The 70891-nt window shown below is 45.8% G+C and overlaps 4 protein-coding genes, 1 long non-coding RNA gene, 2 other non-coding genes and 2 pseudogenes across 7 annotated transcripts; 4 read left to right on the plus strand and 5 right to left on the minus strand.

Annotated features, from left to right (window-relative positions):
* Positions 1-11238: 11238 nt before the first annotated feature.
* On the minus strand, positions 11239-11600 carry LOC132213927 (splicing factor 3B subunit 5-like; annotated as a pseudogene).
* A 3715-nt stretch (positions 11601-15315) lies between these two features.
* On the plus strand, positions 15316-15980 carry LOC132213761 (S-phase kinase-associated protein 1-like). Its single transcript, XM_059660700.1, has one exon. It carries the CDS (start codon positions 15486-15488, stop codon positions 15975-15977), a length of 492 nt encoding a protein of 163 aa, XP_059516683.1. The 5' UTR covers positions 15316-15485; the 3' UTR covers positions 15978-15980.
* Positions 15981-19376: 3396 nt separating this feature from the next.
* Positions 19377-20088, minus strand: LOC132213762 (nuclear pore glycoprotein p62-like; annotated as a pseudogene).
* A 23218-nt stretch (positions 20089-43306) lies between these two features.
* On the minus strand, positions 43307-44129 carry LOC132213069 (histone H2A.Z-like). Its single transcript, XM_059659106.1, has one exon. It carries the CDS (start codon positions 44052-44054, stop codon positions 43668-43670), a length of 387 nt encoding a protein of 128 aa, XP_059515089.1. The 5' UTR covers positions 44055-44129; the 3' UTR covers positions 43307-43667.
* Positions 44130-47132: 3003 nt separating this feature from the next.
* On the plus strand, positions 47133-47667 carry LOC132213764 (S-phase kinase-associated protein 1-like). Its single transcript, XM_059660701.1, has one exon. It carries the CDS (start codon positions 47176-47178, stop codon positions 47665-47667), a length of 492 nt encoding a protein of 163 aa, XP_059516684.1. The 5' UTR covers positions 47133-47175.
* A 585-nt stretch (positions 47668-48252) lies between these two features.
* Positions 48253-48420, minus strand: LOC132213765 (cytochrome b-c1 complex subunit 10-like). Its single transcript, XM_059660702.1, has one exon. The coding sequence runs from the start codon at positions 48418-48420 to the stop codon at positions 48253-48255; it is 168 nt and encodes a 55-aa protein (XP_059516685.1).
* Positions 48421-49910: 1490 nt separating this feature from the next.
* LOC132213766 (uncharacterized) lies at positions 49911-65264 on the minus strand. Its single transcript, XR_009448057.1, has 3 exons — positions 65135-65264; positions 50900-51009; positions 49911-50325 (listed from the first exon to the last, which is right to left on the minus strand). It is a non-coding gene; the product is annotated as an uncharacterized LOC132213766 (long non-coding RNA).
* Positions 58549-58751, plus strand: LOC132214050 (small nucleolar RNA SNORA74). Its single transcript, XR_009448149.1, has one exon. It is a non-coding gene; the product is annotated as a small nucleolar RNA SNORA74 (small nucleolar RNA).
* Positions 61505-61609, plus strand: LOC132214022 (U6 spliceosomal RNA). Its single transcript, XR_009448127.1, has one exon. It is a non-coding gene; the product is annotated as a U6 spliceosomal RNA (small nuclear RNA).
* Positions 65265-70891: the final 5627 nt, after the last annotated feature.

Here is a 70891-nt window from a genome sequence, read left to right on the forward strand (position 1 = left end):
GGAATCCTCCATCAGAACTGGAGAAATCCCTTCTGTTCATGGATTGATGTGTTGAGGAAGTCACTAGACCAATTGTCTGCTCTCATAAGACTAGAACTTAAAGGCTGTGAGGGCTAAACCAAGAGGAGAGGATGCGGCACGATCTACACTGGAATAATGCTTGAGTTTGAGGATGTTTTGGTATCAGATAGAGGTAGGTATTTTCATTATGTGCAAAGTCATCCTGCCATAAGAGGCTGTGAGAGGTACCAGAATTCTTAGTGAGCCTGCCTGTTTGTCTCAGTGGTTAGAGCATCGAAGGACCGAAGGGGCGCAACTTAGATTTCCAGTCAAGCGCACATACCTCGGTTGCAGGGTTGATCCTGGCCGCGGTTGGGGTTTGTGAGAGAGGCAACCAGTGGATGTATCTCTCTCCCATCGATGTTTCCCTCTCTTGCTCTCTCCCTCCCTTCACCTACGTCCTCCCATCCACTCTCTCTCTAAAGACCAATGGGAAAAAATCCTCCCGTGAGGACTTTTTAAAAAGAAGTATTATGACTGAGGAGTCCAGGTGGACTGTTTCACTGCATGCAGCAGGCCAGAAACATGCCACTAAGTGTTTGGAGAGGAGCAGGATTTAGTTGTGTGTGAGACAGGATGTCAGGGAGCCTGTCATTAAAATGGATGAGTAAGCGCAGCTGGTGTGGCTCAGTTGGGTGAGCATCGTCCCATGAACCAGGGGATCACCTTCTGATTCCCGGTCAGGGCACACTAGTATGGGCGTGCAGAAGACAGCCGATCCATCTTTCTCATCATTGATGTTTCTATCTCCCTCTCCCTCCCCCTCTCTGAAAATCAATAAAAACACATTGGACAAAAAAGCGGATGAGTAAGGAGAGCTGCCCCCTACATCAATAAACACCCTTGCTTAATAATGTAACCCATGGAAATGGAGAAGCAGTCTAAGACATCGACTCCTTGAGCAGTACAGAATGCTCCTCTCGTGCTACATGGAGCCCTGGCTCCAGCTGCCACGCCAACACTTGACTGGAGTCCGAGCAGAAAGGGTTCACCGGGGCCTGATGCTGGTTGTGCTGGGGGGAATGTTGCTGTCTCTCCCGGGCTGGACTGGATTCTGACTTCCCAAGTACATTTGGCGAATGTAGCGTCATTTGTCCATTATTCAGTTCATTGACTTGCTGTTTTCTGTATTTTTATCCTTCCTCTCTTGGTTATCCGGGATGACAATTTAGCGACGGAACAACGAAAGAGTGCCTTTTGGAGCAGAAAGAAGCATGTTGAGGTCAAAGACAAGCCTCCAGTGGCCAGCTCTGCTTGGTCTAACGCCATGAAATGCTGCATTTAATGCACCCACTCTCTCCTCCCTAACTTGCCTCTCCCTTTTTTCCGACCACGAAGATTTATAATCCTTTCCCTTTATCCCTGTCTTGATCATATACCCTTTATTTCTTTTTTTTTGTAAGTAAATTTTATTTTTATTGGTTTGAATATCTGTAGTTTATTTAAAAATGGGTAAAATTGGTAAAGTTTTGGATCCACACAATTTTTCTCATTTTTTAAACCAAAGAATATAACTTTTATAACACACTACTTATTCTTTTTTTTTATTGCTTAAAGTATTACACAGGGTATTACATATGTGTCCATTTTTCCCCCCGCCCTAGACAGTCCCCTAGCCTCCCCTATCACCCAGTGTCTTATGTCCATTGGTTATGCTTATATGCATGCATACAAGTCCTTTGGTTGATCTCTTACCCCCCTACCTCCTGCCCACCAACCGTCCCCGGCCTTCCCGCTGCAGTTTGACCATCTGTTTGAGGCAGCTCTGCCTCTGTATCTATTATTGTTCAAGAGTTTATAATGGTCTCTATTATCCATGAATGAGTGAGATCATGTGGTATTTTTCCTTCATTGACTGGCTTATTTCACTTAGCATAATGCTCTCCAGTTCCATCCATGCCGTTGCAAATGGTAAGAGTTCCTTCCTTTTTACAGCAGCATAGTATTCCATCGTGTAGATGTACCACAGTTTTCTAATCCATTCATCTACTGATGGGCACTTAGGCTGTTTCCAGATCTTAGCTATGGTGAATTGTGCTGCTATGAACAGAGGGGTGCATATATCCTTTCTGATTGGTGTTTCTGGTTTCTTGGGATATATTCCTAGAAGTGGGATCACAGGGTCAAATGGGAGTTCCATTTTCAGTTTTTTGAGGAAACTCCATACTGTCTTCCATAGTGGTTGCACCAGTCTGCATTCCCAGCAGCAGTGCACGAGTGTTCCTTCTTCTCCACATCCTCTCCAGCACTTGTCGTTTGTTGATTTGTTGATGATAGCCAGTCTGACAGGTGTGAGATGGTACCTCATTGTTGTTTTGATTTGCATCTCTCCGATGATTAGTGACTTTGAGCATGTTTTCATATGTCTCTTGGCTTTCTGAATGTCCTCTTTTGAAAGGAGTCTATTTAGATCATTTGCCCATTTTTTGATTGGATTGTTTATCTTCCTTTTGTTAAGTTGTATGAGTTCCCTATAAATTTTGGAGATTAGGCCCTTATCAGATATGACATTGGAAAATATGTTTGCCCACACAGTGGGTTTTCTCGTTGTTTTGTTGATGGTTTCTTTTGCTGTGTAGAGGCTTTTTATTTTGATGTAGTCCCATTTGTTCATTTTCTCTTTTGTTTCAAGTGCCCTAGGAGCTGTATCAGTGAAGACATTGCTTCGGCATATGTCTGAGATTTTGTTGCCTTTGGATTCTTCTAGAATTTTTATGGTTTCCTGTCGCACATTTAAGTCCTTTATCCATTTTGAGTTTATTTTTGTGTATGGTGTAATTTGGTGGTCTAGTTTCATTTTCTTGCATATATCTGTCCAATTTTCCCAACACCATTTATTGAAGAGACTATCTTGGCTCCATTGTATGTTCTTGCCTCCTTTGTCAAATATTAATTGAGCATATTGGTTCGGGCCAATTTCTGGGCTCTCTATTCTATTCCATTGATCTATATGCCTATTCTTGTGTCAGTACCAGGCAGTTTTGCGAACAGTGGCTTTGTAATACATCTTGATATCTGGTATTGAGATCCCACCTACTTTGTTCTTTTTCAGGATTGCTGCAGCTATTCAGGGTCTTTTTTTATTCCAGATGAATTTTTGGAGAGTTCGTTCTAGATCTATGAAGTATGCCGTTGGTATTTTAATGGGAAGTGCGTTGAATTTACAGATTGCTTTGGGTAGCATGAACATTTTAATGATGTTGATTCTACCAATCCATGAACACGGTATGTTCTTCCATCTGTTTATGTCTTCCTCTATATCTTTTTTCAACGTCCTGTAGTTTTCTGAGTAGAGGTCTTTTACCTCTTTAAGTTTATTCCTAGGTAGCTTAATTTTTTTGGTGCAATGGTAAACGGGATTGTTTTTATAATCTCTCTTTCTGAAAGTTCACTATTGGTGTATAGAAATGCCTCAGATTTCTTGGGGTTAATTTTGTATCCTGCTACATTGCCAAATTCATGTATTAAGTCTAGTAGTTTTTTGATGGAGTCTCTAGTGTTTAGTATGTATAATATCATGTCGTCTGCAAATAAGGACAGTTTTACTTCCTCTTTTCCAATTTGGATGCCTTTTATTTCTTCTTCTTGCCGAATTGCAATGGCTAACACTTCCAATACTATGTTGAACAGGAGTGGTGAGAGGGGGCATCCCTGTCTTGTTCCTGTTCTTAGGGGAAATGGTGTTAGTTTTTGTTCATTGAGTATGATGTTGGCTGTGGGCCTGTCATATATGGCTTTTATTATGTTGAGGTATGATACTTCTACTCCCACCTTGCTGAGAGTTTTTATCAAAAATGGGTGTTGAATTTTGTCAAATGCTTTGTCTGCATCAATTGATATGACCATGTGGTTTTTTTCTTTCAATTTGTTTATGTGATGTATCACGTTTATTGATTTACAGATATTGTACCATCCTTGCATCCCTGGAATAAATCCTACTTGGTCATGGTGTATGACCTTTCTGATGTACTGCTGGATCCGATTTGCTAAGATTTTGTTGAGGATTTTGGCATCTATGTTCATGAGGGATATTGGCCTGTAATTCTCTTTCATTGTGTTGTCTTTACCTGGTTTTGGTATTAGGGTGATGCTGGCTTCATAGAATGAGCTTGGAAGTGTTCCTTCCTCTTGAATTTTTTGTAGTAGTCTGAGGAGGATAGGTTTTAGTTCTTCCTTGAATGTTTGGTAAAACTCCCCTGTTAAGCCATCTGGTCCTGGGCTTTTGTTTGATGGAAGCTTTTTGATGACTGCTTCAATTTCTTCCATAGTTATTGGCCTGTTGAGATTTTTAGATTCTTCCTGATTGAGTTTTGGAATGTTGTATTTTTCTAGGAATTTGTCCATTTCCTCCAGGTTGTCTAGTTTGTTGGAGTTGAGCTGTCCATAGTATTTTTTAAAAATCATTTGTATTTCTGTGGGGTCTGTTGTTATTTCGCCTCTATCGTTTCTGACTTTATTTATTTGGGTCCTCTCTCTCTGCTTCTTGGTGAGTCTGGCTAGAGGTTTGTCAATCTTGTTTATCCTTTCAAAGAACCAGCTCTTGGTTTCATTGATGTCCTGTATTGTTTTTTTGCTGATCTATGTCATTTATTTCTGCTCTAATCTTTATTATCTCCTTCCTTCTGCTCACTCTGGGGTTTTCTTGTTGTTCTCTTTCTAATTCTTTGAGTTGTAGAGTTAGATGGTTTACTACCATTTTTTCTTGTTTTTTGAGATAGGCCTGTAGGGCTATAAACTTCCCTCTCAGGACTGCTTTCATTGTGTCCCATAGGTTTTGGATTGTTGTGTTTTCATTGTCATTAGTTTCCAGGATGTTTTGAATTTCTTCTTTGATCTCATTGGTAACCCAATCAATATTTAATAGCATGCTATTCAGCTTCCAGGTGTTTGAGAATTTTGGGTTGTTTTTATTGTAATTTATTTCTAATATTATGCCATCGTGGTCTGCAAAGATGCTTTTTATGATTTCAATCTTCTTGAATTTGAGGATACTTTGCTTGTGACCCAATATATGGTCTATTTTTGAATATGTCTTATGAGCATTTGAGTAGAATGTATATTCCCTGGCTTTGGGGTGAAGTGTCCTGAAGATGTCTATTAAGTCCATCTGATCTAGTGAGTCATTTAGGATTGCTGTATCTTTGCTGATTGTTTGTTTAGAGGGCTTATCCAGTGCTGTCAGTGGTGCATTAAAGTCTCCTACTATGATTGTATTGTTGTCGATCTCTCCTTTGATATCTTCCAGGAGTTTTTTTTATGAATTTGGGTGCTCCTGCATTGGGTGCATATATGTTTACCAGGGTTATATCTTCTTGTTGTATTGATCCCTTTAGTATTATGAAGTGGCCTTCCTTATCTCTTGTTATGGCCTTCACTTTGAGGTCTATTTTGTCCGATATAAGTATTGCTACCCCAGCTTTCTTTTCATTTCCATTTGCCTGAAAGATATTTTTCCATCCTTTCACTTTCAGTCTGTGTGAGTCCCTTCTAATGAGGTGGGTTTCTTGTAGACAGCAGATGTATGGGTCATGTTTTTTTATCCATTCAGCCACTCGATGTCTTTTGTTTGGAGCATTTAGTCCGTTTACGTTTAAAGTTATTATTGAAAGGTACTTGTTTGTAGCCATTTCTTTTTTGTGTGTGTGGCTGTTTTCTTTCTGAGCTTTTTATTTCTTATTTTTATACCAGTCCCTTTAGCATGTCTTGCATTGCTGGCTTGGTGGTGACAAACTCCCTTAGCCTTTTTTTGTCTGTGAAGCTTCTTATTTCCCCTTCAAGTTTGAATGATAGCCTTGCTGGATAGAGTATTCTTGGATTCAGTCCTTTGCTTTGCATCACTTTGTAAATTTCAGTCCATTCTTTTCTGGCCTGATGTGTTTCTGTTGAGAAATCATTTGACAATCTAATGGGAGATCCCTTGTATGTAACTTTCTGTCTCTCTCTTGCAGCCTGTAAGATTCTCTCTTTGTCCTGAACATTTGCCATGGTGATTATGATGTGTCTTGGTGTGGGTCTTTTCGGGTTCACCTTGTTTGGGACTCTCTGGGCTTGTGTGACTTTTTTCTTCCCCACCTCAGGAAAGTTTTCTGATATTATTTCTTCAAGTAGGTTTTCTAATCTTTGTTCATCCTTCTGTTGTTCTGGAACTCCTATTATTCGTATGTTGTTTCGTTTCATGTTGTCCCAAAGCTCCCTTAGGCTCTCCTCCTGTCCTTTAATTTTTTTCTCCAATTGCAGTACATTTTGGGTGTGTTTTGCTTCCTTGTCTTCTAATTCACTAATTCGGTCCTCCGCTTCTCCTAGTCTACTGTTGATACTTTCAATGGAGTTTTTCATTGCAGCTATATCACTCTTCATTTCTTCTTGGGTCTTACTTAAGTTGTTGATTTTTTCATCTGTTTCTTCTAGCTTCTTCCATATGTTATCGATTTTTTCATCTGTTTCTTCTAGCTTCTTCCATATGTTATCAATTTTTTCATCTGTTTCTTCTTGCTTCTTGCAGAGGTTGTCGATTTTTTCCTCCATCCGGTTTATGCACTCTAGGATCCTTATTCTGAATTCTTTATCTGTCATGTTGCATGCCTCTGTATTACTTAGCTGCTTTTCTGGGGAGTCCTCCTTCTCTTTCCTTTGGGGGTTTCTTTGTCTACCCATGTTTGATCTCACTGACATATCTAGACGTTGAGTCGTTCAGTGGTTGCTCCCTTGGTGGCAGTGACTCCTTGGTCTGTGGTTGCTCTTCGGGCGGTTGCGATAGCAGCTGCTCTTCAGTTGGCTGCAGCTCCTCTGGTGGGTGCTGTTCACAGCTGTGGTGGCTCTTCTGGCTGCTGGGGCGAGGTTTCACATATAGCTGCTGTTCCTCAGCAGAGGATGTGGTGCTCAGGAGGTTGCTATTGCTTGGATCTGCTGCGTTGATTTAAAGGCACAAAATACAACACAACAAGGCACCACGTACCAGGCACTATACACAAATATAATCACGATATTAATAACCCCAAATAAAGGTGACCACCTAAATTAAGAGAATTAGGGGATAAGGAAGAAGGAAGAGAAAAGGATAAAAGAGAAAAAAGAAAAGAAAAGTAGGGGCCAACAAAAGGAGTGCAAAAATGATATTGCGAAAAAGGAGGGGGGAAAATAAAAGCGAGAAAAGAAAAGAAAAAAAAAAGAGCGAAAAGAGAGAATGAAGTGGAAGAGGGGAAGAGACTTTATATATGAGGAGAATACTCCTATAGAACAGCCATTAATCCCAACAAATTCCAGCAACAGCTCCCTGGATATGAATGCAAACTAGAAACAACCAATAATATAACGATGAAAATAGAATGGAGAACACTAATCCCAAAATAAAATAAAGAGAAAATAAAATGGCACTTTAAAAAATGGTAAAATGGTAGCAGTAATAATACTGGTTAAAAATAAGAAGGTAGTAATTAAAAGGGTAAAATCAGGTGATGGAAAAAGAAGAAAAAAAAAGAACAGGAAAAAAAAATAAAAAAAAATTGGTTTCTTAGTTAAAAAGTGAAAAAAGAAAAAAAAAATTGTAGTAGTGAAGGTCCTTCGGTTCTTCTATTCTTCAGTGTGGCTCGCCTTAGACCTTCCAGGTATTCAGGAGAGTGTTGAGTTTCCCTGCGATATACTGTTCCTCTGTGTTGTAAACCACAGTCCTTATTTTAAAGCATGCCACATTTATTTCCCAGACTGCCTTATTTTGTGTTTAGCAAAGAGTCAGTTTGTGGGTCAGCCTCTGGGTGGCAGTGTTCTGGGGTTGGCCTCTGAGGCTATAGGGCCTCTCTGTCCAGTGGAAGTTCACTGCCCAGAGCTGACTGTGTAATAGTTAGTTACCGGCGCTATGTTGTTGCTGGGATTGAAAATCCCTCTATAGGCCAGACCCTGTTAACTCCCAGGGAGTGATCAGGTTATCTTAATCCTTGATCTCGTACAGGGTGGAATCTGGGTGTGGCTGTGCTCCTTGCCTGGGGGCTGGGGGGAGGAGACTCACTCTCTGGAGAGGATGGCTGCCCCAGTCCTGGGCTCAGGGGTGTCTCAGCACTCAATTCACTGCCACCTCTCCCGCCTCCCCCTCTCCCCCCAGTCTCTCCCCAGATTCCACTCCTCCGCACACTCTCCCTCTCTTCAGCACAGGTGAGTGTCTGTATCCGAAATGTCCCATGAACAGGATTCAGTGAAAACAAACAAACGCCGGCCGCGGAAACGGGGAAGGCTTGGTTTCTGTAAGCTTCTTCTCTTACCGGGACTGCATGGTCAGGTCAGCTCTTCAGGCTGCCCCTTTTAGGCTCAGTCCTTCGTGATCACAGAACCCAGCTCTCAATTTCCCTGGCAGCGCCAGGAATCCCGCGGTTCTCCTTTCCCCCGTCAGGGGCTGTGCCTGTCCCAGGGGACGCGGCTGTCTGCCACGCGGTCTCCCTCTGACTCTCTGGGCTCAGAGGTCTGGCCTAAACATTTCTTAGTAACTGTCCTATAACCCAAACTAGTAAATTTAGCATTATCTTTTTAAAACATCAATTGCATATTCTTTGTATTGGTGTGAAAAGGCTCAGAAAATACAGATGTGTTGAGCACTATATGTCACTTTTATTAAAATTCAACAAGTAACTTCCCAGGTATGGAAAACTTCAGCTGAAGTCAATTTTAGGGGGGTAAAAATCAACTCTTGTAAACATCAAATTAAAATGTGGCTGTATCTTCTGCCTTAAAAGTTAAAAAACACAGGAGTTGTTATTTAACTCACTCAAATGGTTTGTGAAGCTGAAATACTTCCATGTAGGGTCTGTCCCATCCTGACATTAGCTTAGCGCATGGACTGAGAGCCACATGTCACCTATTCTGTCCAGTGAGGAAGGGAGCTGTGAGTGAATTATTCCTGCCACTAAGTCCCTTGGACAGCCAGCCTCTAGGCAGCAAGGATGCCAGCCTCAGCTCACAGGTGGGAGAAGTGCTGCCATCTCTCTCAGAACACTTCCAAACTCAGCTGAGAAGGACAGACCCTACCAGCCAAGACCCAGTCAGGCCACTGCTGGGCTCTAAGTAAAGACAGACGATTGTCTCTACCTCTTATTTCTTCTGAGACCAAACCAACCAACCTCCTACCCACCCAACCAACCGCCCAACCTACCAACCAACCAACCACAATTTAATCATCATCCTTGCACTGCAGCCACTGCTGAATAAACACCAAGTTGTATATGGGCTCACGTGGTGACTACCCTCCAAGACACATATTCCCAGGCCTGGAATAAGCTCTGCCCCTTCCCATAGCTCGCCTCTCCACCCTCCCTTGCTCACCCCCCCCCACACACACAAACACACACACACACACACATATACACACACAACCTATTTGACCAGGTCGTTAACTTTCTGGGGACTACAGATCTGTCTTGTCCACTGGCTTGAGACACAAGCCCTGGAGAAGCAGGACCCCTCACTGCCTGGCTTAATAGACAGGGGGCCGTGCTGGGGTCTGGCTGGAACTCTGTCCCCAGCTGCCTCCTGTCAGCTCAGCAGCCACCACTCCTCCAGGTCAGGGAGCACATGCAACCTGCCCCAGAATGACAGGGGACCAGCCCCGCACAGGGAAGGAGCCCACACTGGGGCTCTTGGTCTCTCACTGGGGCTCTTGTTCCCAGGTGGCGACTTGATGGAGCCTCTCCACTCTCCTGCTTTCTCCCAGGACCCTGGGGCTCTCCAACTCCCATTCTTTGGGAAAGTGACTCCTTGGCTGCCCCCACAGAGCAAGGCCCAGGGAAACCCCAATCCTCCAAGCGTTTTAAATAGGTGACAAGCCCAAGTTCACCCTTGGAATGAGCCCTTCCCGCCCACATCAGCCACTACCAAGTGGGACACTCCAAGTCCCAGCACCTGGGAGGTGCCAGATAGGCTGGAACCCGCACTCAGTTGCAGGGAGGGGGGGCGGGGGGTTGACTAGGCTTTTAGGCGGGAGGCGCTGGGCAGGTGAGCTGGAGGGCACTCACCTTGGTGACACTGAGGAAGGTGGTCTGGCCCAGCGCTGCCCCTCACCAGCTTCCGCTCCAGCTCCTCCCTCAGATGAGCAAGTGCATCTTGCCCACATGTGGGAGAGGAGCGCCTGCCGGACAGTGGCCTGGACTCCAGGCAGACGCACTTGGTCTGGCGGCGGGGGCGGCTCCACACCAGCTGGGCTAGGCCTCCAACAGCTCCTCCTCCTGAGGGACCCTGGTGGACCTGGATGAGGCAGCAGCCCCCCTCATCCATGTGGGAGGCTGTGGCCAGATCTGCCAGGAGATTTGCTGCTGCTCTGCCACCTGGTGGTGCCTCTGGGCAGTACCAGGAGGCCACTCTGGGCTCCTTGCTGCCATCCTCCTGTGCTCAGTAGTGTGGGTTAGTTCATCCACCCAGCATTGCTTCCTGACCGTCTGTCCCTGCAGAATAACTTCAACACAGGACACTTCTGCATTCTAGACAAGTCACTGTCCAGAGCCAGAATTTTTCATTAGGTCACTGGTTTGCTCATCATCATGTAGAATATCTGAGCTTTTAATTTTTGACTTATTTTATTAAATGTTTTATATTAAAGAAGGAACTAATTTTTATAGATGTTATAAAAGAGGATATGTCATTATATTATCTGTATACCAGGTGTCAGGAAGTTATAGTCAGTGGGTGATATCTGGACTATTGAAATACAATATTTGGAAGAAGCATATCTAAAGTAATTTCCACAAGCTCCGAATATTCGTTTTTAACTTTTATCTACAATGAAACAAATCATATATTTTCATTACTCATTTTCAATCTTTCATCAGTTGCCAATTCCAACGATTATCCTTGAAAGTTACCTTTAAAATTAAATCATCTTTTGATGAAAGCAATGAATTCAAGATTCTGTACATTGCTAGTGTCACAATCAAACACATTTTATTTTTTTGAACATTTTCTGAACCTTATGGAAAAACCAACAGGGACGATCAACTGGCTAAAAGAGAGCCTCCCTATTCCGTCTCACTCCAGTGCCTCTCCCTTGAAGCTCGCTGGCTTTAGGGTCGCCAAGATCACAGTTCTCAGGGGCCCCAGCGCTGTGTTCCGAGGGTCCACACGAAGGAGGATCAGGGGAGGCGCCCAGAGGAAGCATGTCTGTACCGTGAGACGCCGGAGGCTGGAAGAATCTGTCCCCGCGGGTCAGGGCACACGGGGAGGTCGCACACCGGAGGAATACGGGTGCTCTCCAGCAGAGCGCGGACCGGCAGGACCGCAGTTCTCCTCTGGCTTGTCCACTGGCGGTCCGAGGGCTGCAGCACCTTCTCCATCACATTGAAGCGGACTGGAGCTTTGCTCTCATTCTCCGCAATGGCGAAGTAGTTGAGGAGGTCGAAGTGGCCCAGGTAGGAGCAGTAGGAGTCGCGGTGCTGGTTCACCAGCCATTCCCACTTGGTGGTGTCCGCGTGGCCCGTGCCGATGTACTTGGACTGCAGGTGCTCCAGTTGGCTGTGGATGGTGTAGCGGTCCGTCATCTCGCCGATTTCGTCTTTGCTCGCAGGTCAGAGGCCTTCGGAAACTGGGAACTGTCCTAGAAAGCCACACCAGAGAGGGACGGCTCCACCAAACCTCCGGGCCCGTACTGTCGCGGGAGAATGACATCTCCCAATCAAACTACTTTTAAAACATTACAAGGCACAAGGTGTCCTACTGCACATGACCAGACAGTTCCCACCACATGGGACTCACTATGAACTATGAAGGCAAAAATCGTATCTTACAATGGTGTCTGTATGGTCGGTCTGTGCGAGCCCTCATCCAATTGCAGACTTCTGACTTCTTGTATTCTCACTTGGGGAATGTGGCAGGCAGCTCACTCAGGCCTCCTTTATAACGGAACACATCTCATCATGAGGGCTCCACCCCCAGGACCTAACCCCCTCCCAAAGCTCCAGCTCCTAATCCCATTAGCTGGGGCAATAGGGTTTCAATTTATGAATTTGGGGGATCAGGGAAGGAGTCACAAGCATTCACACCATAGCACTCATCTTCACTTCACTGTGCTTTATTGTCCTAAATGATTTACATTTTTTAGAAAAATGGGCTCTAGCCGGTTTGGCTCAGGGGATAGATCATCAGCCTTCAGACCAAAGCGTACGGAGCTTGATTCCGGTCAAGGGTATGTACCTTGGTTGCAGGCCCAGACCTGGTTATCGCTCTGCAGAAGGCAAACAATCAATGTGTTCTCACACATCGATGTTTCTCTCTGTATTTTCCTCTCTTGTCCACTCTTTCTAAAAGTCAATGGAAAAATATCCTCGGTGAGGATTAACCAAAAAAAAAAAAAAATGGAATAAAGATAGAATTTGAAAATTTTCCTAGAATTAGCCATTTGGAAAAAAAAATAATTGTGATAAAGCAATTGTTACTTAAGAAATTAAATCCTGTCATATCCCTCTCAAATCCCCTAAAACCTTGCCACATAATAACTTCCCACACCCGAAAGATCAAGGTTTATAGGCATAATGACAATACATTTATTTATTACTCAGAATGAATCCTTCCTATGACCTGCATGTAACTCTGTGCTATGACTTTAAAACTGCTTCCCGCCATTCCCAAGAATAACCTGAGTTTTCTGGGCTAATACTCAAGGTGTAAAGGGAAGAGACATTGGTCCAAGGCACAGAGATGAGTCTTCATCTAAGGAATGGACGTATATGAGTCAGTTCAGTGCACTGAACTTAACCAGTAGAATCTGTAAAATTATGATTCCCAAGCTATTAATTATTTTTCTAAATCTAATGATAGAAATAGGGTGTTACAATTTGCATTTTAAGGCTTTGAGACTGCTCCTCTATGTAATCCTTAAAAGGCCAGGCCCTACTGAATTTTCAGCATTGTAAGACAGGCTGCCGTGATGAGAAGGCTAAAACGTTTTAAGGTTGTTTTTTCTTTGAATGTGTTTTTACTGTTTTTTAGAGAGAGGGAGGGAGAGGGCTAGAGAGATAGAAACATGGGAAAGAGAGGAACATCCTCTCTCTGCTGACTGCCTCTTGCATGCCCCCTACTGGGGATCTTCAGAACCCAGACAGGTGCCCTGACCGGGTTGGCAGTGGAACAGGCAACCTGTTGGTTCCTGGCTTGATGCTCAACCGCTGAGCAACACCAGCCCAACTCGTGAGGCTAAAGAGTTTCAACAAACAGATCCACGAGTCTCCAGCCCTCTCCGTGCCTGTGCCTTTTGCCATGAGACTTTGCTATTCCTCCCAACAGGAAGCAGAGTACACCTTCCAACCCCTTGATTCTGAGTGTGGCCATCTGATTTCTTTTAGCCGATGGGATAATAATGGATGTGATGCAAGAGGAGGCTTGAAAATCTGGGCTTGCTCTGTTGTGCTTCTGCCATCACAAAGAGGATGGGTCCAGCTAGCCGACTGTCCCGGGAGGAGGAAGAGGAGGAGGAGGAGGAGGAGGAGGAGGAGGAGGAGGAGGAGGAGGGTCACCCAGAGCAGAGCCTAGTCACCCAGCCAGCCCAGCCTAAATCAGGTGCCTCCAAGCCTAATCCCCAGGCATATGAGTAAACCCAGTCAAGATCACATGTTGGCCAACCTAGCCGAAGCCTTCAGGCACCTGAGAAATAAATGTGCAGTGTTGTGTGCCACACAGCAATTTTGTGACACTAGCCAACTGCCATAGTGCAGTAAAAAATTTTGAAGAAAAGAGTGAATTTGGCTTCTTGGAAAATGTTTCTCTTTTCTGCTTTTCTGTTGAGACCTCCTTTTCTTTCCTTTGGGGGTTTCTTTGTCTACCCACGTTTGATCTCACCGACATATGTAGATGTTGAGTCGTTCTGGGGCTGCTCCTTTGGTGGCAGTGGCCCATCGGGCTGTAGTTGCTCCTCTGGCGGTTGTTGTAGCAGCTGCTCCTCAGTTGGCAGGGGCTCCTGTGGTGGGTGCTGTTCTCACCTCTGTGGTGGCTCCTCTGGCTGGTGGGGGGCTTCACGTACAGCTGCTGTTCCTCAAACAGAGGGTGTGGTGATCAGGAGGCTGCTGTTGCTTGGATTGAGACTCAGAGGAGGTGTGGTGCAGAAGTAAAATACAAAGGTGTGGAGGTGCATGTGGAGACGGCTGTCTGCTGAGGTCACAATTGTCTTTTTCAATTGAGAGGGAGTCTCAGGGTCTGAGCTCCAATTCTGGGCGAGTCTCTGGGGACCCAGACTCATAAGGGAGAAACAGGACTGTCTGGCATCGGTTGGAACTCGAGGGCAGCTTTCTCTCAGAGGCACAAGCAGCGATTCTGGCATTTAAATATATAAAATGAATATCAAAAATATAATTTTTTTACTATGGTTGCAAATATTTAAAAAAAGAATATTTCTATATGTGACACGGCACCAGAGTTAAGTTAGGGTTTTTCAAAATTTTGACAAGCCGAGCTCAAAAGGTTCCCCATCACTGACTTATAGGGTACTTGTGGTGAAAAATAGATAAACTATGTGTGATTACTTATTGGGCTGTCTAAGTTCAAGGTCATACTTAAACTGATTTTTGTGAGATTGGGTTAAGGAAAATAAGCTTGAAGCCAGTGGACGGTAGAATGTGAATGGTTACCTTTGATCTAGGGGGTGAGATACATTTCACTGGGCAGTGTTTCTAAGAATGTTTCCTCCAGTGTCTTTTAGAAACGCAATGGTCCCCTTTCTTCAGGTGTGTGACTTGGAAAATATTTGCTGTAACAGATTTCAAGACAATACCATGGGACTTACATGTGCTATCATTTGAAAAATGAAAAAGGGGGAATGTGCCGGAAGCCGGTCCATCCTTGCTGCTTGACACAGTCACTGCAGGGAAGAAACATCTGCACGGCATATGTTTCAAGGGACCTGGCATATATGGCATACTGTTCTTAATATGTTTGCTCCCCTTCTTGGCGCTATGTGTTTTCACCAAGGTCACCTCTCCAAGAAAGGTTGTTTCCCCAGATAGGGATTTTCCCCTGAAGTTAGGGAGGGAATAAAACCCCTAAACTATGTGCCAGGAGGGTAGTTAATCACTTTAACTAAGAAGGATCACGCTTAAGCTACATAATCTTTACTCCCTGGAATGGAGATAAGAAAGGCCCCAACCTTTGGAATAGAAATTGATAGGATTAAAATCAACTGGTATAAATACAGCTGTTACAAGACAATCAAACACAGAACTTCGCTGGAGATCCAGGCTAGAGAACCTGGCTGGGCTGCTGATCAACTGAACGCTGTCTTGGTGTCACTCCTTCTTCGCCGACTCCGTCCACGCCTTTGGGAACCCCTGGACCTGCTGGGGTTGGACCCCAACAATTGGCACCCGAACAAGTAACTGGCCTTGTTCTCCACCTTTTGCTTTTGGTTCTGCTGACGCTGCCCGGCTCTCGTCAGCCTCAGGCCCGCTTTCTCCTTGAGACCGAGCACCATGTCTCCAATTAAATTGCAGAGTTCTGATGGAGAGATATTTGAAGTTGATGTTGAAATTGCCAAACAATCTGTGACTATCAAGACCATGTTAGAAGATTTTGGAATGGATGATGAAGGCGATGATGACCCAGTTCCTCTACCAAATGTTAATGCAGCAACATTAAAAAAGGTCATTCAGTGGTGCACCCAACACAAGGACTACCATCCAACTCCTGAGGATGATGAGAACAAAGAAAAGCGAACAGATGATATTCCTGTTTGGGACCAACAACTCCTCAAAGTTGACCAAGGAACACTCTTTGAACTAATTCTGGCTGCAAACTATTTAGACATCAAAGGTTTGCTTGACGTGACATGCAAGACTGTTGCCAATATGATCAAGGGGAAAACCTCCGAAGAGATTCGCAAGACCTTCCATATAAAAAATGACTTTACTGAGGAAGAGGAATCCCAGGTATGCAAAGAGAACCAGTGGTGTGAAGAGAAGTGAAAAGCTGTGCCTAACACTGTAGCACTGTAGGGATTGTTTCAAATACTAGTTGCACTGCTCTGTTTATAATTGTTAATATTAGGCAAACAGTAAAAATCAAACAAACAAACAAACAAACAAACAAATAAATAAATAAATAAATAAATAAATAAATAAATAAAAATAAAAATTATCTCCTCAGCCATGTCTAAATTTGTTACTTCTGGTTTGATGTTTTCTGATTTCGTCCCTTTTTGGCCTGGGCCCAGGAGGAGGTTTGTGATGTTTCTCCCTATTAGGCCACCATTTTGGAGGAGGGAGATAAACTTTCTCCACTTTCATTTTTCCGTTTTTAAAATGGTAAACACAACTTCCCACCAGAAATATTGTACAGGTAAAGAGAGAAGAATGTTTGTGAACAATGTTGCACACTATTGACACTTACTAAATGCTTCCCCCCGCCCCCCGGGTTTCAGAGCATGGTTTAATGCATTCATACATCAAAATTATTTTCAGAAACATGGAAAATCCTAAGTCACACTGTGGATTTCCTCGCGATCCTTGCTGAAGGCTGGGGCTGTTCCAGATGCAGCAAGGGCTGAGATGGAACCTGTTGGCAAAGGACCTAAATAGATACCTTTCAAAAGAGGACATTCAGGAAGCCAAGAGACATATGAAAACATGCTCAAAGTCACTAATCATCCAAGAGATGCAAATCAAAACAACAATGAGGTACCATCTCACACCTGTCTGAATGGCTATCATCAACAAATCGACATACGACAAGTGGAGTGAGTCAACGTTGTCTTCAATTACAACATGCCTGAGGACTCGGACACCTACCTCCACCGGGTGGCCCGTGCCTATCACTTTTGTGTCTCATGAGAATGATGCCAAAATCCTCAATGATGTTCAGGTTCGGTTTGAAGCCAATGTGGCAGAGCTTCCTCAAGAAATGGACATCTCCACATACATGCAGCAGAGCTGCTAACCACACACCTGACATCCCGGAGCCACCCTGCTTCCCACGAGCTGCTTCAAGTCCTCTTTCTAGGCGACTGTGGGGCTTTCTTTTTCTGTTCAAACACTGTACATTTGTGTAACAATAAATTAGTATTATGGAAAAATAAATAAATAAATATAAGGGGTTGTATTTTGCTTCTGACCCCCATTTTTCAAGTCAGTCAGTCATCTACACTAATAAAAGAGATACATGGTAATTGGCGTATGACCGCTACCCTTCCCATTGGCTAATCAGCAAGATATGCAAATTAACTGACAGCCAAGATTGTGGCCGGCAGCCAGGCAGCTTGAAACTAACATGAGGCTTGCTTGCTTCAGTGACGGAGGACTCCAACGTTCCCCGCCTGCCTTGCAGGCCTCTGAGCCTGCAATTTAAGAAACATTGTAACAAATATAGAAGCTAAAAAAAACCCCAGAAACCAGCTTTCAGCGAGCTGGGATCTCAGAGCTGGAGTCAGAGCTGGAGTTATACATTGTTTCGATTACCTACTTTCAGCAGTGGAGGCCTAAGAGCTGGAGCCTCAGAGCTAAAGCTGGCCCAGAATTAAAAAAAAGAAAAAGAAAAAGAAAAAAAAGGAGCGGTTGGGAGCTTCCGTCACCCGCCAGCCTGAAAACAGCCCTCAGCCCCTCACCCAGATTGGCCAGGCACCCCAGTGGTGACCCCCACCCTGAAGGGTGTGTGACCAGCTGCAAACAGCCCTCAGCCCCTCAACCAGATTGGCCAGAGCAATTTATGTCAGAAGAGACACTTTCCATCTAATTTACTGCAGTCTCTCCCATCCCTATAAATACAGTGTTTCTGCCTCAATAGCAGTTTAACCTCAGAGTCTTACAACAAATGTCACAAGATTATGAAATTTTGTACTTCGTAGCACATGGCTCCTTTGCAGTACATGGGTAAGAGTTCCCCTAAACATTGCTGAGACTTATGTAACACATACTATGAACAGAGACCATAATTCATATTGTTAACAGAAGGACAGCAAAGGTCTCTTCTGGTTGACCATTGACCTCACCAATAACCAAGGTACTGGGATGCAAATTACAACCACAAAGTCATGCCATCTTTCTTTCTTTTTTTTATTGTTTTATTGCTTAAAGTATTACAAAGGGTATTATATATGTGTCCTTTTTTCCCCCCTGCCCTTGACAATCCCCTGGCCGTCTACAAGGCCTTGGGCAGCAACGCAAAATAAGCTGGTTTTGGACCAAGAGTGATTTTTTGCCATCATGCTCTGCCTTCTGAAGCACTGAAGTTTTGATGTCCCCACAATATCTGTTCACATCTACATGCTGACAGATCACAACAGTGCTTTCAAATCATGGCAGGCGGTGAATAGAACCAACACAATTAATGGTACAATAAGAAAAAAGCGTTTTTACCAAAATACCATAAACCAGAGCCAGCGGTGTTCTGATTGGTGAAATAGAACCTGAGCCAGTCATCACAGCATAATGTGGAAACCACAATCTCCCTCAAACAGGTACCATTTCCTTGCTGAGGATGGGTGTTCTGGACAAATCCTGGGTCAGTCCCATTCCATAGAGAGAAAGGAATGAAGATCCTGCCAAGAGTTCAGAATATTCAGAATTTATTTAAGCACAAGAGAGCACACAGGGTTTGTGACCTGGTTCACACTGTTCAGGTGAGCCAGGTGGTTGAGGAGAAATCACTTCAGCCACAATCACTCACAGTGACGTCAATCAGACAGTAGGCCAGGGCAGGATAGCAGTGCAAGCAGCTCCTTCAAGCCTCTCTTATACCTGAAACTCATGGGGAATCTAGCAAAGTGAATGTCCTGATAAAAAGGGATTATGTTAAGGTAAATGTGTAAGATCGAGTCACCTTAAGTATTGCTATTCTGAGTAAGAAAAATGAAATATTCCTGACATATTTAAGGCAGCGTCTGCCTTACCTGTCACCCCTGCAGCCCACCCCTTAATTTTTTTCTTTGTGGAGAAGAAGCTGCAAATGTTTTGTAGCTGCCGGCAGCTGTTTCCTGTGGAAACCTGGGGTGCCATCCTGTATAGATCCTGTTCCTGGGGGCTGCACAGCCCTCTTACTTTGTGTTATGGGGACTTCCCTATTGTGCCCTGCGTGCACCCCTCCCCAGTTTAGGAGTCTCTAGGGGCAGTGGCCATGTTCTCCCCCTGGGGAGGGGGGCCCTGTGCCTCCCTGGGGACTCTGTGCCTGGAACCCTGCCTCATCTTTTGTTCCAGCCAGACCCTGTGGGTCACCCCTCTACCCTGGTGTCTGTAAGCTCTGGTTGGGCCAGGCCAGGATGGTGGGGGGAACGGGCCCTTCCTGTTGGGCTGGATTGTACATATGTTAATAGCAAAGACCCAATGCCACATTTTTATAATTGTGATTAAACTTTATTGTACAAAAAAAACTGTTTGAAAGAAACAGAAAAACAGTATTTCATTGCAAACAAAAGCTAGACAGTAACCGCACACTCCCCCAGTGAACACACTGGGAACCCGCGGCCCTGCGGCCGGCCACGGGCTCAGCAGTACGTGATCCGGAAGCTGCGCTCCCGCTCCTTGTGCCGCCCCTCGCACACCTTGGTCACCTCCTCCACCTTCCTCTGCAGCAGGGCCGAGTTCTGGTCGATTCACTGCAGGGAGTCCATGTGTGCGTTGAGGATCTTGCAGATCCGCTGCAGCGGGTCGCTGGTGACGGCGGGGCCCCGGACCTGTTCAGGTGCTCGATGATGTCCCTGAGGTCCTGGGCCACGCGCTTGAGCGGAGCGTCGATGTTCTCGGCCAGCTCGTAGGTCTTCTCGTGCTCCTCCTCGGCGTGCTGCAGGCAGGTAGTCCCGCTCTGCTCCTTGACGGACTCCTCCCGAGGGCTCAGCGGGTCCTCCAGCTCCTTCCGCTGAGACAGGATGAAGTCCAGGTCTTGGTCCAGCCTCTTCGGGTCCACCTTCACTTTTTCCACCTCGCGGTGGAGGGCGGTGATCTTTCCCCCGTTCTCGATCAGTGGGCGGTCCCAGGCGTTGACCAGGGTGGCCTGCTGCAGGAAGTGCCGCTCCTGGTCCTCCAGGTCCAGGCTCCACTTGTTGATCAGACTCTCCAGCTGGGCATCGGTCATCACGGGACTGGTGGACACACCCAGAGGAACCTGCTCAACAACACTGTGCTGGCTGCCTTCCAGCGCCTTCTCAGTGAGCCCGAGCCCGAGGGCAGAGCTGCAGCCTGAGACTCCGCCCTGGAGCATCAGCTTCCCCGGCCCTCACTGTAGGCGATTTAGTGGGACAAGACTGCTCCTCTGTAGTATCTCCTTCACCAGCCAGGACAGAGGCGCCCCAGCTACGATGGGAGTATGTGAAGTGTGCCCCTTACATCATGAGCAGCCACAGCCAGAACCTGCCTCCTCGTGCTGCACCTGTGTGGCCACACTGCCTCCTCACAACTCAACTTCAGTTCCCCTTTTCCCTGCGAATGGAGGGAGATCTGTGTGCCTTTCCTGGAAGGATCCGTTCAGCTGTGGAGATTAAGGTCTGATGGTCAGGGTGCCAGGATCTCCAGGGTGGGGTCAGGACCCTAATGTTCAACTTCCACAGTCTGCTGCTGTGATGCCCCACGGCCACCAGGTGGTGCCAGAGGGCACCCCAAATACACATTCTTCACCAACTGATGGATAGAGAGGGTGGTGCTGTAGGGCTCAACCAGTGTCAGACACTTTGGGTGAAGATAACCACATTGTGGGTGGTCCTGATGCGGTCGGGATACGCTTCATAGATCATGCTAATGAGCAAGGTGCCCATCCAAGAGCCCATGCCCCTGCCCAGTGAGTGGGCCAGCTGGGCAGAGGCTGAGTGGGAAGCACATCTGTCCTATTGATGCCACTGTGACATGGATCCCAAGAAGTGGCACCAATTGACTACTCTGAACAATAGCCACCTCATTGCCAATGGCCGTCCTTGAATAACTTGTGACAACACTCGGGAAATTGATGGAGACTTGAATTCTCAATCTTAGAAAAGTATAGTTAGTTGTACAAAAACACACCCCCTTTCCCCCTCCACCAGTTTCCAACAATGGCCACTGTTTGTGTTGACTCATTCTGAAACCTGTAGGTATGGTCCTTCAACCAGATGTTTCTCTCAGGGCATAAGTTAGGGCATAGTGATCCCTGAAATCCTTGTCCCTGCCAGAAGGACAAAGGGAAAAGGGGACCCACAGTGTTTGGGACAGCTGGACATGGGAGATTTCTTCCCTGGGGGCTGGCTAGCCTGTGGAGGAACCCCCCTATGCCTTCACTAGAAGAGCCATGAAATAAATGCTAGGCAGGTACATGCTGGAAAGATGCCACTGTCACCAGTGAGACTCATCTACATGTGCTGGACATGTCACATGTCCACAATATGCCAGTAAGAGAGTCACAAAGACACACACAAAAAATCAACAAAATATGTTGGTAAGTAAAATGGCGAGTTGCCCAAGAGTGGGAGTAGAATGTTCCAAGCATCATGACTCCCGGATTTGCTGAGACCCTGTCCATGCTAGGACGATCTGTATGGCAGCCCTGTGTACTCACTGCTACAGTAGGCCTGTTCCTCTGCCTCGAGTGCTCCTGGGACTTGCTGTTTTTAGGGCAAACAGGCTGGAGTTGTGCACACCACACCTCATTTGCAGTCGCTTCTAGGCACAGCCAGCGCAGCTGGCAGGGGGCACTTAGAAGGGGGTGCTCTAGTTTGCTTCTGTGTCAGCTCTGGTCTTACCTTCCAGGGCAACCGTAACCAGGAAACCAAGGGATCCATCATCCGGGCTGCCGGTCACTGCTCCTGCCAATGAAGCAGAGACAGGGTTGAAGCCCATATGAGCTTTTATTCCAATCCTGCCAGCAGCAGGGAGAGCAGCAGGCCACCCACAGGAATCTACACTGAACCCACCCCCACCCCCCTACCCACCCGCCAGTTGACTGGGTAGATGCACAGGAGGGAGAAGAGAGCTGTGGGGCAGCTGCGGGCTGCAACTGTAGGGGGGAAACGGGAGGGTAGGGAGGCCGCAGTCTGGCCTGCAGGAGCTCACAGTCCGATAACCTCCTTGTTCTGATTTACACTTGGGAGGAGGCGAAAGTGAAAGTTCCAGGGTTTCTCCACCTTCTCGAAAACTAGGAGTGTGAGTTTGTGCAGTTTCGTCCTTTGTAAAAAGCTTCTGACTTTAAGAATGTTAGATTTCTGCAGCACAAGTGTCAGGTGGGGTAGCATAGCCAGGACTTGATTCAGGGAGGACCCACCTAAACCTTCCCACCCCTCCATCCCCCGCCTCCCCCACTCTGCCTCCTGCTAGAAGAAAGGACCACAGCAGGAAGGCTAGCATTCAGGGTCCGGGCCTTGGGCTTCTGGGGGATGATGGGCATCTAGGGGCGCAGCAGGGGCACTGGGCTGCTGATGGGTGTCTCAAGGCGCAGGCAGGGGCACTCACCCTGTAGCTTGTGCTTGTGTCCTCCATGAGAGCCCTATTGTGGCCCTTGTGCTGCCCTTGGCGCTTACAGCGCCAGCAGATGAGCTGGCCCTCATCCTCGCAGAAGAGGTGCAGCCCCACCCAGTGCTCCTGGCAGGACAGCTCCTGCTCCTGCTCAAGTTCCTGCTGCTGCTCCTGCTCCTGGAGGGTGGCGACGAGGCTGACCAGCTGCTTGTCTGTCCGCAGGCTGCCTCTCTGGCAGGGAGCCGGGCACTGGAGGCAGGAGAGGGTCACCCTGTGTTGCTGTCTCCTTGGGGAGGGGGGCGGGCCCATGAAGCCCAGGAAGCAGGATTGGCAGTAGCTGTGGCCTCCGCTGATGCTCACGGGCTTGGCCATCAGGTGCAGGCAGATGGAGCAGGTGGCCTCCTCCCGCACCTTCTTTCTGGTGGAGGCCAACGCCATGCCTCTGCCGAAAGCTGCAATGCCAGACCCAGAGGCTCCCCATAGCGGTGGAGTTGCCCCCACCCGCGCTTCCTGTGGGCGCTCGGCTGCCAGGCCCCACGGGCCTTGAGCTCTTATCTGGAGGGAAGACACAGTCTGCAATGTAGAAGATGCAGAGAGTGCAGCTGTGCTGTGGACTAAGTAGGGACCCCAATTCCATTTACTAAAATGAAATAGAATTTAACATTCAGATGTAGCCTCACCTGAGGATATTTTTCCATTTATTTTTAGAGAGAGCGGTGGGGCGGGGGAGAGGCAGAGAGAGACACTTCCATTGGTTGCCTCCTGTGCTAAGGTGAGGGACTGTGACATGGAAAGCTTACGGAATGTGGAAAGGGGAGGGACTGAGATATGGAAAGATTACTAATTGTCTTAAGAAACAAAGTCTTATGATATGCTCCAGCCAGGTGTGACCCTGTTTTCCTACTGAACTTTTACCCTGCCACTTACTGCTTTGTAGTTCTCGCAAAGAAAAAGCCTTGCGGGACCCTTGGTATGCACTACAAGCTGTGAGGCTCCCAGTGGGGGAGGGGTGCGTTGTAGTCAGCTGCCCAGCTTAATAAAGGCTCCGAAATTTAAATTCTAAGTCGGTGGTCTATCTCGCTGATTGAACCCATAACATTTGGAGGCCCGCAGCGAGATCCCTGGCAGGAGTGAGAGGGACCCCTTATTTAGGGCAAGAGGCTCTCCCCCATTTATCGCTGGGCACACAGCGAGATACCCGACACCTGTGGGGAACGAGTACCAAGGAGGCCTCCAGTCTCCGTCCTGGGTCCCAGGGAGGCGGAGGAGATTCCACCCAAAACTTTTGATTCAGAAACCGAGGCACCCGGACTCTCGAGAGGTAAGGACCGGTCGTTAAACAGGAATTGGGACATCCCACGGAGGGACGTATATGGAGGGCTGGACGCAGCAGTACTCCTGGTCCTGATCCGCGGCCATGACGGTGGCCGGGGTTCTTGGTTCGTGCGGCTTTAGGCTGCACCGGGTTTGTCTGTCTGGTGTTTGTTTGTCTTGGTGCTTGTTGTCAAAAAGTTATCTGCTTCTGTGCGCACCCTGCTGCAATGTTTTTTGAAAAATTTTCAGGACTTCAAGGAGTGAGTTGCAGGTTCCAGGCAACCTTAGGTTGCATTTGTCTGGTTTGTTTTGTCTTTGTTCTTTGTTGTCTTTGTCTTTGTCAAAATGGGTTAGGGTCAGCCGTCTTCGTCGACCCCCTATCAGTCAGGCCCACTCCGAGTGAGTGGAAGGGGAGCTTGATCACCTCCTGGGAAGCTATATAGCTCCCTCAGGAATTGGGAATTAGTTAGGAATTGGGTGGATTGTTTAAACTCTGAGTGAATGTCTGGTGAAAGTGTGTGAGTGTGGAGGGAGGGGGCCTTCCCTCTCCTCTCCCGTGTGTGGCTCCATGACTTCGGTTATGGAGTCCGAGTGGGCCCCAACCTGAGGTTCCGAGATTCGTCATGTGGCATAACGGTGACTCACCCTCACATGGAGGTGACCAGGCCCGGGGTTTATACGGGTGCACCTTAGCTACGAGGAATCTAAGCTCCCAAGGGACACGGCCAGGCAGGCATCTGAGTGAGGATCTGTGAAAACAGGTCACCCCCTCCCTTGTTTGTCTCTCGCCTCCAATTATCATGGGGTTGGGACAAAGTTTGTTTGTGTGGGACTAGTCAATTTACTACCGAGAAGGGGGACTGGATATAGCTTCAGCCTGGGCTAGTCTACTAAGAGAGTGTAAGTACGGGTGTTTGTCTGCCTTGGCTGCTCATTACTGGTCTGTGTGAAGTGAAAGCTACTTTGATTTATTCTGCTTTTCTGTTGATACGCTTGGCTGAACGTTTGGGCTGGACCCGTAATGGTCTGCAAAAGTCTCTTGCAGCTGTGAGAATTATTTTTCTGAGAATCTTTTGCTCACTATTAAAGGGGAATAAGTTCACTTCGCTAATAAAGATTTCTGTCTATCAGTTGCTCTTACCTAGATTGTAAATTTATTGTATTAAATTAAAGTTCTAGGGTAGATTTAAATGTTATGATGTTAATGCTTTTGATTTGCAGAAATTCTGTGAACGGGAGTGGCCCACTTTCCAGGTGGGATGGCCGGACGCAGGGACTTATGATTTAACCACAGCTTTTCAGGTTCACCATGTTGTCTACGGCCGGCCAGGTCACCCTGCCCAAATTCCCTATATTCAAGTGTTAGTCGATATTTTGACTGAAAAAACAAGGTGGTTAAAGAGTTGTCAGAATAAGGAAATGAAATTGGGACAGAGACAGACAGTCCTCTTGGCTTCGGCCCAGAAGGGCAAAACTCCTCCTGTTCTGCAAGATCCGGGTGAGGAGGCACTCCCCAGGGTCAGGCCTCCCCCGTATGCTCCTCCACCCACCTATCCCACGGTGGCAAATGACCCCTATCCGGAGCCCCTGCCTCCTCCACAGCCAGTTTTCTTTCCTCCAGAAACACCAGTCCAGGACCCGGCTCCATTCTCCCCTCCTCACACTAGGTGAGGGACAGCGTATGGAGACAGAGAGAGGGAGGGGGAGAACCTGCGGGACACTGCGACATCCGCCAGTCCTGCAGTTCCTATGTTGCCACTGCGGCAGGCAGTCTCTACGGGACCAGACGGGCAGCCCTTTGTGGTCTGTGTCCCCTTTTCTACCGTTGGCCTGTACAGTTGGAGGGGCCGGGGTCCTTCTTTCTCCCAGAACCCACAGGGGTTAATCTCTCTTTTGGAGTCCGTTTTTTTATGATTGTCAACAGTTGCTGCAAACCCTTTTCACTTCAGGAGAGAGAGAGAGAGGGTCAGGGAGGAAGGGAGGAAACTTGTTCTGGGTCCGGATAGACAGCCTACATCTGACCAAAACAGATTAGAGGCTGTGTTTCCCTCCAGGCGACCCGACTGGAACCCGTATAGTGATAGGGGAAAGGAGGCTCTCGATCGGTATCACCAGACTCTATTGGGGGGCATCTGAGCTGCTGCTCAGAGACCCACAAACCTCTCTAAAGTGACAGAGAAGTCCAGGGGCCTAAACTTGATGACCCAGAAAATCAGAGGGCTGACATTGTTGCATTTGTTTCCCAGTCGGCCCCAATCATTAGAAAAACAATTGCAGAATTAGAGGGCTTTGAGGGGAAATCAATCTCCAAGTGGGTTGAGGTGGCCCAGAAGGTTTTTAACAATCAGGGAGAACCCAACGTCAGGTTTAAACACCCAGATGGTGACGGTCCTCCTGGCCATAAGCAAGGGAAAATGTCCAAGGGGCCAGAGAGACAACAAGGGCAAATAAAAGCCTCGCCAGAGAAAAGGAGTCCGACCCCGGCTTGGGAAAAATCAATATGCATTTTGCAGAAAGGAAGAACGAACATTGGAAAAGGGTTTGCCCTGAACGTGGAGGGGGAACTGACTCCCGTGCTAATGGAGGAGGTGGATTAGGGTTTTCAGGGCTCAGCTGGCCCCCAAGAGCCCAGGATAACCCTGACAGTGGGGGGCCAAACGGTGGACTTCCTTGTGGAACTCATAGCACTCACTCAGGCCCTCTGGTAGGAAAGGGAAAAAAGAGTAAACATTTCAGCTTCCTGAAAACAGCTGCCTTGAACCCTGCCACACTCCTCCCTGACCAGGAGGCAGAGGCCCCTTTGCATGACTGCAAGGAGACACTGATTACCCTCACTTTCCTCCGTGAGAACCTTGTGGACCAGCCCCTGCAGAATCCGGATGAGACCCTCTACATGGGCGGGAGCAGCACCATAGAAGAAGGTACCTGGTATGCGGGGGCGGCAGTAGTGACATAAGGAGGAGCCAGGGGAAATCTACAATCCACCAGGATTAGAAAGAAGCCCTGGTGAGTGCCCCAGCACTCGCCCTGCCAGACGTACCAGGGAATGCAGGGATATATCTCCTCACACTGCCCTTACAGGAGGACACGGGAGCCACCTTAAAGAAGTCTCCTGACTTCAGGTGGAAAGTAAAAAAGCTCCTGAGATACTAAACCACCTAGCAGCCATATAGGGGCCAAGGATGTGGCTAAAAGACCAGTAGGGCCCCTAGAAGTTCTCGTAGCCCTGCCAGCATGAAGGCTCCCAGAGAAGCCTACTCATCTGCCAGAGGAGCAGATGCTAGCTGAGAAACTAAGGGCCTGGGAAGGAGAGGCTGGATGGCTAATTCTGCCAGATGGGAGGCCTATAGTTCCAGAAGCCCTGGGGTGAACCATCGCTTCCCAGACCCACCACAGCACCCACCTGGGGGGAAGGAGGCTATCAGAAAATATCCCAAGAATTGGCTAGATGGTGCCAAGTGTGTGCCCGGGTGAACCAAGGGCCCACTGTTGTGGCCACGCCGGGGCAGCGATTCCGAGGTCAGAACCCCGGAGGACACTGAGAAGTGGACTTCACTGAGATCCCAGGAGGAGAAGGAGGGTCTAAGTACCTGCTGGTTTTCATTGATACCTTCTCTGGCTGGCCTGAGGCTACCCAACCAAGGCAGAGACTGCACAGGTAGTAGTTAGGAAACTCCTCACTGAAATTGTCCCCCGGTTTGGCCTACCACTCTACACGGGGTCCGATAATGGCCCAGCGTTTATCGCCAAAGTTACACAATCCATAGTTAAGGCCCTGAGGGTTACTTGGAAATTGCATTGTGTCTATAGACCACAGAGTTCTGGACAGGTAGAGAGGATGAATCGGACCTTAAAGGAAACATTAACAAAGTTAAAATTAGAGACTGGCGAAAACTGGGTAAGTCTCCTTTTTGCCCTCCTCAGAGCTAGCTGCACCCCATACATAAAGGGCTCACCCCTTTTAAAATTATGTTTGGCAGGCCTCCACCTCTTCTTCCCCGCCTAAGGGAGGAAGAAATTGCCTGGCTGTCTACCTGAAATTTGCTTAAGTCCTTACAGGTTTTGCAGAGCAGCGTCACGTTGGCACAATGGGTGGTGAGAGCCGTACAGGAGGAGGATGCACTGAGAACCAGTCCAGCGCAGCCTGCCATCTCTCCGGGTGATCTCGCCTGGGTGAAATGCCACAACCCTGGCAGCCTGGAACCTAGATGGGATGGACCCTACCAGGTGGTGCTGAGCACTCCAACCGCCATCAAAGTCGCAGGAAAGAGGCACTGGATGCATCGTATGCAGGTTAAGAAGGCAAACGACAGTGTCAAGGGATGGCGGGTCCAGAAGAACAGAGACCCGTTAAAGGCTCTGTTGTTGGAGTAGGGTCGCCCGGCATCCAGACAGATCTCTGCAAACTGTTTGGAGAAAACTGGGGAAATTCCCGTGGCCAAACCACATCAATCAGGTATGTGTATTGTTCAGAAAAAAATTGTGTGTATGTGTATTTGTAGAGTATGGCCCTAGCTGGATTGGCTCAGTGGATAGAGCTCCAGCTTGCAGACTGAAGGGTCCCGAGTTTGATTCAGGTCAAGGGCACATGCCCAGGATGTGGGCTCGATCCCCAGTAGGAGGTGTGCAGGAGGCAGCCGATCAATGATTCTCTCTCATCTTGATGTTTCTGTTACTCCCTCTCCCTTCTTCTCTGAATAAAATTATATATATATATATATGTATATATATATATATATATATATGTAGAGAGAGAGAGAGAGAGAGAGAGTATGTACACAGCAATAAAGCCACTCATATAAAATATTAATAAAAGGCAAATTTGGAAGAAAGTAGGTAAATTGTATTTTTTTTTCTTAAAAATACATTTTTTTTGATATTTTACAGAGAGGAAGGGAGAGGGATAGAGACTTAGAAACATCGATGAGAGAGAAACATCGATCTGCTGCCTCCTGCACACCACCTACTGGGGATGTGCCCGCAATTAAGGTACATGTTCTTGACTGGAATCAAACCTGGGACCTTTCAGTTCACAGGCTACGCTCTATCCACTGAGCCAAACCGGTTTGGGTGGTAAATGGTGTTTTATATGTTCTTATTCTTGCAATTTTTCTGTAACCTTGAAATTATTTCCAAACAAATATAATAAAAACACAATTATGAAAATGTTTCATGAAATCATGTTAAGTGGTAAAAAGTAAAATACACACTGGGACTGTAACTACTGAAAAATATATGTATATAGACAGGAACTTGTGAGACAGTAATATGTAGACATAAAAACAGCTATTTCCAGCAAATGGGATTAACAATGTAGTTTGTCCTTCACAATAAGAGTTGCAGATGTAGTAAAAGTTAACAATTTGTGAATAGACATAAAAAGTAAAAGTGTTGACAATATTATACTTTCAATTTTTCTGTTGGTTTAAATATCTCAAAGAAAAAATATCATAAGAGGAATATACAGCAGCATAAAAATTTGAAACTTCAAAAAATAATTACATAACACCAAAAAAATAATACTACCCAGAGCAGTTATGTTGGCCATATTTTATGTGAATCTTTCCATATTTATGAATAATAATTTTTAAAAATATATACTTAACCAAAAAATAGAATTCTACTAGACATGTTTTACAACTGTCATTTTCACTATAGCATAGTAATTGTAATTCTAGTCAATAAATACACTTTTATTATTTGTAATCTGAAAAAAGGTAATTACAATTAAGAACTAGTAAATTTTACATCAGGATCTGGAAGTTTACATTGCACATATTACTTAAAATATTTCCATTTTATAAGCATATTTTACTACTATGCCTTGATTATCTTTCATAGTGTCAATTTCCCCCTGAACAGCAATAAACAAGCACCACTGCAATTACTGAAAGTATTCACTTCAAGAGTAACAAATACCTATCTTATACTTTTTTGGATATAACACTAAAAATCATTAGGACTTAGATTTGCAAAGTTGCTAATTGATTACATTTAAGAGGCTTGAAAGAACACAATAACTAAAAGTTCACATTTGCTAGGCACTTCCTATTTGCCAGACACTTTATTGTATGAATTCATTTATGTGTGGAGAGAAAAAATTGACAATCATTATTTTCAATAAGAACAATAAATGGTTTTGTAATTAGATAAATTTAGAAAAACAATTACAATAAGCTCTTACCAGAGAAGACATCAAATAAACTTGTTCCATCACCACTTTCATCATCTGTTGCCATGATCCGATTTCCTTTTGATAGTTGCCATCTAAAGTATTAAACAAAGATTTTGTACTGTTAGAAAAACAACCTCATAATTCAAAGAATAAACCCAGCTTTAAGTTAAAAAGCAACTTTCAAATTTGGAAACACTCACACTGAATGAGTTCACTCTCTGTCATGATTATATAAAAAAAAAAAAAAAAAAAAAGGCTAACATTTTCCAAAAGGTAAGATTATAAAGCAAATATATTAAAATTGATGACTTGATGATATGGTTAAGCCATGTCACAATGTGAATGATGCTAATTTAATAAAACAGACCAAAATACAAATTAACGTTTATACTCAAATTAGAGGCCCGGTGCACGAAATTGGTGCACTCCGGGGGGGGGGGGGGGGTGGGGGGGGGGAGCGGGCTTTCTCAGCCCAAATTGTGAGAGAGCGCAGGCCAGGCCAAGGGACCACATGGGTACACGATCGGGGCTGGGGACGGACAGGTTAGGTTGGCCAGCCATGGAGGGACCGCAGGAGGGCTCCAGGGTGTGTCCGGCCCGTTTTGCTCAGTCCCGATTGGCCAGACCCCAGTAGCAAGCTGACCTACTGGTCAGAGCGACTGCCCCCGGTGGTCAGTGCATGTTATAGTGACTGTTTGACTGTCTGCCCCCTGGTGGTCAGTGCACGTCATAGCAAGGAGTTGAGCAGCCTTAGCATATCATTAGCATATTACACTTTGATTGGTTGAATGGCCGACCAGACAACCGGACACTTAGCATATTAGGCTTTTATTATATAGGATAAGTCAACTATCATATCAAATAAGTACAACTATATGATAACTTCTGTGAGTCCTCAGCAAATCATCTAATTTAGGGATGGTCTTAGGGACACCAAACATACATGTTTTCACCAATAGGATAGTAAGGTAGGCCAACAGCAAAAAATTAGATACTGTACTAGGTTGGTAAAGGTGTGGAAAAACAGGTACTCTCATACATCACTCAAGTGAATACTGGTTCAAGCTCTATGGAAGCAATTTCATAATAGCTATCAAGTTTTTAAATGCAAATATTCTTTCACCCAACAATTTCATATCTAGTCATTTGTTTGGAAGATATACATGCATGTTGTTACAAAAATGCTATGTATGGAAATATTTAATGTGGCAAGACTGAAAGCCACAAAAGAATCCAAAATAGCCATGCCGGTGTGGCTCAGAGGTTGAGAGTGGACCTGTGAACCAGGTCATGGCTCAATTACTAGTCAGGGCACATGCCCAGGTTGTGAGCTTGATCCCCCAGTGCGGGGTGTGCAAGAAGCAGCTGATCAATGATTCTCTCTCATCACTGGTGTTATTCTCTCTTTCTCACTCTTCCTTCCTCTCTGGAATCAAAAATATATTTTAAAATAAAAAAATAAAACCAATAAAAATAAATAGCTCCAGGTTATGCTGCTGCTCCATGGACCACACTTTGAGAATTACATTGTTAGACCAGTGCTGTCCAAAAGAATTTTCTATAATGATAAAAATGTTCCATATCTGAGTTGTCTAATATGGCAACTACTATCCATCTGTGGCTATTGAGTAGATGAAAATTGCACAGCATGACTGAGTGTATTAGTTTCCTAATGCTTCTTTAACAAATTAACCACAAACTCAGTGACTTAACACAAATTTATTATTTTACAGTCTTCTTTACAAAGTGAAGTGAAGGCCATAAGAAGAGGTATGGGAGGCCACTTCATAAAACTAAAGGGATCGATACAATAAGAAAATATAACTCTGGTAAACATATATGCACCCAATTCAGGAGCAACCAAATATATTTTTAAAATTCTGGAAGATATCAAGGGAGAAATCAACAGCAACACAATCATAGTAGGGGACATTAATGCCCCACTGACATGACTGAATAAATTGTCTAGACAAAAAAATCAACAAGGGAACAGCAATCCTAAATGACACTCTAGAACCAATGGAACTAATTGACATCTTCAGAACATTTCACCCTAAAGCTATAGAATATACATTCTTCTCAAAAATCACATGTGTCATTTTCAAAGATAGACAAAAAGCTAGGACAGAAGCTAAGTCTCTACAAAGTCAAGAAGATTGAAATCACATCAAGCATCTTCTCAGACCACAATGGAAATTAGAAATCAGCTACAATAAAAACATTTAAACACATGGAGGCTAAACAATGCTATTTAAAGCATGCTATTAAACAATGAAAGGGTTACCAAAGAGATAAAAGGAGATATAAAAAACATCCTGGAAACAAATGAGAATGAATACACAACAACTGAAAATCTATGGGAAACAGTGAATGCAGTCCTGAGGGAAGTTCATAGCATTACAGGCCTACCTCAAAGAAATAAGAAAAACTTTTAATAAGCTCTCTAACCCTACAATTTAAAGAATTATGAAGAGAACAACATAAAAAGGTCGGAGTAAATAGAAGGTAGTAATTAGTAAAGATCAGAGTGACAATAAATGGCATAGCAACTAAAAAATACAAAAGTCAAGGAAACCAAGGGCTGGTTCTTGAAAGAATAAACAATATTGATGAACCTCTAGCCAGACCCATCCAGAAGCAAAGAGAGATGACTCAAATGAACAAAATCAGAAATGAAAGAGGCGAAGTAACAACTGACCCCACAGAAATACAATGGATAGTAAAAAAAAAAAAAAAAAGAAAGAAAAGAAAGAAAGAAAAAAAAGAAAATTCTATCAAAGACTTTATTCTAACAAATGAGACAACTTGGACAAAATAGACATATTTCTAGGAAAATGCAACTTTCCAAAACTCAATCAGGAAGAATCAAAAAACCTGAATAGGCCAATAACTAAGGAGTAAATTGAAGCTGTAATAAAAAAACATCCAGCTAACAAAAGCTCTAGACCAGATGGCTTCACAGGGGAAGTTTACCATACATTCAAAGAAGAACTAAAACCTATTCTCCTCAAACTATTCCAAAAATATTCAAGAGGAAGGCACACTTCCAAGCTCTTCCTCTAAATCCAGCATTACCCTAATCCCAAAATCAGATAAAGACATGACAAAGAAAAAGAACATCAGGCCAATATCCCTGATGAACATAGACACTAAAATCCTCCACAAAATTTTAGCAAATCGGATCTAGCAATATATTTAAAAAGATCATACACCATGACCAAGTGAGGTATTCTCAGGATGCAAGGCTGGTACAATACTCCCAAATCAATAAATGTGACACATCACATACACAGATTGCAAGACAAAATCACCTGATCATATCAATTGAGGCATAAAAAGCATTCGGCAAAATCCAATACCCTTTCTTGATAAAAACTCTCAGCAAAGAAGATGGCGGCATAAGGTACAAACCTGTACTGCTGCCCCCACAACATTAACACCACAGCTATAAGACAAACAGCTATCACCCAGAACCGCTGGAAAGCTGGCCCAGTGGAAGTACTACCACTAGAAGGAAAGAAAAAAGCACATTGAGACCGAGTCGGAGGGGAGCGGCGCCAAGAACAGAGGCACAGAGGTGCAGGCCCACGCGGGAGGCTGCTGCACCGGGGTGCGCGTTTGTTTTTTTCAATGGGAAGGGAATACAAGCTCTCCAAAGCACTTAACCAATCAGATGTCTTCTCACTCTATCCAAGCTGTAGCTCTAAAGTGGTTTCTTCAGCTTAACATTCTCACATTGCCTTTTTGCAGCAGCTTTTTCTGCAGGTAAAAAGTTTGCCAATCTGTCAGGGCGCGGGAAGCAAGGAGGGAAGGCATGTGCCAAGGCCAAGACGCGGTCCTCCTGTTCTGGGCTGCAGGTCCCTGTGGGCCGCTTTCACTGCCTGCTCCACAAGGGCAACTACGCCTAGCGCGAGCGCATGGGGGCGGGCGCGCCAGTGTACCTGGTGGCGGTGCTGGATTACCTGAGGGCCAAAATCCCAGAGTATTAGGACTCTATTTTCCAGGGTTGAATCTCACCAAGGTTTTCTGGTTGGCCCATCCCCCTACACCCCAACCTCCCTTTCTTCCCCCTTTGCCATGCAACCACCAGCCACAGAAGTGGCAGGAGCTGTGCTAAAGCCAAACTGGCAGGAAAACAAGTGAGCACCTGGATGGCGCCCCCGTTGAGCACCTGGTGGGGGGCAGGAAGGGGAGTGTGATTCTAATGGGCAACTGGACTGAGCTCATCAACCTGGGCTTTGGCTAAAGGCCCAGGCCCACTGAGGCCAGGTTCTGTCCGACCAGCACTCCTTGTAGGTTGAACTGGGATCCTCGGTTCGGAATTGCCTCACCTGAGCCTCAGGTCCCTTTTCACTCACCGTCCAGGTTGCCTTTGAACCCAGCCCCGACTCTGACCAGGTGTGTGAGCTGGGTCAGGTGCTGGCGCTCTCGCCTCCTCTGCATCTTGGCTCACCTGTGGCTGGAAAGGCTCAGCGGTGTGGGTTCTGAGATCAGGGCAGGGTGCTGGAGAGCCATGGAGGACAGAAGCCCTCCTTGTGTCAGACACATTGGTACCTGCTCCCCGTCTATGAGCTCATTTTCCCAACTCCCTTGGAGGTAAATCCTCTCCTCTCCTATCCTGATTTTATTTTATTTCATTTTAAATATTTGTTTTGTATTGATTTCAGAGAGAGAGGAGAAAAAAAACAAAAACATCAATGAGGGAGAAACATTGACCGGCTGCCTCCTGCACACCCACTACCAGGGATCAAGCCCACAACTCCGGACTGTGCCCTGACTGGAAATCAAAAGCAGGACCTCTTGGTCCATGGGGCAATGCTCAATCCACTGAGCCACACCAGCTGGGCCCCCGACCTGATTTTAAAGCTGAGGAAACCAGAAAAGAGCGTGAACAACTTCTGTGTCCCACTGTCAGGAAGCCAATACTTCTAACCCCTGGCTAGACTATAACTCCTGCCCCTAAGAACAAGAAAACTGGTAAAAACTGTACACATAATAATAGGTCAATTTTGCCAACATACCATAACGTTAGAAATGGCATCCTGAACTCCAGCAAGAAGAGAAGGGAAGGTGGCAAGATGCCCCTGGAATCTCCATAGATGGCTGTGTGCACAGCGCACTCCCAGCAAGAAGCCACACACCTGGTTCAGTGTGTGACAAGGGAAGCAGGGGGACTGGTGGGGACATGGCTTGGGAACCGACTTGGTGAACTACTGTGGTGAGCAGTGAAAGGAGTTAGCTGATACTTGAATTTGAACTCTCTCCTCTAGGCACCAAACACCAAACGTTCTATTTAGTTACTTATTTGGGAATGATACGCTGTGTTTGTTTCATTTGTTTATTACGCCTGCAGCAAGACCTTAAAGTCAAGGACCTCATCTTGTTAAAATGTTGATAGCTTACCCTAAGTGGTTTGGCTCCCTGGCCAGAGCATCAGCCTGTGGACTGAAGGGTCCCAGATTCAACCCCTGGTCAGGGCACATGCCCGGTGATCCCCAGGGTGGGGCGTGCAGGAGGCAGCCGATCAATGATTCTCTCTCATCATGGATGCTTCTATCTCTCTCTCCCTCTGTGAAATCAATAATAATAATAAAAAAGTTGGCTGATAGCATAGAGGCCCTGGCATGAAATCGACACTTGAGAAAGTGCGCTGGTGAGCAATAAACCCAGCGGCTTCCCTTGAACAGGGTTCTACCATGTCCTCAGGGGAATGGATGAGAGTGAAAAGCCCAGGACCTCCAATCCCTGAAGACCGCCAGGTACCAGGGATGAAGTTGACCCAAGGCAAGCATGTCAAACTCACGGCCCACAACGAATATTTCTGCAGCCCAGCCAATATCACAGTGTGCGCAGTTACTTACAATGATGAACGGAAGTAAGTCTCCTGTCAGATCCGGAATCACTAACATTCACCTGGGGTCGGTTTTGAAAGTAATCACTGCGAACAACATTTCCCCCAAAGTAGGCCAGAGAGTAGCAGAGCAGAGATGCCAAGTGTCAGGAAGAAAACATGATTTTTATCATTGCTCCTGTGCTTTTTATTATACTATACTGTTCTAAATAAACCTACGTTTCTATGAGAATGAAAGCTTTTTTTTTTTTTTTTTGCGGCCCACATACACTTAAACATTGTTTATTTGGTCTGTGTTAGCCTTTGCGTTTGACATGCCGGGTTTATGTAAGGGGTTTACTGAGAAGCCAGGCCGAGGCAGAATCATCAGTGGGGTGTCTGGGGCGTCCCAGACACAGCACATCTGCTTGACACAGCATCACTGTGTATTATAACTCTTTTTATTATTTCAGAGGAAGGGAGAAGGAGAAAGAGAAATATCAATGATGACAGAGAATCACTAATTAGGCTGCCTCCTGCACACTTCCCTACTGGGCATGGAGCCTGAAACCTGGGCATCGAACTGTGACCTGTTTCATAGATTGATGCTCAAGCACTGAGCTACACCGGTGGGCTAAACCTCTTTTTATATTTTCAACTCCTCTGTGCAGCAATATCCTTTCCTTCATCCACCCCTCGCTCCCTGTTTTGTTTTTTATGTATCGTTTGAACTCGTTTTTGACAAGTATGGTAAGTTTTATTATGAGTTGCAAACAGTCACATGTATTTTAAGGTTAGAATTAGGTTAACATGTGTTTTTCATCTGTTAATCCTAACTTAGAATTGAAAATGCAAATAACTATTCCTGTCAAGTATCATGTATGAGCTCAAATAAATTCAAATGCAAGTAAATATTTCTGTCAAGTATCATGTATGAATATTACTGGAAGATGTTAGGGATTTCATGGAAGATCCCTCATGCAGACAGAAATTGACAACAAGGGGTCATATTTAGCTCAGGAATTCTCCCCTCTGTTTTATTCCAAAACCTTAATATTGTACCAGACAGGTTAGCAGCACCAGGAGATCTACCAAAAGACAGTCATCTCCTGCATTGACACTAGAAACCGGCACCATTAATAAATAGACAAACCAAGAGGGGGGGGCAGATTGATCATTGTTACTCCAAAAGATATTAGAATATACCATGTAGACTTCAACACAAGGTGACTCCAGGCAGGGAATCAATGTCGCCATATTGACAACATATCAGGACTCCACTGGACTTCTCACTTGACAGTTGCTGGGGTTGGAGTTTGGGAAGAAGAAGAACTTGCACATTTCTTGGGACTGAGGACGGATGCACCTTCCTTAGGGGTGAGGCTGTTTCTGAAAAAAAGTAAGTGTGCTGAGTGAGCTGTAGATTCTGTTACCCGTTTGCTGCCGGTTGGAGCTGCCACCTCACTGTGCTCTTCGCTCAGGAACACCAGGCAGTGACAGAGGGAAAACAAAGCAAAACAAACAACCACTAACCTTCCGAGCGGTTGGGTTATGCACAGAAGGGACACAGTTTCTCACCCCTCACACCGACGAGGACTCAGGACTGCTGGGGAGGAGGCGCTGCCACTGTCCTGTAAACTTGGCAGCAATTGTTCTGGCAATGCTGATTACAGATTATTATTAAACACACAGCCCAGCCAACATAGCTCAGTATCTCTCCCTCTCCCTTTCTCTCTGAAATCAAGAAAAATGTATATTTTAAAAATAGACACTTGGTCTTTTGTCCAACAAGGTAGTGTTAGATAAATAGGTAAATGAAAAGGGTAAAAAATAGATGCTTGGGAAGAGAAGGTGTCTACCATCCAGAACAGCAGTTCTCAACCTGTGGATTGTGACCCTTTTGGGGGTCGAATGACCCTTTCACAGGGGTCGCCTAAAACCATTGGAAAACACATATATAATTACATATTATTTTTGTGATTAGTTACTACGCTTTAATTATGTTCAATTTGTAACAATGAAAATACATCCTGCATATCAGATATTTACATTACGATTCATAACAGGAGCAAAATTACAGTTATGAAGTCGCAACAAAAATAATTTTATGGTTGGGGGTCATGACAACATGAGGAACTGTAATAAAGGGTCGCGGCATTAGGAAGGTTAAGAACCACTAATCTAGAAACAAAAGCCCCACTAGCACGGGGTCACATGCTGGCGGGTGTGACTAAATCAACGCTGTGCCACCCATGTTGCCTATTAGCTCTGCCCCTAAGGCACCAGGGACTTGCTCGGGTTGCCTGGTGATGAGCTGGGAAGAAAGCTGCTTCTCTCCCCGCGGGAGGACTAGCCCAGGCTCCCAGCTGCTGGGGGGCGGGCCTCCGAGTGGACACCCACATAGAACATGTTTCTCCTTATTCAAGTCGGCTCCCTGCTTTCTTTCTTTTAAAAATACTTTAAAAATATATATATTTAAAAATATATATTTTATTGATTTTTCTACAGAGAGGAAGGGAGAGGAATAGAGTTAGAAACATCGATGAGAGAGAAACATCCATCAGCTGCCTACTGCACACCCCCTGCCCGCAACCAAGGTACATGCTTGTGCTTATTACACAAACCTCACAGGATGCTGTCAGCCAATTCCTGCGCAAAAACGATCCTCTCCTCCCCTCTTGTGGCCATTCTAGGAATAACACCTTGTGCTGCTGTCCGTGGTGCTGAAACCCCAGCTAATGTCCTGTGAACAGGACCAACAATTCTGGAGGCCGAAATTAAGGAGGTAACCAGTAGCCTGGAGGCGGCCATGATCCCGGCAGTCCTACCCTGCAGGCCGCCATTAATGAGGCAGTCATTCAGTACCGAGAGATGCAGCGCCGGTTGGAGACCATTGGAGCCGCTAGATTCTTCACCAGGGCTCTGGCCCAAATTGGAAAATATATTTTTATTGATTTCAGAAAGGAAGGGAGAGGGAAAAAGAGAGAGGAAAATCAATGATGAGAGAGAGTCATGGATTGGCTCCCTCCTGCAGGCCCCACACTGGGGATCCAGCCCACAACGCGGGCCTGTGCCATGACCCGGAATCGAACCATGACCTTCTTGTTCTTTGGTGGATGCTCAACCACAGAGCCACACCAGACGGGGTCTATGCGGTTGCTTTTGTCTGTAGCCATGCAGTGTGCAATCATGACACTGTTTTCCACAGTTACTTGTATTCGTTTTTATCCTCCTCAATCCCTTCAGCAACAGTATGATGTTAACATACTACAGTCCGGTTCACCTGTTAGTGCTTTCATTGCATTTTGGGTTCCACCACTCCCATGGCCATTCATAGTTTGTTTATTTTGCTGGTACATGAAGCGTTACTATAGCTGTGAGAGTGAGAGTATGTCTGTACAGGAAGGCAGACTCAAAAGTGTGCCTCTCTCCTTCTTCCTGCTACTTTGATCCCCTTCCTCCACGTTCCTGCTCCTTTCAAACCCACCCACCCCAACAGGGAACCGGTCTCTGTCATTGCTTGGGTTTCTCTGTTCTGCACGGATGAGCAGGGCACATGTGTTCCTACAGCCTCTTTCCCTGCAAGGGCATCACAGTATGGGTGCGGTTTTGCGCTGGCTTTTTCACTTCATCCTATGCCCTGGAAGTCTCCCCTTCTCAGTCCACAGAGATCTTGTTTATTTCTGTAGCATACATCACCCCGTGGCGCAGCTGCACCCGATTATCCAGCCACTCGCACATGCAAATAATAAAGTTCTCTCTGACACTACTCAGCTCCAACCACCGTGCCGTAAGCAACCTTGGTTATGCAGCTCCCAGCTTTTTTGTTGTTTTGTTTTCATATATATTTTTTAATTGTCATTGTTGAAAGTGTCATATGTCCCCTTTTCCCCCACCCAGCCCCTCCAGCCCACTCTGCCGCCTGCCCCAGGCCTTCACCTCCTGCCCCAGGCCCTCACCTCCTGCCCCAGGCCCTCACCTCCTGCCCCAGGCCCTCACCATCCCACTGTCTGTGTCCATGGGTGATGCTCTGCATACAAGGACTTTGGTTGATCACCTCCCACCCACCCACCCACCCTCCCCCCCTCCCCTCTGAGATTCGCACGCTGTTCCAAGCTTCCGTGTCTCTGGACCCACCCCGTTCATCAGTTCATTAGATTCCATCCATGAATGGCAACTCACAGATATGGTTGTTGAGTTAAATTAAAAGCACGACAATGTTTCCATGCATAGATATCCTTGCCTTTTAGAAAAGTGTCCCAGGTCCACACCAAAAGCCAGGAGAGCACCTGCCGCCTTAAAAAGTCCCCGAGGAGGCTTCTGTCCACAAGGCTCTTCAGCAGCCCGTCCTGTGCTGGTAGGACACACCTCCTAGCAGGGCCCTGGGAGGAGCGCGTTTCTTTAGGAAAAACACCTCGTCCCCAAACTCTGTCCCCCACGAAGCAGCCAGAACACACCCACATATCACCACCCAGAAACAACTAGGATGCGGAGTGAAGGCAACCGAGTCCCAGCCTATTTCCTTTGGGTTTTTCTGCAAAGCACATGGCTGCTCTCAGCACAGCGCTCCCACCCCCACCCCCGCTTCCTACCCCCGGGCCCTGGGAGACTAAGGCAGAGTGGCGACTGACCAGAAAGTCCTTTTGATCTTAGCAACAGGGCTCGGAATAGCTCAGGACAACAGTGAACCCCCTGCCCCCCCCCCCCCCCCCCCCCCGCTCAACCGCGTTGAGCCAGCACAGTGATGGCTGCACTCCACAGGGGCTCCGGCCCCACACTGAACAGCTGCGCAGGTAACTGACATTTCAGTTTATTTTCTAAATACATTTAAGCACCGTATTTCAGTTTATGTTTTAAATATATTTTTATTGATTTTAGAGAGGAAGGGAGAGGGAGAGAGAGAGAGACATCAGTGATGAGAGAGAATCATGGACCTGCTGCCTCCTGCATGCCCCCCATTGGGGATGGAGCCCACAACCCGGGCCTGTGACCTGAGCTGGAATTGCACCATGTCCTCCTGGTGCAAAGGTCAACCCTCAACCATGGAGCCACGCAGGCTGGGCTAGGATCCATATGTTAGACCCTGTTCTAGTTCATTACATCCTGATGCCACTGACCTCCGAACCTGTATGATTGTTCGGATCTCCAATCCGAGAAACACTGTCGTGTCGGCCCGGGCTTCCAGGTCAAACAGATGTGAGCTGGGACCCTGGAGGCAACCTTATCGCAGCCTCAGGAGGTGTTCCTGCACCTGCGTGAGCCACGGGTCCCGAGGAAGGAGGGAAGATGGTGCAGAGCAGGGCTTGTTGCATTGACTCAGTAACGAGGCAGGGAGCACACAGGGCAGTTGTGACATCTTGTTGTTGTTGCTAATCCTCACTGGGTGATGTTTTCCCTATTTATTATTTATTTATCCAGTTTTTTATTTATTTTAGAGAGAGTGGAGGGGACAGAGAGAGAGAGGCATTGATGCAGGAGAGACACACCCATTGTTTTTCCCCTGCACACGCCCCAACCAGGGCTGGGCATCAAGCCTGCCACTGAGGTATGTGTCCTTGCCCAGAATCACATTCGGTCCATGAGCCAAAGCTATGTCCATGGAGCCACACCAGCTACAGTGGGAAAGGGTGGTTTTTATGAAGGGTGATCACATGGGGCCAGAAGTGGAGATGCTGTGCTAAGGATTCCAGTTGTCAGCAGGCAGCCAGGGCCCAGTGGTCCGCCTGTGGCCACTAGGGTCCTTATCCCTCCATAGCCCACTCTGGAGCCGGGTCAGGCAGGAATCTGTGGATGTGAGGATTCGATGGCTGCTGCCCCATCCCCCCACGGTGCGGTCATATCTGGTGTAAACGTCATTGGGCAGGTCTCACAGGCAAGTCCAGAAATCCACACGCTCACCCCACAGCCTGTCACCACCTCCCGTGAGCGTGGCAGTCATTTCCCAAGGTGGGTGGGCCCTGGCCAGCAGCTCACCTGGTTAGAGCATTATCAATGGCAAGATTTCACAGCACAAGCCTGGGTGATTTTGACAGTCCATTCATTAAAGCTGGGGACTGAAACGAAGGAAGGACTGTAGAAGAAGCAACAGGAGAGAGCCTAGGACCTCAGTGATGGCAAGCCCTTTGAGCTCAGCGTGTCAGCATTTTGAAAAACCCTAACTTAACTCTAGTGCCGGGTCACATATAGAAGTTTTTTGATATTTGCAACCATAATAAAACAAAGATTTATATTTTGATATTTATTTTATATATTTCAATGCCATTTAACAAAGAGAAATCAATAAAAAAATATGAGTTTGCGAGTCACCTCTGTGGAGGGAGGAGGTAATGGGAAGAGATCAACCAAAGGACTTGTATGCATGCATATAAGCCAAACCAATGGACATGGACAACAGGTGATGAGAGCATGAGTGGAGGGGGGGAGGATGGGGTGTAATGGGGAGGAGATGAGGACACATTTGTAGTAACTTAACTAATAAGAATTAAAAAAAAGAAAGAAAGAAAAAGAAAAAAGAATACAAAAACATGAAGATAGTGTAAGCAGCCTCTGGGACAACTTCAAGTATACAAACATTCACTTTATGGGGGTGCCAGAAGAAGAGGGAGAGCAAGCTATGGAAACCTATTTGAAGAAATAATGACAGAAAACTTCCCCTACCTGGTGCAAGAAATAGACTTACAAGTCCAGGAAGCACAGAGACTCCCAAACAAGAGGAATCCAAAGAGTGTTGGGATCCAACCCCTGCAGGTCCAGGGGTTCCCAAAGGTGTTGATGGAGTCGGTGAAGAAGGAATGACACGGAGACAGCGTTCAGTTAATCAGCAGCCTAGTCAGGTTCTCCAGCCAGGGTCTCCAGCCAGGGTCTCCAGCCAGGATCTCCAGCCAGGTTCCGTGTTTTATTGTCTTGTTACATCTGTATTTATACCAGCTGATTTTTTTAAAAATATATTTTATTGAATTTTTACAGAGAGGAAAGGAGAGAGATAGAGTTAGAAACATTGATGAGAGAGAAACATCAATCAGATCAGCCGTCTTCTGCACACTCCCCCACTGGGGATGTGCCCGCAACCAAGGTACATGCCCTTGACCAGAATCAAACCTAGGACCCTTGAGTCCACAGGCTGATGCTCTATCCACTGAGTCAAACCAGCCAGGGCTACCAGTTGATTTTAATCCTATCAATTTCTATTCCAAAGGTTAGGGCATTTCTCATCTCCTTTCCAGGGAATAAAGATTATGTAGCTTAAGCATGATTGTTCTTAGATAGAGTCGTTAACTACCCACCTGGCACTTATTTAAAAGGTTTTATTCCCTCCCTTATTTCAGGGCAAAATCCCTATCTGGGGAAACAACCTTTCTCAGAGAGTTGACTTTGGTGAAAACACACAGCCCCAAGAAGGGGAGCAAACATATGAAGAAGAGTATGTCATATACACCAGGTCCCTGCAGCGACTGTGTCAAGCAGCAAGGACGGAGCAGCTTCTGGTAAAAGAGGACCACACCAAGACACATCATAATTAAAATGCCAAGAGCTAAAGACAAACAGACTTTTTTTCTTTTTTCTGTTGGATATGACCTTTATTGAGCTTATCCACTGGAGTGGAAATAATGTCTGTACAAAACCAAATGTTTGTTACTATAACTTCTGCATCACAATTAAAATCCAAACAGTTTTTTAAAAGCAGTCAACTCAATCAAAACCACTACTTCAGAATCAAGGTTCTTTGAAGCCAAAGTAACACTTAAATATGGTTACAACTCGAATGCAGAAATTTGGTTGGTTGGAAAGCTAATTAAACTTGCGACTTGCTCAAATAGAATTACACAAAGGCAAACTTGTGTTTTTCACAGAGATACAGTCCGCTGGAATCACCAACACTAGACAGCTGTTAGGGTGTTTAGAGTCCTGAGATAATAAGAAATCCAGGCATCCTTCAGACGGTCTTCTGTTGTCCTTTCTTCCCAATCAGAGATTGGTGGATGTGTGGAATAACACCACCACCAGCAATTGTAGCCTTGATGAGAGAATCCAATTCTTCATCTCCACGAATAGCAAGTTGCAAATGACGAGGGGTAATACGCTTTACCTTTAAGTCTTCTGATGCATTGCCTGCCAATTCAAGTACCTCTGCCGTGAGGTACTCCAGAATGGCTGCGCTGTACACAGCAGCGGTAGCGCCTACACGTCCATGGCTGGTCGTCCCAGATTTCAGGTGTCGATGGATACGGCCCACCGGAAACAACAAGCCGGCTCTCTGGGAGCGGAAAACCGCCTTTGTCTTGGCCTCTCCGGAGTCTTTCCCAAGCTTACCGCCAGCCATGTCGACTTCTGCTGAAGCTCAAGCGAGCAGGGCAGAGAAAGGAAGAGCCAGACACCCAGCAAGATCCCAGCACTGACTCACTGGCACCGCTATTCAAACTGCGCTGTCGCCCCCTTTCCCTGCTCCTTTTATAGGGCAGAATGTTGCCTAATCCAAATACTCGGATTGCTCAGTCCACCAATGGCTGCCGCTCACCCTTGGGATGCGTGTCCTTGAGGCTTCAGCCAATGAGCAAGCGCAGAGGAGGCTGGAGGGGCGGGCGCTTCACAGCCCAAGCCACTATTAGGACCTGGGAAAGGAGGGAGGAGAAGAGAGGAGAAGGGAGGGATGGGAACTGGGAGGAGAAGGGCACCAGGGTGGGAGGCAGAAACAGAGCCAACAGAGACGCTTAAAAGCAGCAAGAGAAAGCAGTCAGTTGCCTACAAGGGAATGCCCACACAACTGTCAGCTAATTTCTCAATTACAACTTTGCAGGCCAGAAGGGAGTGGCAAGAAATATTCAAAGTGATGAGTAGCAAGAACCTACAACCAAGATTACTCTACCTAGCAAAGCTATCATTTAGAATCAAAGGTTAGATAAACAGCTTCACAGACAAAAATAAGCTAAGGAGTTCATCACCACCAAACCAGTATTATGTGAAATTTGAAGGGTATTCTTTAAGAAGAGGAAGAAGAAGAAAAAGATAAAATTATTAACAAAATTTTATCGGAGAGGTGACCTTGGTGAAAACATATAGCACCAAGAAGGGGAGCAAACATATTAAGAACAGTATGCCATATACGCCAGGTCCCTTGAAACCTATGCTGTGCAGATGTTTCTTCCCTGCAGCGACTGTGTCAAGCAGCAAAAATGGACAAGCTTCTGGCAAATTCTCCCTTTTTTTATTTTTTAAATGACAGTGTATTTAAGTCCCACAGTATTGCCTTGAAATCTGTTACAGCAAATCTTTTCCAAGAGTGTCTTGGCCTTTTGCTCTTTCATACAATTGTAGAATTTGGCTTTTCCATGTTCACACACCTGAAGAAAGGGGACCCTTGTATTTCTAAAAGACACCGGAGGAAACATTCTTAGAAACACTGCACAGTGAAATGTATCTCACCTCCTAGATCAAAGGTAACCATTCACATTCTACCGTCCACTGCCTTCAACCTTATTTTCCTTAACCCAATCTCATAAAAATCAGTTTAAGTCTGACCTTGAACTTAGACAGCCCAATCAGTAATCACACATAGCTTAACTATTTTTCACCACAAGTACCCTATAAGTAAGTGATGGCGAACCTTCTGAGCTCAGCTTGTAAACATTTTGAAAAACCCTAACTTAACTCTGGTGCCGGGTCACATATAGAAATATTCAGTTTTTAAAATATTTGCAACCATAGTAAAAAAAAAGATTTATTTTTTTGATATTCATTTTATATATTTAAATGCCATTTAACAAAGAAAAATCAACCAAAAATATGTATAACGTGAACAAAAGCAGAAACAGGTTCATAATTGGTGCACTTCAAGGCCAAGCAAGCACCACTAACTTCATCTGTTAGCCCGTTCCTTATGTTCGTTGTAATATTATTTAATGCTGAGAACAAAGTCTCACAAAAATATGTTGATGAAAAAATTCTTAGCAAAGCGATTGCTAGATTTTTTTATTTCGCTAAAAGTGTCAGGCACTCTGTTTGAAGCACTCAAAATTCCTTGTTCATAGTTGCACTCTTCTTCCTTATTCAAATGAATAATGATCCTGCAATCAAAGAATTAGCAGACAAACTTCAGCACCAAAAAAGTCACTAGTTTCTAGTTTTCATACCATTTGATTATCATTGTTTTTATTATTATTTTTTCCTAAATGTACATTGTTTTTCTGTATTTGTTCATTTTATACATATTTTTGGTTGATTTTTCTTTGTTAAATGGCATTTAAATATATAAAATGAATATCAAAAAAATAAATCTTTTTTTTTTTACTATGGTTGCAAATATAAAAAAATGAGTATTTCTATATGTGACATGGCACCAGAGTTAAGTTAGGGTTTTTCAAAATTTTGAAAAGCCGAGCTCAAAAGGTTCACCATCACTTACTTATAGGGTACTTGTGGTGAAAAATGGATAAACTATGTGTGATTACTGATTGGGCTGTCTAAGTTCAAGGTCAGACTTAAACTGATTTTTATGAGATTGGGTTAAGGAAAATAAGGTTGAAGGCAGTGGACGGTAGAATGTGAATGGTTACCTTTGATCTAGGGGGTGAGATACATTTCACTGGGCAGTGTTTCTAAGAATGTTTCCTCCAGTGTCTTTTAGAAATAACAATGGTCCCCTTTCTTCAAGTGTGTGAACATGAAAAGCCAAATTCTACAATTGTATGAAAGAGCAAAAGGCCAAGTCACTCTTGCAAAAGATTTGCTGTAACAGATTTCAAGGCAATACTGTGGGACTTAAATACACTGTCATTTAAAAAATAAAAAAAAGGGAGAATTTGCCAGAAGCTTGTCCATTTTCGCTGCTTGACACAGTCGCTGCAGGGAAGAAACATCTGCACAGCATATGTTTCAAGGGACCTGGCGTATATGGCATACTGTTCTTAATATGTTTGCTCCCCTTCTTGGTGCTATATGTTTTCACCAAGGTCACCTCTCCAAGAAAGGTTGTTTCCCCAGATAGGGATTTTCCCCTGAAGTTAGGGAGGGAAATAAACCCCTTAACTATGTGCCAGGCAGGTAGTTAATCACTTTAACTAAACAATCACGCTTAAGCTACATAATCTTTACTCCCTGGAATGGAGATAAGAAACCGCCTAACCATTGGAAGAGAAATTGATAGGACTAAAATCAACTGGTATAAATACAGATGTTACAAGACAATCAAACACAGAACTTCGCTGGAGATCCAGGCTAGAGAACCTGGCTGGGCTGCTGATCAACTGAACACTGTCTCCGTGTCATTCCTTCTTCGCCAACTCCATCCGCACCTTTGGGAACCCCTGGACCTGCTGGGGTTGGACCCCAACAATTGGCGCCCGAACAAGTAACTGGCCTTGTTCTCCACCTTTTGCTTTTGGTTCTTCTGACGCTGCCCGGCTCTCGTCAGCCTCTGGCACGCTTTCTCCTTGAGACCGAGCACCATGCCTCCAATTAAATTGCAGAGTTCTGATGGAGAGATATTTGAAGTTGATGTTGAAATTGCCAAACAATCTGTGACTATCAAGACCATGTTAGAAGATTTGGGAATGGATGATGAAGGCGATGATGACCCAGTTCCTCTACCAAATGTTAATGCAGCAACATTAAAAAAGGTCATTCCGTGGTGCACCCACCACAAGGATGACCCTCCACCTCCTGAGGATGATGAGAACAAAGAGAAGCGAACAGATGATATTCCTGTTTGGGACCAAGAATTCCTCAAAGTTGACCAAGGAACACTCTTTGAACTAATTCTGGCTGCAAACTATTTAGACATCAAAGGTTTGCTTGATGTTACATGCAAGACTGTTGCCAATATGATCAAGGGGAAAACCCCCGAAGAGATTCGCAAGACTTTCCATATAAAAAATGACTTTACTGAGGAAGAGGAATCCCAGGTGCTCAAAGAGAACCAGTGGTGTGAAGAGAAGTGAAAAGCTGTGCCCGACACTGTAACACTGTAGGGATTGTTCCAGATACTAGTTGCACTGCTCTGTTTATAATTGTTAATATTAGGCAAACAGTAAAAAACAAACAAATAAAAATTAAAATAAAAATTGTCTCCTCAGCCATGTCTAATTTGGTACTTCTGGGTGGATGTTGTCTGATTTCGTCCCTTTTCGGGCCTGGCCCCAGGAGGAGGTGTGTGAGGTTTCTCCCTATTAGGCCACCATTTGGAGGGTTGGGGGGGACTTTCTCCACTTTCATTTTTCCGTTATTAAAATGGTAAACACAACTTCCCACCAGAAATATTGTACAGATAAAGAGAGAAGAATGTTTGTGAACAATGTTGCACACTATTGACACTTATTAACTCCCCCCCGCCCCGGGTTTCAGAGCATGGTTTAATGCATTCATACATCAAAAGTATTTTCAGAAACATGGAAAATCCTAAGTCACACTATGGATTTCCTCGCGATCCTTGCTGAAGGCTGGGGCTGTTCCAGATGCAGCAAAGGCTGAGACGGAACCTGTTGGCACCACCAGGCACCAGAGGGGTCTGAGGAGGGTCAATGTAATTAGTCATCCTTCTTAAACTTGCCATTGATGTAGGCTACCCAGTCTAGAATCAGCCTCCACTCAGTGGCCCACACTAGCCCCATGGTGCCCATGGTGCCCCATATGCCCAGCATGGGAATCCAGTTCTTGGCCAGTTGGCCATAGCAGGGGCCCAGGAACTTGCTCATTGTCTCATCGAGGTCTGATGTTCAGGGTGACCCAGGTGGACGCACAGCCTAGGCCCACAGAGATGCCACAGCCTGGGTCAACAGGGCATGCGATATCTGGATTCCTGGGCTGCTGCGCACACAGATCCACTTAGTAAAACTTTTAAGAGCTTCACTTTCCTTCTCTTGCTGTGCTAGCTGGATGCTCATGTCCTTAACTGCTGAAGGGAAGGCCTGGACTGCCAGCAGCAAGGCGGGAGTCTGCCCTGAAGTCAAGTGGACTTTTTCAAAATGTTTAAACTCCACTACCTCTTGCCTGGCATTTCTAGAAAGTGCACTGCACCCCACCTTCCAAAGAACTTAGAACCAGAAGCAAAAGAAATAGCACAGGCAAGGGAGGCAGGGACACGGAGACAGTCACAAGGTTGAGAAGCTGTTATTACTGCCTCTCCATCACCTTGCTTTCATTGTGAATTACGTATACTCATGCTTGGTTTAAAGTAGCATCTCTGTTACATTTGAATGGGTCTACATAGCTTTAAAGTGTAAACGTGCTTATATATATATATGTCCCTGGGACACAGTGATTCTTGGTTCTTAAAACGTATAAGACCATAGTAGTTTATCTTGCTAGAAAAGACCAAGGGTGCTACGGAGGTCAAAGTAAGTATTCACTTTTACAATAAAGCTCATAGAAGATGAGGTTAAAATACGGTTGGACTTACGGGTATGATAGAACATCCTGCTATCATAAATTGATGTCAAGTTAGAAGTCTGATTGGTCTGGATGAGCCTTAATTAAAAAGAATTGTCACCCTAGCTGGTTTGGCTCATTGGATAGAACGTCGGCCTGCAGAATGAAGGGTCCCAGGTTCAATTCCAGTCAAGGACACATGCCTGGGTTGTGGACTTGGTCCCCAGTAGGGACATGCAGGAAGCAGCCAATCAATGATTCTCTCTTATCGTTGATGTTTTTATCTCTCTCCATCTCCCTTCCTCTCTAAAATATATATATATATTAATAATTGTCTCAATGACCATTCAAGGCTCAGGAAGAATTTGGAAGTACACGGAGCTAACAGAAGTTTTGAGGAGAATAGAATGCTCTAGACAGGAAGGGAATGATCAGACTCGAGTCCTGGCTTGGTCACTAACTTGCTATGTAACCTGGATATGGCCCTCAGCTCCTCATAGACTCAGAGATCTGCAAGCTGTAGGTAGGGGATTCTGAGGTTCACTCCTTTCTCAAGCACTTTTTGTGAAAGTTACATTCCTTTGAGTCTATTAAGACCCCTTGAGAAGAGGAGAATTCTATACTGAACATAGACTACTGGGTAAAAATGAGGTGTGGAAGACAGAGAACGGAAAACAAAATTAGCAAATGCAAAAAACCCCCATAAAATATAAATAACTTTTTTAAAATTTTTATTTATTTTTTAAAGTATTAGCGATGTCCCCTTCCCCTACCCTGCCCCCCGCCCCTCGCCCCTAAGGCAGGTGTCAAGGCAAGTGTCATTCTGAGGATGCTCCCATGTCTACAGAGCAGCTGAGTGGTCTCTGGATTCTCTCTGCAGCTGCACCTGTCTAAACGTTGAGCCCAGTGTGACATTCATTCATTTATTCGGAAGCAGATCTGTAAACATTTTCTATGCTCCAATTGTTCTGAATGAGAGTCTCTTCTGTGTCCCTATTGCTGTCCTTAACCGTAAAAATTCTTTTCCCACTGGTGCTTTTGGAAATTGGTTGAAATTCATGAAGACACCAGCATGTGTCTTAGGAACGGAAGGTCAGACTTTCCATCAGGGAGGACAAGGAAACCCTGGACACAGGAGGCAGCTTGCTCTGGGGGAGCCAACTTGGCTGGATTTGGAGCCCCACCAATTCTGGCCTCCTGTCTTCAGTTCTCTGACTTCAGTTCTCTGCTTTCTAAAATGGGAGGCACATGGGGACCATTGTGGGATTAGAACAATACATGTAAGGTGCCTGAATTATGGAAGACAACTAGGTTTTTTTTTTTGTTCTTATTCAGATGTTTATTTAACAAAAACTTATCCATTTTTCCCTTTTATCAACCATTTTGAGCACTGTGAGATTTTACACTGTCTGGCCAGGTGTCAGGCTGTGTTTAACATTTGTGTAGCTGGAGGTGACAAAGGCTCCAAATACCTCTGAGGTCTCTGCTTTTGTTTTTCCTGCTGCCTTCAGATTACCCTAAGAATTCCTTCTCAGATAGAGTTTGCTTCATGCAGTGCCATTAGTTGGCATGCACTCATAGTTCAGAGGGCTGGAGAGTGTCACACCCAGGGGCAATGGTAAGATTTCTGGGAGGAGGTGGGGAAGGCATAGTTTTCTTTACTAAAATGAGAGGAGAAACTGGGAAAGGTGAGATGGGAAAAAAAATAATCACAGATGACTCCTCAGGCAGATCAAATTTGAAAAGAGTACCTAGAAGGAACAGAATTTAGAAATTAATTTTCTCAAATACTTTGTAAACACTTACATACTCTTGAAAAGTCTTCATGTGCCCTGTTTTCCAGTGTTCTCAAATTTTCCATCAGGGAAGGTCTGTACGGATAGGAAGGAGAAGCAAAGCCTTCTGAGCTCTGGTAACTGTGGGAACAAATGAAGAGATTGAGGGCAGGGAACTGCAGATGCCTCCTGTCCCCTCCTCTGCAGCCAGGACTCTCAGAGGGGAGAGGGGGACACACAGACACTGGGGTTAGAATTGGAGGGCTGAGGACTGCTCCCCTGGGATTATCGGGGCAGCCTGGGAGCCCCCAGCAGGGATGCTGCATGTCCTCACTCTCTGGGTGAGAACTCCAGAGGGAAACTTGGAGTAGGACCCCACACATGGACACAGACTAGCTACTCCCTGGGCGACAATAGGAGATACAAAGACTCTGCCCCTGTTGTCAGAAAAACAAAATAGCTCCACCTCCCATCCCATATAACACCAATGGGAAAGGCACTGTGTTCATTTAAAGACAGGATTCAGTTCATGAGGCTGAACTCAGATATTAAATTGAGCTAAATATTTTCTTTTGCTCTTGTCTCCTCTATCCCCTGGTGGGGGACTCAAGAGAAAATCCATTTAGAAATAAATAAATAAGCTATATTTTTTCTGCACATTGAACATACTGAATATATTTGCAACTTTGGTCCGTACTTATCTTTATTCATACAAAACTGTAACTCTATCTGACATTTCTTCTTAAAGGTTTTTCTTCCTCGGTACAATGTGCAAAGTAAATTTCTTATTATAAAAATCATGCTGTGGTTTCAGCTGTTGTGTTTCTGTAAAGTAAGCTGAGCTTCTTTCACCAGATACTGAGCAGGGGTCTTGTGAAAATAGCATAAAGGCTCTTGTGAGGGGAGAACCCTTCCTAGTATCTAGTGATAAAAGTAATTCAGAATCTGTATATATTTCTTAAAAAGAAACCTTCAAAAGTCATTGCTGAATTCCCACTCAGCACTGGGGACTCTTTGGTCCTAGCACAGGCCTAGGCACCTTCTGAGAGGGAGAGCCAGTACTGAAAAGGTCAGTTCTAGAAATGTCTGTAAAACATACATTTGGCAAATGAATGAACAAAGAAGCAAAGAAACACTCATAGAGAAGATGTTCCACTCTGCTGACTTAAAGTTCGCTTTCCAAAGGAGGTTTGAAGCTTCCTACGGTTTTTTCAGCTCCTTGAATTTTTAAAAGGCAGGACATTTGAAGTCTAATGGGAGAAAGACAAGAAAGTGCTGGGCATTCAGAATCATGGGCAGTGGGAATATTGGGGAACCTCAGACCAGTCACTTCATCTCCCTGAACCAGTTTCAATCTGCAAAATAACTAATGTGTGTTTTTTAAAAAAAATATTTTTATTTATTAAATCCATTGGGGTGACATTGGTCAACAAAAACATATAGGTTTCAGGTGTGGGTTCTGTGTTACAGGATCTGAATATTGCACCTTGTGACCAACGCAGGAAGCAACACCAGGCTGGTGAACGGGAGATGAGGTGTAAGGGCGCATCATGGGTCAACTGGCCACCAGAGGCCAAAGGACTGGCCTGTGAAGGACCAGGAACAGGAGCAACATCCTGGTGTGAACCTGGTCTGCAGTGAGAACCCTCTCCTCCCTGAGGCAGGTCACAAAGCAGCTACTGCATTTCTGAAGAAGAAATTGAGACGCGGGTTTTGACCAAAAAATTAAGATATTTTAAAAATTCATGAATCTATGTGGGATGTCCTAAAGAGGATGAAGGTATCATATGTATGTACATGTTAATGAATCAGGTTTATTACAAATAAAAATATATGAAATCCGAAAAGAGCTCTTTGCTCAGGAAATCATTCAGCAAGTGTGTGCTTTCTAGCTGGGTCTTGGGGGCGTGGCCTTCACAGGTCACCTTTCAGGTGCTGAGAGGGCCTGAGAGACAGACAGGTGAACAAGAACCAAGGCCACACTTTATTTCAGAAGATAGGAAGAGCCATGAAGAAAATAGACTTAGCTTATATGACTAGGGAGCCACAGGGACACAAAAGATTTCTATTGGTGCCCTGACCTATGACCTTAAACGCAGTGGTTCACAGGACAAAGTGTGGGATCCCAGGTACTGTGGGTCAGAAACCTGAGATGGTTCATTGGGTTGCCCTCCTCCCAGGAGGCCTCAGGGTCCTGCACATGGGGAGGTGCAGAATCCATTCCTTATGGCACAGTTCCCTTCTGTGTCCCTGCCAAAGCCACTCCCAGCTTCCTGGGGCTCCCTAAAATCTTGGCGTTTGATCCCTTCCTCCAGCCTCAAAGACAGCAACTCAAGTGGAGTCCCTCCCTGGCTTCTCTGATCCACCCTCCCACCCAGTTTTCACTTTGAAGAACACCTAGTTACTGGGGGCCAGGACCCAGGAGAGCCACACCTCCTGTGGTTTCTGTAGAGGGCCTTTGGTATGTTGGGGTCAATAAATGTTTATTCACTGATTTTTAACAACACCACCACCAGAAAACTTGAGAGGTTGGCCCACATGGCTGGCCTGGCATGGTGGCTAGGTTACCTCTATGACCTGTCTTACCATTCTGACCTCTGTTAGTATTGTGACCTACTGCCACGTGATATACCATAGGGCTGGCTACATGGGGGCTTCAGAGCAGAGTGACTCACTAGCAGGCTCAGGAAAGGGCTCCCCAAAATGTTTAAACTGAGACATGGCTGTTGAGACAGAGCTGGCGCCATGGAGACCTGGGGAAGCCACCCCAAAAGGAGAGGCAGTGCCCCAGGGCAAGGACAGCCAGGCTGGATGGGAACAGCAGAGAGCGGGGGGTCGGAGGGGGGGCATAGAGGGCCCTAGTGTGGGTAGAAATTGCTGTCACAGCAGGAAGGCTTTTAGGCACGAGAATAGGGGGATCTGATTTATATTTTTTAAAGATCACTCGGTGATTTGACATTTGAAATGATATTTGACATATGTCCTGAGAGCCGGGAGGATTTGGGCAGATGAAGACGGTGAGATGTGCTTCATGTGCAGACAGTGGACACGGCCTGGAGGCAGGACAGATGAACACTGGGGACCAGAACACATGCCTCGCAGAGCCTGTGAGTGATGGGAACAGGCAGGGAAACAGAAGACCCTGCATGGATGGGGCAGGGCAGGGGGAAGGGGTCCTTCCATGGAAGGGGCAGGGTAGGAGAGGCAGTGAAACCTCCATGGAGAGGGCAGGGCAGGGAGGAGAGAGGACCCTCCATGGAGGGGAAAGGAAGGGAGGAGAAGGGACCCTCCATGGAGGGGAGAGGGCATGGAGGAAAGGGGACCCTCCATGTAGGGGACAGGTAGGGAGGAGAGGAGACCCTCAATGGAGGGAGAGGGCAGGGAGGAGAGGGGACCCTCCATGGAGGGGACAGGAAGGGGGGAGAGAGAACCCTCCATTGAGGGGAAAGGAAGGGAGGAGAGGGGACCCTCCATGGAGGGGACAGGCAGGGAGGAGATAAGACCCTCAATGGAAGGGAGAGGGCAGGGAGGAGAGGGGACCCTCCATGGAGGGGACAGGGTAGGGAGAAGAAAGGGCCTTCCATGGAGGATGCAGGGCAGTGGGGACAGGGAACCCTCCATGGAGGGACAGGAAGGGAGGAGAGGGGACCATCCATGGAGGGGACAGGGCCAAGAGCAAAGGGAATCCTCCACGGAGGGTAAAGGGCAGGGACGAAATGGGACCCTCCATGGAGGGTGCAGGGCAGTGGGGAACCTTCCATGGAAGGGACAGGTAGGGAGGAGAGTGGACCCTCCATGGAGGGGAGAGGGCAGGGAGGAGATGGGACCCTCCATGGAGGCAGCAAGGGTAGGGAGAAGAAGGGACCTTCCATGGAAGGTGCAGGGCAGTGGGGACAGGGAACCTTCCATGGAGGGGACAGGCATGGGTGTGAGGGGAAACTCCATGGAGGTGATGGGCCAGGAGAAGAGGGGACCCTCCTTTCCGGGACACGTAGGCAGTAGAGGGGTCCCTCCATGGAGGGAACAGGCAAGGAGGAGCGGGGACCCTCAATAGAGGGGATGGGTCAGGGAGGAGAAGGATACCTCCATGGAGGGGAAGGGCAGGGAGGAGAGGGGACCCTCCATGATGGAGAAGGGCAGGGAGGAGTTGGGACCCTCCATGCAGGGGGGACTGTTAGGGTGATGGGAACTCTCCATGGAGGGGACAATCAGGGAGGAGAGAGGACCCTCCATGGAGGGGACAAGACAGGGAGGAGATGGGAACCTCCATGGAGGGGACGGGTCACGGAGGAGAAGGTACTCTCCATGCAGGGGGACAGTAGGGTTATGGGAACCCTCCATGGAGGGGACAGGTAGGGAGGAGTAGGAACCCTCCACGGAGGGCAGGGGTCAGGGAGGAGAAGGATCCCTCCATGGAGGGTACAGGGCAGGGAGGAGAGGGCAGAGACGGGGAAAGGGAAACCTACAGTGATGGGCCAGACAGGGAGGAGAGGGGACCCCTCCATGGAGGGGACAGGGCAGGGAGGAGAGGGGACACTCCATGGAGGGGACATGCCATGGAGGTGAAGGGACCCTCAATAAAGGGGACAGATCAGGGAGGAGAAGGATCCTTCCAGGGAGAGGAAGGGCAGGGAGGAGATGGGAACCTCCATGGAGGAGTTGGGTCAAGGAGGAGAAGGTACCCTCCATGGAGGGGGGAGCATAGGGGACAGGGAAGGGAGAATAGGGGACCCTCCATGGAGGGGGCAGGGCTATGAGGAAGGGATACAGGGAACCTCTAAGGATGGGCTGGGCAGGGAGGAGAGGGGACACTGCATGAAGAAGGGAGGGCAGGGGATGTGGGGACCCTTCATGCAGGAGACAGGGCAGTGGAGCAGGGGACCCACCATGGAGGGAAGAGGACAGAGAGTGAGGAGACACTCCATGGAGGTTATAGCTAAAGAGGAGATGGGACCCTCCGTGGAGGTAACAGGGCAGGGAGGAGAAGGGACCCTCCAAGGAAGGGAAGGATAGTGGGAATGGGTGCTCTATATGGAGGGGGAAGGGCAGGGGGTTTGGGGAACAGGGAACTCTCCATTGATGGGGCAGGGCAGTGGGGACTGGCAACATGGGACCCTCCAAGGATTGGCTTGTCAGAGAGGAGAGGGGACTCTCCATGGAGGAGGGAGGGCAGGGAAAGTGGGGATCTTCATAGAGTGGACTGGGCAGAGAGGAGAGGGGACTCTCCTTGGAGAGGACAAGGCAGGGAGGAGAAGGCACCCTCCATGTAGAGGGAAGAGCAGAAGAAAAGGGAACCCTCCGTGGATGGGACAGGGCAGGGGGGAGAGGGCATACTCCTTGGAGTGGACTGGGCACGGAGAAGAGGGGACCCTCCAGGGAGGGGGCAGGGCAGTGGTGACAGGGAAACCTCCATGGAGGCTACAGAACAGGTGGGGCAGGGAACCCTCCATGGAGGGGGCAGGGCTCGAGGCGGTGGGGCTGGCCAAGGAACCCAAAAGGGATGGGCCAGACAGGGAGTAGAGGGGACCCTCCTTGGAGGGGGCAAAGTAGAGGAACAGGAAACCCTCCATGGATGGGACAGGGCAGGGGGGAGAGGGCACACTCCATGGAGGGGACAGGGCAGGGAGGAGAGGGGACTCTTCATAGAGGGTAGAGGGCAGGAGACAGGGAAACCTTCATGGAGGGGGGCAGGGCAGGGGGACAGGGAAACCTTCAGAAAGGAGTTAGACCTGGGGGCAGGAACTGCACTTGCAGGGATGGAATAGTGGGTACAGGAAACCCTCCATGCAGTAGGGAGGACAGGAAGGAAGGGAACCCCAATTATAAGGGGCAGGGCAGGGAGGAGAGTGGAGACCAGGAACCATCTATGGGGAGGGGGCAGGGCAGTTGGACAGGTAATTCGAATGCAGAGGGTAGGGCAGGAGGAAAGGGAAACTCACTTTGAGAGAGCAGGGCACAGAGGAGACAGAACTATCCATTGAGGGAGCTGGGCAGGGGGACAGGGATCCCAACTTTAGGGGGAGGGGCAGGGAGGAGAAGGTACCCTCCATGGATGGGGCATGGCAGGGGTGTAGAGAACCCCACTTTGAGGGGGAGGGTCAGGGAGGAAGGTTTCCTTCATGGAGGGGGCATGGTAGGGGGACAGAGAACCTCACTTTGAGGGGGCAAGCAGTGGAGAAAGGCAGCCCCGGTTTGAGGGAGAAGGGCATGGAGGAGACAGAATCCTTCATGGAGGGACAGGGCATGCATGAGAGGGAACAGGGAACCCTCCATGGAGAGGAGAGGCTGGGGGGATAGGGAAGCCTACTTTGAGACAGCAAGGATTTTAGCACAGGTCCTGAAATAGATGGCAGGGCAGGGGGGAGAGGGCATCATCCAGGGAGGTAGCAGGGCAGGGAGGACAAAGGACCCCACATAGTCTGAGCAAGATAGGGGGGTTAGGGCACCATCCATGGAGGGGCCAGGGAAGGGGGGACATGGGAGTAGAGATAGGTAACAGGAGAAACAGACCCCTCCATGGAGAGTTCCCTGTTCCCCATGGTGGAGCCCTTGCCCCCAGCCCTGCCCCTTGGCAGCATTCCCTCTCATACCTGTCCATCGGCCCCTCCCCTGGTCCCCTGACCCTGCTGCCCTGCCTTCCCATGGAGGGGCTGCTGTCTCTCCTGCTCTGACCACTCTGTGGTTGGTCCCCTTATCCCTCTGCCCTTTCCCTCCATGCAGGGTCTTCTGTTTCCCTGCCCTGACCCCTCACTCACAGGCATCTGAAGGGCATATGCTCTGGTCTGTCCAGTGTTCATCTCTCCTGCCTCCAGGCCGAATGTCCACTCTCTGTACCTGAAGCATATTCTCACCTTCTTCATCTGTCTAAATCCTACCCGTGCTCTCAAGACACATCTCAAATATCATTTCAAATGTCAAATCACAAGCAGGGGAAGGGGGGTGGAGGGTGGGGGCTGGGAAGTTGGGGGTGGAGGATGGGAGGTGTGGGGTGTGAGGTGCGTGATAAGGGGGCGGTGGGGGGTAGGGTTGGGGGTAAGAGTGCGAGGTGGGGGTGAGGGGTAGTGTTGGGGAATAAGAGCTGGCGGGAGGGGAGTTGGGGGTGGCAGATGGGGGCTGTGCATTGGGGATGTGGTGAGGCAGATGGGGGCTGGGTGTGTGGGGTGTGGGGTGGCAGGTGGGGTGGCGTGTGGGGAGTAGGGGGTAAGGTTGGTGGGTGACAGGTAGGGGAGGGAGAAGAGGGCATAGGGGGGATAAATGGTGATAGAAGGAGACTTGACCTGAAGCCAGTGAGCACACAATGCGATATACAAATGATGCATTATAGAATTGCACACCTGACCTATGCAATTTTATTAATGAATGTCACCCAAATAAGGTTGATTAAAAATAAATAAAAGGTGGGTCTTTTGAGGTTGATTAGGTTATGAGAATGGAGCCCTCGTGAATAGGATTAATACCCTTTTCAAAGATATCCCATGCTAGACTTATCAGGAGATGCTTTTATATGTTATATAAATGTCTAACCACTATTTTGTACACTTGAAACTAATATTGATTGTCATCCCTAATTGAAAAAAAATTAAAGAAGTAATTTTTAATGAAAATGAAAATGCAAATCAGAGTGATCTTTAAAAAATATAAATCAGATCATTACACTCTGTGCCTAAAAGCCTTAAGTGCTCCAGCAGGGGTCAGCTCTCCAGACAGAATCATGCCTGTGAGGGTGTTACACTGCTGGGAGTGGAATGCCCTGTCTTCTTCCTCCAGTAGCTCCCTTCACTGCTCTGGTGATGTGTGGCACTGGTGCAGGGCAGAACTGTGCTTCCTTGAGAGTGAGCTAAGCATCACTTTGGCTGCTTAGTTATAGTGTGGGAGCAGACACACAGAAAATAAATTTAAGCCTTAAAAGTTCTCACAGCATTTCAACCCTCCAAACGGACCTCTATCCTCCCTTCCCTACACTCCAGCCAGCCTGGCTCACCCAGCCTTGAGGAAAGAAGTCAGGGACAGTGCTGCCCGGGAAGCCAGTGAGCATGCATGTGGTCGGAAGTCTGGAGAGAGCTCCAGTTCTCTTAGGACATAAATGGAGGGATGAATCTGCTGAAATCAGCCACCCATAAGGGGATTCTACTTTTCACTACGTGATGGCTGGATTGCACCTGCATGATCCCACCATGCTCTCGCTCCCCTGTGGGGATCCATGAGTCATCTACAACAGGAAGCAGCTCTCTGGCCTTTGAGAATCCACAGACCTTCTGCAAAGCCCTTAAGCTCACACAGCTGATCTCAGACTACAGATTCCAGACACCTTCAATCCTGGGAAGCAGCCTCTTTTGACTTTTTCATTCTCCTCCTACAAACAATGCCAGGTCTGCGTCTTCTGTACACTGTCAAGGATGTGTGAGGACCCAGCGGGTGGCAGCTGGATGTGGTATACCCTGGGACATTTGCTGAGTGGCCTCAGACCCAACACTGACACTGAGCTTGAACCTGCATCCATCTGGTGAGCACCACTCACCTCTACCTGGGGACTCCCTGAGAACCTCCCTCATGCAACTTGAGTGCTTCCAGAGACTCTTTCATTAACTGAGACAAACAGGCACCCGGCAGATGGAGGCAGACAGGGAGGCAGAACATGGTGTGCTCTGGGGCTTTTGCTGACCTGCCCCCAGGCTCAATGCTAGTCAAAGCCAGCTTTGGTGCCCTGCTTGGACCTTCCTGTGCTCACCGGGCCTCAGCAGAGGCTGTCACAAATTGTGAATTGCTTTGTAGATGCAAAGAGTTTGCCCTGGGAGAGTCACATCAAGCATCTGACATTGTTTAGCACCAGAGTCCCTCCCAAGAAGCCCCAGGAACAACAAGCCGATAGCCAGCTTCAGAGCACATCAGAGAAGGATACAATTAGCCTCAGAAGCGGCAGATCCAAAGAGAGATCTAGGCAGGCACCAGACCCCGCTGAGATGAATTGCACTCCACGTGGTCAACACCTGTCAGCAGCTCATACACTACACTGTAGGCAGGGTACACTGTGGTCACAGCCAACTAGCCTGAGCATCGAATCACTACATGAATGGGCCAACAGCCATCAAGAATCAACTGCCACAGGAAGGTTCACATAACACACACGGGACATCCCTGGAACACTCAACTCAGATGATCAAGAAGAAATTGCCACTGGGTTCCACAGGACTCCTACTACACGAAGCCACACTACCAAGACCTGGATTTTAATACAAAGAAAGAAACACACAGAGGCAGCCAAAATGCAAAGAAACATGCCCCAAATTTAAGAACAGGGGACACATCCAGAAAAAATGCTAAACAAAGTGAGGCAAGCAATATTTCAGATAGTTAATTGAAATTAGGTGAAGAATGGATGAAATCATTGGGAACTTGAAAACTGATAGTACGCATGAAAAAGAACATTTAAGCCATATAAAAGATCCAGTCAGAAATAAAGAGTAAAATCTTTGAAATGAAGAATACACTAGAGAAAATAAATAATTTGATTAAGGAGAGAATCAAATTAGTGATTTGGAAGACAAGGTCACAGAAGACAAAAGCAGCAAAAAGAAAAAAGAACTTTTAAAAATGAGGAATGTTTAGGTGACTTTTGGGACAACATGACACATTAACAACAACCACATTATAGGAGTACAAGGACAAAAGAAAGGTTAAGGGACTACACCATATTAAAAGAAATAATGACCGAACACTTCCCTAAACTGGTGAAGGAAGAGACACACGTCCAGGAAGCACAGAGTCCCAAACAAGATGAACCCAAAAAGGCTTGACACCAGGACACATCATCATGACAATGACAAAGATTAAAGACAGGACATCTTAAAAGCAACAAAAGAAAGACGGTCAGTTACCTACAAGGGAGCTCCCATAAGACTGTCAGCTTATTTCTCTACAGAAACATACCAGGCCAGTAGGGATTGGCACAAAATATTCAAAATAATGACAAGCTAGGACCTTCAACCAAGACTACTTTACCCAGTAAGGCTGTCATTTAAAATTGATGGAGAAATAAAGAGCTTCCCAGACAAGAAACAGCAAAAGAAGTGTGTTACCACCAAACCATTAGTATAAGAACTATCAAGAAGGAATAAAAGGGAAACAGAGTTAAAAGAATAAAACATATCTACAAATAATCACTTTAAATGTAATTGGCTTGACTGCTGCAATTAAAAGACATGGTAGCTGAATCGATAAGAAATCAAGAACCATATATATGCAGTCAACAAGAGACCTATCTCAGAATGAAAGATATACAGACAAAAAGCAAGGGGATGGCAAAAGGTATTTCATGCAAATACAAATGAAAAATAAGCCGGGGAGGTAAACCTAGAGCTGACAAAATAGACTTTAAAACAAAGGCTGTATTGAGCGATAAGAATGGACACCACAGAATGATAAAGAGAGCAATCCAACCAGAGGATATAACCCTTGCAAACATGTATTTCTTCAACATAAGAGCAAGTAAATGTGTAAATCAAATCCTGATGTACATAAATGGAGAGTTCAACAATAATACGGACGTAGTAGGGGATTTGAACAATCCCACTGGCATCAATGGCTGGATCTTCCGCACAGAAAATCAAGAAGCAAAGAGTGGCCTGGTGCTGGACTCTGCAGCAGCAGCAGCACATATAGTAAAGCTGGAATGATGCAGAGGAGATTAGGGTGGCTCCTGCGCAAGGGTGACACTCAAATCAGTGAAGCGTTCCCTTCCCCCTAGCGTGTGACATGCTCCCCTGGCTCCCCTAGGCTCCCCTGGCTCCCCTGGGCTGGGGCCCCTGCGGGTGGGGGTGGAGGGAGATGGGCGGGGGCTGGGGGGGGAAGGAGACGGGCGGGGGCTGGGGGGGGAGGGAGAAGGCGGGGGGGAGACTTGGGCCCTGACCTCCTCCTGGGCTGGGGTCCCTGTGGGTGGGGGCGGAGGGAGACGGGCAGGGGCTGGGGGGGGAGGGAGATGGGCGGGGGCTGGGGGGGGAGGGAGAAGGTGGGGGGGAAGACCTGTGCACTGCCTCACCCTTGCACAGGGCGGCCTCACACCTAGTCTTTAAAAAAAAAAAAGAGTGGGCTGAAATAACACAATAGATCAAATGGATTTAATTGGTATCTTCAGAGCATTTTCACCCTGAAGCAGTAGAATATACATTCTTTTTAAGTGGACGTGCAACATTATCTAGATAGACCACATGTTAGGGCACAAAAACAGTCTCAGTAAATTTAAGAAGATTGAAATCATATCAAGAATCTTTTCTGATCATAACTGTATAAAACTAGAAGTCAATTAGAAAAAACTGACCTACAAGTGATCTATTACTGAATTGTACACACCTAAAACCACCCATGCCCCAATAAATTTATTAACAGAGATAAAAGCAATGAAAAGCAAAAATGAATAAATAAATAAAAATTTGGGGATACATGGTGGTGAGAATTGCATGTCAATATACTTGATGTATACTTAAATGTGGTTAAAACTCTAAATCTTCTATTTATTTGACCACAATAAAAATTAGTAATTATAGGATTAAAAAGAAAAAAGAAAAAGAAAAAACTATAAAACACAGAAAGTCTTGGAGGCTAATTAACATGTTACTAAACAATGAATAGAGAACAATGAGATCAAGGAAATAATGAAATAATACCTTGAAACACATGGAAATGAGAGCACAACAATCCTAACGCTATGGAGCACAGGATAAGCAGTCCTAAGAGGAAAATTCCTAACATTACAGGCCTACCTCAAGAAACAAGAAAAATCTGAAATACATCATCTAACTTGACACTTAGAGGAACTAGTGCAAAAGAAAAACAAAGACACCATAAAGTGAGAAGAATAAAGAAAATAATAAAGATCAGAGCAGAAATAAACAAAGCAGTAAAAAACAAACATGAGATCAATGAAGCTAAGGCCATTGTGTGTCAGTGGTTAGAGATGTGGTCCACGGAACAAAGGATCATGCGTTCGATTCCCAGTCAAAGGCATGTACCTGGGTTGCAGGTTCACCCCTGCCACCTGTTGAGGTGTACATGTGTGTGAGACAACCATTTGATGTGTGTGTCTTACACTGATGTCTCTCTCTCTCTCTCTCTCTCTCTCTCTCTCTCTCTCTCTCTCTCTCTCTCTCCCCTCTCTTTCTCCCTTCTTACCTCCCTCCCTCCCTCCCACATCTCTAAAAAAAAATTCATTGGACAATATATACTAGGTGAGAATTAAAAGAAAAAATAACTTCTCAACAAACGCAGGTGCTGGACTGGATGGCTTCACAGTGCATTTCATCAAACAGTCAGAGAACAACTAGCACCTGTTCTCCTCAAACTCATCAGAAACACTCAAGACAGGGGAAGCCTCCCAAGCTCATTTTATGCATCCAGCATTCTCCTAATCCCAAACCAGAATAAGACTTTATAAAGAAAAAAAATTATAGGCTAATATCCCTGATGAATGTAGATGCTAAAATCCTCAACAAAATATTGGCAAACTGGATCCAGTAATACATTTAAAAGATTACACATCAGGATGAAGTGGGATTTATTCCAGGGATGCAAGCTTGGTACAGTATCTACACATAAAAAACATGATACATCGTAAACAAAATAAAGAATCAAATTCACATGGTTACAACAATAGACGCAGAAAGCATTCACCAAAACACAACACCTATTCATTATAACAACTCTCAGTGAAATGTGAATAAAGGGAATTCACCTGAACATAATAAAGATCATGAAGAAAGAAGAAAGAAAGAAAGAAAGAAAGAAAGAAAGAAAGAAAGAAAGAAAGAAAGAAAGAAAGAAAGAAAGAAGAAAGAAAGAAAGAAGTGGAAGAAAGAAGAAAGTGAAAGAAAGGAAGGAAGACAGGAAGAAGTTGAAGAAGATACAAATTAATAAAAGCACATATGGTGTTCAAAGATAGGAAGAATTAACAACGTTCAAATGTCCAATGACGTAATTCAGAGAGCTACAACAAATATCACAAAAATTTATATGGAAGTACAAAAAAAACACAAAAAACACCAAAAAACCCAACACACACACACACACACACACGCACACACACACACACAAACAAAACACACAAAATAAAACCAAACCAATAGAGTAATCTTGAGAAAGAAGAACAAAGTGGGAGGAATCATGCTACCTGATAACAAACTATACTACGAGGCCATAGTAATAAATATAGTATGGTACTGGCATAAAACAGACATAAAGATCTGTGGAACAGAACAAAAAGTCCAGAAATAAACCCATACATTTATGGTCAATTAATATTTGACAAAGGACACAAGAATATACAATGTGGTAAAGATAGTCCACTCAAAAAATGCTATTGGGAAAATTGGGCACATAAGCAGAAAAATAAATGAATGCAGACTACCTTCTTACACCATATTGAAGAATAAACGCAGAATGGATTAAAAACTTGAAAGTGACATTTGAAACCGTAAAACTTCTAGAAGAAAATAAAGGCAATAAATTTTCATAGAAATATTTTTTATTCTGATATATCTATTTGGGCAACAGAAGCAAAAGAAAAACTAAACAAATGGGACTACATCAATCTAAAAAGTTGTTGCACAGCAAAGGAAACCACCAAGAAAATGAAAAGACAACCCACTGAAGGGGAGAACATATTTGCCAATGATACATCTGATAAGGGTTTAATATCCAAAATTTATGAAGAACTTAAAAAACTCAACATCATAACAAAATTAAACAATCCAATTTAAAAATGAGCAAAGAACCTAAACAGACACCTCTCCAGCGAGGACCTGCAGATGATTATTACACAAAAAGATGCTGAGCATCACTAGTCATTACAGAAATGGAAATTAAAGTCACAGTGAGGTATCACCTCACATCTGTCAGAATGGCTATCATCAATAAATCAATAAACATCAAGTGCTGGTGAATATGTGGAGAAAAGAGAACTCTCGTGTACTCTTGGTGGGAATGCAGATTGGTGCAACCACTGTGGTAAGCATATGAAGTTACCTCAAAAATTAAAAATAGAACTGCTTTATGACCTAACATTTCCACTTCTGAGAATATCTCTGCAGAAACCTGAAACACTGATCGGAAAGGATATATGCAATGCTATGTTCACTGCAGCATTACTTACAATAGCAAAGATTTCACAGCAGCCCAAGTGCCCAGCAGCAGATAAGTGGAGAAAAGGCTGTGGTACATTAACACAACGGAATACGACTCACCCACACACACAAAAAGGAAATGAAGGAAATCTTACCTTTTACAACAGCATGGATGGAGCCGGTGAGTATTATGCTAAGTGAAGTGAAGTAAGCCAGTCAGAGAAATACAAGTTCCTTATGGTTTCACTTATATGTGGAATCTAATGAACAAAATAAACTACAATCAAAATAGAAACAGACTCATAGGTGCAGAAAACTGACTGAATACTGCCAGAGGGGAGGAGGTTGGGGGACTAGGGGGAAAAGGTGAAGGGATTAAGCAAAGAAAAGACTTATAGACAGAGACAGCAGTTTGGTGATTATCTCAGAGAGAGGGGTGTGTGTAGAAGAGGGCTTAGAAAGGATAAATTGTGATGGAAGGAGACCTGACCTGGGGTAAGAGGGGAGGGAGGTGAGATACATAATTCAACATACAGGTGATGTATTACAGAACTGTATACCTGAAAGCTACATGATTTCATTACCAATCTCACCCCAATATATTCAATTTAGAAAAATAGGCCATTGTGGCACATGCTACAACCTGGATGGACCCTGAAGACATGATGCTCAATGAAATAAGCCAGTCACAAAAGGACAAATAGTGTGTGATCCCACTCACATGAGGTCCCTAGAGCCATCAGAGTCATAGAGGTAAGATGGAGGGTACCAGTAATGGGGCAGTGGATGCAGAGTTGTTGTTTAGTGGGGACAGAGCTTCAGTTGGAGAAGATGAGAACAGTGATGGAGCCGATGGTGGTAACGGCAGCACAACAATATGATTGTTAAGTTGAGTTAAGGACCACTTAACAGCACTGGACTGTGCTCTGAAAAATAGTTAAAATGGTAAATTTCATTGTGTATATATTACTGTGATAATAATATACCAAAAAAAAAAAATAGAAGGCTCTGTCCTGGGTGTGGGAGAATCAGGTAGAGCTGTTTTCTATCGGCCCTACATGGGCAGTTGGGTCACTGTCAATATCCTGGCTGTGAGATTTTTGTAAGATATTATTGAGAGAAACCAGGTCAGATTCCATGGGCTACCTCTGCGTTCTCTCTTATAAATAATGGAATCTACAATTATATTTTTAAAAGGTTAAAAACTAAAAGGGGTGACAACCAGATTTGGTTGTCTTGCCCCAGGGAATCTGGTCCAGCAGGTCCACTTGGGGTCAGGGCTGAGTATAAGGAATTGCCCACAGGAACTGGTGGTCAGTGGGATTGAGGGCCACCATCCAGACCAGTGACCTACACAGCTAAGTTCTCATCCCATCATGAAGCTTCCACAGCTTTTAATACAGCTGCTGTGTCTCAGCCACCTCTAATGCGATCACTCGGGGGAACAGCTCCTTCACTGTGCCACCTGGTTTCTTAAGGGAGCTTCAAACCTTTTAACCATCTCACAAAACACAACACAGGTAGTGCAATCCTCCCACAGTGACCCTCTGCTTCATTAAACCACATCCACCAAGTGACAAGGATGGGCCTTTTGTGCCATTCCAGGAACGCTGGGCCAGGGTCTCGTCGACAGAGCAGATTCACTTCTCCGTGCCTTGGTTGGGACCTGGGTACAGGGCCCAGGAGTGACGCAACCCAAGGACAAGGATGAAGGAAGGCAGCATTGTCCTTGGAAGCAGGTGCCTTTTAATCATCTACAGATCTCAACTGTAGAAAAGATACCTATGCCCTGTTAAAGGTCAGGAAAGATAAATAGTTTTTCTCTTTGTACTCGACAGAGTGGTGCTCAAAATGAACTAAAAATAATACCCTGTCTTCATATGCTCTCTCCTTCCAGAGATGGCTCCAATTTTCCTGTCAACTTGAATGCAAGATGGAAGAAGTAATGCTGGTGGATGAAATCAACACATCCCTATTTTAAGGGGTGAAACGTAGATGAGAGATGGAGTGTCACTCATTAAAGGTTTGGTACTTACTCTGTGGTCAAGTAGGGAGTTTGTAATTGTCCATCCAAACCTGTACCATTAGGGTAATAATGTAGGGCTGTCATGAAGGCCTTTTCAGTGTCTGTACCCCATAAAATCTTGCTCTTTTTGGTGGGCCAGGGAGCCACCAAAGCTCATCCTCTGCACGCAGTGACTCAGGGCTCCAGGGCTCCCCTGGCTTGTGGATTTAGCTGGCAATGAGCACAGCTCAATGGTGTAGAGGTCGGACAGACGAGTGGTGTCAGGATGGCCTGGGAGCAGCCACTCATGGCTATCCTTGCTTCTGGCCAGAGCTGATTCACATGGTGAGAGAGGCTCAGAAATGCAGAACAGCACAAACTCCTTGCTACTTGGCACACAGGGCAGCACACTCACCCTCTTGTTCCTTTACCTGTGCAGCCAGCCAACTCAGTCACCTTCAGGAAGAACATCCAGAAAGAATAATAAAATGAAAGTACCTCATGCCAATCCACATAGCACTTCAAAGTACTAAGAGTAAAAACTCACTGTCCATGCATTTCTACAGAAAGGCTACTTGCTGTCCAGACCCATATTCTTGCTCTTTTTTCTTCTTCTCAAAAGAAGAAAACACATCATTCTGGAGCCATCGAGATGGAGCAGATCAATGGCCAGCTGTCCACCCAGTGATGTCAACCATGGTCTCAGAGAGAATAGTATCTGCGGACTCCAGAGAGAGCAGCAGTGGGCTGAGTGGGGAGAGAATTGAGAACTTGACCAGTGACCAGCACGGTGGTGAGCTGATTTGTCTTGAAGGCAGTGAGTCTTAGCACTGCTCTGTGCACAGGACGGGAATGACTCAGAGAGGACTGGACCGGGGGCCTGTTGGAGCCAGAGTGGCGGCTGCCCTGGACCCTTCCCCCTTCTCTCCTGGCCGGGCCCTGGACTCCAAAGTATTGTGGTGACCCCTGATTATTTTTCTTCTTTTTCTCTTGCCAGTTTTCCTTGAAAACCATCCTGTTATATGAAGCTTCCACACAGCTCATGGGTGGAGAGGAGTGTAAGGTTCTGAGAGAACCAGAGCTTCTAGCAGAAGGACCAGTAAGGTGGCTGAAATCCAGGGAGAGAGGAGCTGTGGGTGAGCTGGACCCGCACAGAGCACACCCTGGAGGCCAGCATAGGCTCTGCGCATGCTGATGCTGAGGTCACCCCCGGAGCTGCTGAGACACAAGTGACTCTGAACTTTATATGCTCCACAGCCTTACACAGGGGGCTCTCACCTCTGACACTCCATGGTGGGAAGACAGACTGTGGAGCCCCGTCCAGCAGGGGCAGCACATCCATCACCAGCCTCATGTGAAGTCTGGAAGGAGAAAGGATCTGCATGTGAACAGGCACAGGGGTCAAGTGCAAGGGGCCAGGGCAGTAGAGCCCCAGCCTGCAGACCCACCACACCCTGCACTTTAGTTCCAAGTACAAGCTCTTTTTTGCAATGGTAACAATTGTAGATTTGACTTTGAAGAAAAAATAACCCAAATTACATTAGAGATTTCAATTTTGGTTTGTCACATCTTCAGTACATGTTAGCTGAACCCATTGTGGTAGTCATTTCACAATGTAGGTGAATCAAACCATCCTTTTGTCTGCCTTAAACTTATACAGTGGTGTATATTGATTATTTCTCAATAAAGCTGGGAAAAATAAACAGTGCCTTAATAAACAGGAAAAAAGTGGTTATAGATGCAGTGGAATGAAAACACCATAACTAAGAGAAAACAAATCAGGATACACACATTAGAAATAGTATCATCTTGCCCTGGAGGCGTGCTCACTGGTTGAGCCTTGATCTATGAACCAGGAGGTCATACATGGAGTCCCTGTCAGAGTGCATGGGTCTCCATCCTTAGTAGGGGGCATGTAGGATGCAGGTGATGAATGATTCGTTCTCATCATTCATATTACTACCTCTCTCTCTCCCTCTCCTTTCCTCTCTGAAGTCAATACAACATATATTAATATAAATGAATTAATAGTATCACCTCAAAAAGGTATCTAGATATATAAATGTACGAAAGACAAAAGGAAATACTTTGAAATGTTGACAGTGGTTAACCTTGGATAGTGGAAAGAAGTGATTTCCTTTACTTTATACTATTCTTTTTAAAATTCTAATGATCCTATATTATTTTGATAATGAAAAAAATCTTCTAAAAAACATTTAAGTAACTCTTTTTGGTGTAAAATGCAGTTTGCATCCATGTTCAGTGACCATCCACTTATCTTTGAGAAGCTTAAAAAGTGCTTTGGGTTGTGAAATATCCTTTAAAATGCATTCTTGCACTCCAACAGCTCCTGAATGAGAACACTGGGCTTTGGAGATGCTGGGTCTGCTTGGAAAAAATAATGAGCAGGGGTTGGAGGCGCGGTAGGGGATGGGGCGGGTCAGCAACGCTGAAGAGAGGCTCTTAGGCAGGATGCCTCAGGGTCCACAGCTCAGGCTGTATTTGAAGAATTCCTCATTGGAAGGCTGATATCTACAGTAAAGTTTCAGATTTGATAAACTTAGGACATGAGCCACAGTAACTTTTTTTAAAACGGTTTTTGCCGTTCTTATTGCAAAATCTATATATGTAAAAGGCTAATGTGCTAAGGATTCCACCACCTGACCACTCGCTATGAAGAGCACTGACCACCAGGGGCAGACGTTCAATACTGGAGCTGCTGTGACCTGAACTGGCCATTTACAGAGGAAGGGCACTGCGCACCCAGAGTCCACAAGCAACACTCCGCTTTTCCCAAGTGGGACACAGGCCCCGCCACGAACCCATGGCACAAAGCCCACAGGCCAGCCCAGCACAGAAATGGTGGCTGTGGGCACCAGGTAATGATGTCACATAGTAATGCCAGGCTTCCTCTCCCTAGCGACTAGCCTCCTTGGAGTTTCTTCACCCACTTGCTTTATAGCCAGGTGCAAACATTTTACACTTTAACCAAATGTCTTTGAAGTGTTTTCATGTGCCTCATCTCATTTGATCCTCACTGAAGTCCCGGAATAGGTAGAGAGGAGACTTGGTAGAATCCTGTTTTTATTTCATTAGCCAGAAAATGGCGGTTTAGAATGTTTTAAAAATTGACCCAACTGAAAAGAAGCAAGAAATGGTAGAACCTGAACATGACTTCAGGTTTTCTCACTGCACAGAATATAGTCAAACAGGGCTATAGTTAAATATTTCTCCCTTTGTTATCTCTGCATGATCCACAATAATAATCTACTTTCATATTGGTATTTATGCTGTTTTGCTGGCAATATCCTGAAAAAGAAATTGGGGCACTTCGCTAGGCTGGAAAAAGTTTACCTAATCAGAAAGCAGGTCTAAGTAAGCGAGTGTATATATATATATATATATATATATATATATATATATATATATATATATATATACATATATATATATATATATATATATATATATATATATATATATAATCACTGGCGCCAGTTGCATGTGTTTCCATCTGTCATTGTTGATCGTGAATTTGGTATACACTTCTATTATTGAGAAAGGGCAAATAGTGATCTTACAATATTTCTTCTAATTAATTTCCTTTCAATGTGCACGAATTCATGCACTGGGAATCTAGTAATTAAATAATACTATCAAGACTCCTAAGAGAAACATATATATACAGAAAAGATTTTTAAAGGATTCAGATCTCTGAAGTCACAGCTCTATGGTTCTAACCTCAACTGGGTCTATAGAGGCTGACAGGAAAAATAGAATGAGCACTTGCCCTGGGTTCTCATTTGATCTCTGCTATTAATAGCTTGTGGTCTTGGGGATTTCACTTACCCTTTCTGGGTCTCCTAGCTGCATCTATAGGATGAGGGTAAAATTAGACCTCTTAAAT

The sequence above is a fragment of the Myotis daubentonii genome, chromosome 12, assembly GCF_963259705.1.
Source record: "Myotis daubentonii chromosome 12, mMyoDau2.1, whole genome shotgun sequence".
NCBI lineage: Eukaryota > Metazoa > Chordata > Mammalia > Chiroptera > Vespertilionidae > Myotis > Myotis daubentonii.

What these genes read in the sequence shown, in the direction of transcription:
- LOC132213761 (XM_059660700.1), top strand. Translation starts at nt 15,486, where the DNA reads ATGTCTCCAATTAAATTGCAGAGTTCTGATGGAGAGATATTTGAAGTT.
- LOC132213765 (XM_059660702.1), bottom strand. Translation starts at nt 48,420, where the DNA reads ATGAGCAAGTTCCTGGGCCCCTGCTATGGCCAACTGGCCAAGAACTGG.
- LOC132213764 (XM_059660701.1), top strand. Translation starts at nt 47,176, where the DNA reads ATGCCTCCAATTAAATTGCAGAGTTCTGATGGAGAGATATTTGAAGTT.
- LOC132213069 (XM_059659106.1), bottom strand. Translation starts at nt 44,054, where the DNA reads ATGGCTGGCGGTAAGCTTGGGAAAGACTCCGGAGAGGCCAAGACAAAG.